Source organism: Onychomys torridus, chromosome 12 (assembly GCF_903995425.1).
Source record: "Onychomys torridus chromosome 12, mOncTor1.1, whole genome shotgun sequence".
Taxonomy (NCBI): Eukaryota; Metazoa; Chordata; class Mammalia; order Rodentia; family Cricetidae; genus Onychomys; species Onychomys torridus.
The window spans coordinates 10,696,727-10,768,815 of NC_050454.1; the positions used below are offsets into that span (position 1 = coordinate 10,696,727).

The 72,089-nt window shown below is 46.5% G+C and overlaps 1 pseudogene; it reads left to right on the forward strand.

Annotated features, from left to right (window-relative positions):
• Nucleotides 1-13,214: 13,214 nt before the first annotated feature.
• Nucleotides 13,215-45,825, forward strand: LOC118594250 (annotated as a pseudogene).
• The last annotated feature ends 26,264 nt before the right edge of the window (nucleotides 45,826-72,089 follow it).

The following is a 72,089-nucleotide window of genomic DNA, read 5'->3' on the forward strand; positions in this document are numbered from 1 at the left end:
CGTGTTGAGCTCCAGTTGTTTGGACTGGAGAGGAAGGCCTGAGGTAAAAGGAAATCCTGGATATGTCTGGGGCAGAGGGATGAGAATGTATCGGTCAACTCTTTAATATTATTTGGCCACCCAGCCAAATAAAGAGGCACACGTTAACAAAGAATGTTTGAATTGTTGTATGTTTAAAGACTGGGAGCAGGCACTTCAAAGGAACTACAGATTTGCAACTTGCTCAAGCTTAAGGGGCAGCTTGGGAAGTCAGTTGAGCTGGTAAATCTTAATAAATACTATGGGAAGAAAGAGTTGAGGTTGCAGCTCAATTGTTCTTTCCTCCCTGACCCTCTGGCTCTGTAAGACACAGGTGATCTTAGGGAAACAAGTTTGGGCTTACTTCACTGTGCCTGGGTAGCCATACTGGAGCCAGGAGACCCAGGCCGCAGCGTCTCCAGGCATGTCTCCAGCTTGTTCTGTAAGCTCAGGAGAGCTGGCCCTTCTCAAAAATCTCACCCTCCCTGGTCATCTTGGCAGAGTGCTGCACTCATGTGTCTGGATCCTGTAGATGCAGGTCCATGTGCCACTGATTCTAGGTCAACAAAATATTACCTGACTTGGCATTTATCTGCCTCAGAAGGTTGGTTTTTGAATATTGCCATCATCTTCTCTTTATTATTTAGTTTTTCTTCTCTTTTTCCTGCTCAGCCAAGCAAGGCAGAGCACTTGCCCGGCCATTCCCCAGACTCTTGACCGGAGTTTATAGAGTGTGTTCTGCCCACGGAATCCGCTCTGGAGCTGAACTTCTTGACTGGAACCTTGGCAGTCATCAGACTCTGGAATTTGTGCTATCTGGGAAATGAGAAGACACCCAGACTCTTACACAAGGACGTGCTCACTACTACCCAAAAGGTAGCATCCTTTGACAACAGTCCCTATTTGAGTGACCCTATTTATCAGATTCATTTTCTCCAAGGGAGAATAAATCCAACAATGTGTAAGCAAAACACACACACACACACACACACACACACAAAAAAAAAAAAAAAAAAAAAAAAAAAACAACAACAACAACAAAAAAAAAACAGTGACAAGCACTATGTGGAAATTCTGATAGGAAAGAAACTGCATCACCTTAGTAGTCTTGGTACAACCTCTTAACATTGTGCACCCATTTTCAGGAGCCCTTGTAGCAGCAGCAGCCTCCACAGAAAAGGCCTTGATGTGTGTGGACTGCCAGGGGGTATTTACTCCTTAGCGATGGAACATGGGGATGGAAGTCTTCCCACGAAGGAATTGTCTTGATATTACAGTGACTCAGATCAAGGAACCACCTACCTACAGCATCCCCACATTTCTGAGAAAGGAAGTGGTTGTTGGAATTCCTGGCCACTCCCCCGGCTACATGACCGCACATTCGCAGTTCAGTAGCCAAGCAAGGAGCCTTACATCCTACGTAATCCAGGTGCTGCGTGATCATGTAATTTGTGCACAGCATCATCACGCAATCTATGTGCATGCATGGGGTAGCTCCATAAGCCCATATGTGCATGTGCAGGGGAATGCATAAGAAGCAGATCACAGACTCCTTCCCCCTCTTCTTCCCCCTTCCCCCTTCTTCATGAACATATCTCCCACAGGCCTGGTCACACTCTCTTCTGTCCCTCCCTCCTCCTAATAAAACTTTGATAGTGGGTTTTGCCATGTAATGGGTTTTGCCATGTCTCGTGGCCTTTCTCCATGGTAACAGCGTTGCTTAATGAATAACATTGCAGCTGCAGCACCGCATTAAAACCAACAGTGGCCACAACCAACTCCCTTTGCCACTTGCCTGCCGGAAAGTTAACACCAACTGAGAAACTTCTGAGCACAAGGGAGGTTTGGGATCCTTGTAAGTTTACCTTGTTCTACAACCTGAAACAGCGTGGTAAAAGGCCCCTGCAGAAAGTTTTCAGATAGGCTATTCAGAATCTATGTTCCCTAGCAACGTCTTCTCTAAGCATAGGAGTGTCCGATTTCATTCCTGGACTGCTCCATCATCTGCCATCCGCATCTCAACCCCCTGGACAGTATTTGGTGGGTGTCTGTCATGTGCAAGGCCCTGTGTTAAGACTGTACAAGGCTGAGCAGGATCCCATTCTGACCCGGAGGTCTCATGATCAGTCAAGGAAATTGACTCGTAAGGAATGCCAGTGGTGAGGTACGTGCCCAGAGAAAACATATGGACAGTGATTTCATCCCTGAAAGAAAGCAGGAGAATAAGGTTTGGCTTCCTCCGCAAACCACAGACACCCAGCCCTGAGAAACACTTCATAGATTATCTGCTCTGACCCCTTCATCTGACATGTGGGAGACAGAGAGGGGAAGAGGCCACATAGTTTTAAGGCCTTGATCATGGTGTAATGGATTCTTTCTCTTTTCCTGGTTGGTGAAATGTCTATGTCTCTCAAATCATTCTTGGAAGTAGACAGAATGGAAATCATATACATCTAAGACATTCCCTTGCTTTCCAGCTGAAAATCTATAAGGTCAGCCTAATCAGTGTGTTAAGGAAGGTTGCTGGAGACTGCTATAATCCACCCGCTTCCATTTGCCTCGTCGATTTCAAGGTCATTCCTTAGTGCACTTCTTTTTATAAAATTACATTTGTTTGTGTGTGTTTGCGGGGTGGGGCACACGTGTATATCGGAGGGCATGTGGTAGTCAGGTGATAACTTGTAGGAGTCGGTTTTTTTCCTTCTGTCTTGCGAGTCCCGAAAAGCAAGCTTGAGTAGTTAAGCTAGGGGGTGAGTGCCCTTACCCAACTACCCCATCTCATCAACACTTGCATTGCCTTTTCAATCACCCTTCCAGTCTACAATTACACTAAATTTGTCCATTATAGTAAATTTGTCACGATTCTTGTGTTTTTGTTTGTTTTTTTCCTATAGTTGAACATCATTTGGAACTTAGAAAATTATTCTTTCACCCAGTGTTTCCATTTTGCAAATCAAATCACTGGGTCCACAGCTTTAGCAGGATACAGTAAGAAGAAGAAGTTCCAAATGGAGCTGAGCCCACGTGAGCACAACATAGAACAGGACCCACGCAGCCAGGGAAAGGAGCTGGCATGTCTGGGACTGGACCAGAAGTCCGTGAAGCCAGGCAGACTGTGAAGCCTGTTAGTCTATTCCAGTCTGTGGGGCTCCATGCTGCGTGGATCCAAAGATGGTTTCCCTGGTGCCCCTCAGAGCGAGCTTGGCACCAGAATGGTGAAGACTCCTCACGTGTGTCCTCAGCTTCAACTCCAGCAGGTTTGGACTCAGCCTGCTAGCAACTCCGGAGGAAGGAAGTATCTGGAGCCTCCGATGGAGGAATGAATGGGTAGAAGGTAGACTGGACTCAGTCAGGCAGAGGGTCATCTGGACTGGGTCAGTAGACCTGATTCTCTTCCCGTGAACACAGGTGAAACTCTTGGGTGGTGTTTCACTTCAAAGCCATTTAAGTGGAATCTCACCAGGCAGTTTCTGTTGACTTTGTACACAATGGGATTTTAATGTTTACCCAGGCTAAAAGATAGGCAGGAAAGACCATTTGGGCAGATGCTGGAAAGTCGAGGCCTGGTGTTACCAGGAGTGCAGAGGAACAGGGAAAGAGAATGTGACCGCCCCGGCGCTGGAAGAGTAAGGGAACAGGGTGGCAGAGAAGCCAGAGACTGATTCCCTGCAAACAGTAGAGATTAAGCAGAGGTTACCCTGGAACTCTCCAGTCAAAATTAAAGGGCACTGGGGAGACAGCAGAGACTGTTTCCAAGCCACTGAAGGATGGCCCTCTGGAAAGGAGGATCCCTGCAGGGAGCAGTTCAAGGGGAATCTTGGGGCAGCAGCTGGAGCTTCAGCACCTCATAACCACACATCTGGAAAGCAGGTTCTAGCACAGTGGCCTCGAACTCCCGGCAGACAGTCCTAGTCCTTATCTAGGTACCTGCCCTGCCTGACCTCCCAGCCTCCTTCCCACTCACCTGGCCCCACGGGTTTCCAACTTCACCGCCTCTGTGTAGATCCCCTCATGGATCGGTTATATCCTCCGCATCCACCAAGTATCCCCTCACATGCTACCTCCCCCAGGAAGCCTTTCCTTTGATGGGTCCCATCAGGTGGCGCCTGCTTTCCCATAGTGTGTCTCTTCTTCACCCTTTTATTTCCGCCTGGATTCCCAAAACTGCATGGGCTTGTCTGAGTTCCCGCTCCAATCAGGCATTCGAGGACCTCCTTCACCTGTGTGCTCTCAGAACCAACAGATGTTGAAATGCATCACAGTCAATGTAGACTTGACACACACACACACACACACACACACACACAAAAAAAAAAAAAAAAAAAAAAAAAAAAAAAAACAACAACAACAAAAAAAAAAACCCACACTGGCATGGCTCTAGAGTAGTGGTTCTCAACCTGTGGGTCATGACCCCTTGAGAGGTCAAATGACCTTTTTACAGGGGCCACACACCAAATATCCCGTGTATCAGATAGTTACATTACTGTTCACAACAGCGGCACTATTACAGTTACGAAGTAGCAATGTAAATCATTTTATGGTTGAGGCGACCACAGAGTAAGGAACTGTATTAACGGGCTGCAGCATTAGGAAGGTTAAGACCCACTGCTCTAGGGAGCATGAGCTGGGCTCTGGAGCCAGGCAGATCAGAGCAAGACTTGTCACTTGCCTCCATCACTAGTCAGGGGATTTACAGCAACCTGACTCATCTCTGCTCTTTGGTTTCATGGTCTGTAAAATGAGCAAAAAAGGACCTTCCTCAGAGCGACCTAGTGATAAACGGCCATTGTATGTTCTCTCGATGGTTTGTCCCAACATACCAGCTGTAACTCCAGGTCCGGGTTAGTAGGAGCATGAGCTTCTTGGGATTTCCACAACTCTCTCATCCCCAGGAGCCGTGTGTATCTACCTGGAAGTCTTTGGTGACTCCGTATGGTCTCAGTGCTAAGCTCTGTCTGGCTACGGGGATGCTAGGAGGCTGGCTTGAGAGGAACAGTCCTGATGCCTCAGCCTCTTAAGTGTGCCTAGGTCTACAAGGAGGGTCTGGGGAGTCTAGAGAAGAAAGCCCTGCCTCTGTGGATGGTGAGGAAAGGGTGAAGAAGTGGGAATTGTCCGAAGCTTCACAGAGGGGACTGACTACCCCTAGCAGGCAGCCAGGAGTTCAGCACGCAAGGTGCCTGGTAATCTGCATTCAGCAGATGCAGGTGTTAGCGAGTCCAGAAGACCAGCAGCCCAGTCCATACTCTTCCAGTACTGATGTCAAATCTGTGTTTGAAACATCTCCACAAAAGTGGGTTATGCATCCCAGAAGAGTTCATCTTACTCCTCAAATAAATGCTTTCTTTATTTTTCCCCAATGATTTTGTTGGCTGTTTTTCTGAAACAGGAATGGCAAGTTCTGTTAGAAAGCATGTTGTCTTTAGAAAGTTGGTGTGGACCCGGGAGATGAAGCCCAAACCAGCCAAGGAATAGAAGTCCCCAGTGAGTGAGCAGGCCCAAGGAGCGGCTCCTGCTGTTCTCTGAACTTACCTCCCAGATGGGACGACTTCACATCAGAGCCACACAGAGATCACCAAGGTGAACAGGCACAAGCTCACTACACACTGCTCCATAGTTCTATCCATGACTCTCTGAGGACAATGCCGGGCAAATGCAGCCAGAAATCTCTTTCATAAGAGTCCAAGGGGAAGAGGAAATGATGGTCATAATTTTGCTGGGAGACTGTTGGCCAAGTGTGGCCACTTGAGACCAAAAATTGGCATGTTTTATAAACTGCAGTACAGATAGACAGAGAGGAGTGGATAGAAGACTTGGACCCAGAAAACAGACACCACACACACACACACACACACACACACACACACACACACACACACACACCCCATTCATCTCATATGAAATTGGGCTTTGCTTCCACCTCTTGAGGTAGGAATTGAAATCTTTCTGACATTACAGAGAGAAAAACTCAGCTATTATGCATACATAGTTATCTTCCCAAGTAGTGGGAGGTTTCGGAAATGAGATCAGAAACACTTGAAAATTTCAGGGTTTGTTTTGTTCCTTACCCCTACTGTCCCCAATCCTCTTTAACTGAGGTTCAGAAAAGAAAAGAGAAATGAGTCACTTTACACTCACAGTGACACTACCTGGTTCCCTTTACTTTCAACAAGAAGTTATACAGAATATATTGGCTTGAGAAAGCAACCACTCAATGAACTGTGGCCTGTGCGACAGACATCCCAGGCTCCCTCCTGGTCCATCTCTCTTAACAGGCTGTCCCTCAGGGACCCCGGACACACTCAGAATCTGGTTGCACGGGAGAAACAACAACAAACCAACCAAACAGCCATCCTGAGCTCAGCTGGTCGTGGGGCCACTAGGGAAGAATCCACTGAGATCTTGAATTGTGGGTGTACCACAGCTGTTTCAATAGCCGCTCTGCTGTTTTAGTTTGGGGACAGCTGTGGTGTCAGGGAAGGTCTATCTCTTTGCTGTTTTACTGGCGATTCCAGTGTGTTGGTGTATGGGAGGGGAGTTGTTGAGGCTGACTGGAACAGCCCTGAAGGCTCCTGTATATAAGGAGACCTGCCTCCCAAAGCAGAGACTTCATGAGCTCTAAACTTGCCTTGTGGAGGTCGGCGCTATGCGGCTGTTAAGTATCCCCCAAAGGTCCACGAGGTGAAGGTTGATGCCAGCATGTGCTATGTGGAGTTGGTGGGGCCTTCAAGTGGAGTCTCATGGAAGGTCTCTGTGTCAGTGAAACTGTGCTCTGGAGAAGGACTGTGGGGCTTCGGCCCCTTCCTCCTCCTCTCTTTCACTTCTCAGTCACGAAGTGAGCAGTTTTCCTCCACCACAGGATCCCACCACGGTATACCACTTTGTCATAGACCTAAAACCATCACCACCCACCGACCACGAACAAAACCCCCCAGAGCTGTGGGGGCAATCTCTTCTCTCCATAAGTTGGCTAGCTCATGGATTTCGTTCTAGTGATAACACACAAGTAGCAAACACAGTAGATATTCAGGAAAAAGCACAAGACGGAAGAGAAGTCCTACATTTGAGTTGAACCGTGGAAATTAACTCAATGAGGGTGGGCAGAGGCCTACTCCCATTTTAGGGCCTTAGTTTACTCAGAGGTGGAAAAAATGTGGTGAAGAGACTCCAAGGAAGCCACCAGGGCCCAGTGGGATCCCTTCCCTTCAAGTATGTGCAGGATTTGTGACCATTTCTAAGCAACAGACCATGACATGCAATGGGACGTCACTTCTAAGTACATGTGACACCCATCTTCACAGAGGCCCTGCTAACTGCTAACTCCCTGGCTTTGATGGGAGGAAGCCTCGAGGGGCTTCCAGCTGAGGACACATTAGCAGCCACCACTAGGCAGGAGAACTTGGAAGTAGATCCCTCCCCTAGTCAAACTTAGATGAGACCCTACCTTGGCCCATAGCTAGATTAAGGCCTGCCAGGAGGCGCTGAGACGGGAACCCCTCTAGACTGCACCTGGATCCTTGACCCACCAAAGCTAGAGGATAAGGCACATGTTGTTTTGAGGCACTAAACATGTGTGGGGGGGCTATCCCACCCCCACTTTCCCCCAGGGTACTCTTAATATGGAGCAGGAGGGAATATTAGAGAAAAATAAAGAGGAGAGAGAAACATAGAAAATACTGGATAGCCTCCAGAGGGCCTGGATCCTAATTCATCGGCCCAACTATCTCTGCCCTAGGATATTTAAAGGAATGCCAAGGGGTGGAGCAAAAGACTCCCCCCCCCCCCCAGCACATCTCAGACACCTGCACTCAGGCCCGTGGTCCAATCATCCTCTCTATGCGGACCTGCTGGGTAAAGCCACTAGGAAACCCAAATGGGCTCCAACACCATTTGTTATGCAGCAAAACATCTCTAAAACAATGGAGCAGTTAGCACCTTAGATACATATTGTGAGCATGAGGACACACTGTGCGCTAGCAGCATTACATTACAGTGCACAAATCCAACACAGACACACACATGTTAGCTGATGTTGCATACTGGGTTGAGGATCTGTATCTTTCTGTAACTCCAGGCTACTTGTTCTACATTTAGATTCTCACTTAATTAGACCTCTTTTCCTGGCTTCTTACTACTGCAAATACCACACACACACACACACACACACACACACACACACACACACACACACACCGGCAGGTATCACCTGCATTATACCAAATTCAGTCAGGGACCAACCTGAAGTAAAGAGCCTCCAGCAGGAAAAAGCTTTCCTCTGAGAGACCCTGAGGACCTGAAGCAAGAGGCTTTGGTATGATTATCTGATATTGTTGGTTCTGAGAGGAAGGGTCAAGAGATGAAATACCTGATAAGTTGATCTGATAAGGCTCCTCCATTTTTGCACATGTGTGTGCTTGCACACATGTGTCTGTGTGTGCCTGTGTGTGTCTGTGCATGTGAATCTGTGTTGTGCATATGTGTGATATAAAAATGATGGGGAAAAAGGATAGATTATTGAATCTACTTTAATCTAAAAACAACTATTAATCTTACATAGTTTACATTGGTATGGATTTTAGTTTATTGATACAAATTTAAAGTTCATTTTGTTATGTGTATATTTCTACTCTTGTTTAAGATATTATATCTATGAAACTCATTGTAAGCATAATTAAGAGATACAGATTAATAGTCATCTATAATAGTAAAACTTATAGTCATGTTAGTTAGGTTTTCTAGGTATACAAAGTTATATTTCAGGTAGGTAATCTTCATACACTTCAAAGACCTACAGAATATGGCATTTAAAATGTTTGTGTCTGTGTCTGTGTGTGTGTCTCTGTGTGTGTGTGTGTGTGTGTGTGTGTGTGTGTGTGTGTGTGTGGTTTTGGGGGTTTTTTTTTCCCCCCGAGACAGGGTTTCTCTGTGTAGTTGTGGTACCTACCCTGGATCTTGCTCTGTAGACCAGGCTGGCCTTGAACTCACAGAGATCTGCCTGGCTCTGCCTCCCGAGTGCTGGGATTAAAGGCATGGGCCACCACTGCCCAGCTAAAATGTTTTAATAACTTAGAATTTTCATGACAGTGAGACACATCTGCTCCTAGCAGCACCAATATACTCCAGAAAAGATAATGGGCATCGAAGAAACTCCATATGGAGTTTTTTTGGTTGTTTGTTTGTTTGTTTGTTTGTTTGTTTAATGGCAAACCTAGTCCTGTGGGCAAGAAACTGCCATTGCCTCAATTGTTGACAGTTACTGTCCAAACTGGACCAACAGGACACAAGAAAGAAATTGACTGCCAAACTTCACCACGACAAGGTAGGACAGTCCTTAAAACAATGTGTGTGGGTCTGTTTCTGTGGTGGTATTGTGTTCCCCAAAATATTGTGCACGCTGATAAACTTATCTGGGGTGAGAGAACAGAACAGCCACAATATTAAACATAGAGAATGGGCAGTGGTAACACACGCCTTTAATCCTAGCATTCCAGAGGCAGAAATCTACTTGGATCTCTGTGTGTTCAAGGATACAGCCAAGCATGGTGACTCACACCTTTAATCCCAGAAAGTGAGCTTTTAATCCCAGGGAATGATGGTAGAAAGCAGAAAGTTACATAAGGCGTGAAGACCAGAAACTAGAAGCATTTGGCTAGTTAAGCTTTTAGGCTTTGGAGCAGCACAGTTCAGCTGAGAGGCATCCAGTCTGAGGAAACGGGATCAGCTGAGAAATTGGCAAGGTGAGGTGGTTATGGCTTGTTCTGCTTCTCTGATCTTCCAGCATTCACCCCAATACCTTGGATCCAGGTTTGTTTTTATTAATAAGACCTTTTAAGATTCCTGCTACATGTTTCTCTCTCTCTCTCTCTCTCTGTCTCCCCCCCCCTCTCTCTCTCTGTGTGTGTGTGTGTGTGTGTGTGTGTGTGTATAGGTCATGTGTTCATGTGTGTGTGCATGTTTGTGTGTCTCTGTGCGCATGTGTGTGTCTACACATGTGTCTGTATGTTTCTGTATCTTTGTGTGTCTGTGTGTGCATGTGTGTGTGTCTCTCTCTGTGTGCGTGCATGTGTGTTTCTTTATGTGGGTGTATGTGTGTGTGTGTGTGTGTGTGTGTGTGTGTGCATGCTTGAATGTGTGTATCTGTGTATGTGCATGGATGCCTGTGTGTACATGTATGTGTTATAAGCAGGAGTTTGATAGAAGGTAAATATACTGAGTTCCTGTTTACTTACAGATTTTCACCAATGCAAAGTAAAAAGCTTCAGTAAGATGCTCACACAGGGCCATACAGAATCTTGGTTCCAGGGGCTGTAACACCCTCTTCTGACCTCTGGGGCACCAGGTAGAGAGTATGAAGATACATGTGCAAGCGAAACACTCATACACATAATTTTTCCTATTTTAAATCAGATCTGTACATTTATTACTACAAATTAAAGTAACAAGATTGCCTTTATTACACATTTCTACCGACTAGGAAATCCAAAGCTCTACTATAATTATTACCTTCTAACTAAACTACCCCAAATTCTATTTACATTCTTCCAAGTTCTTGTATTTCATCTCAGACTTGAGGCTTCTGAAGCTCATAGAGGTACTTGAGACTCATCTGGGCTTCTCTGGGTCATATTAGAACATGAAGGTATAACGAAGCCACATGCATTCAAACTGCACATGGCGTACAGATCACTGGGGACAAACCAAGACGAGACCCCAGCGGCAGAAACATGAAAGAAGGTATGTGTATCAGAGAACTCACACGCGGAGTATTCGAACCGACCGCTGTGCAGTTTAATCTCACAGAACAGCTTCCACACCTACTGCACAGCATTGTCAGCGGGAAGGACCGTGTACGACTCAGGCCTAAATCGACTGTCACATTTCCCCCTATTCTAGCATCCTCAGAAAGACCTCACCCATGATTTAGGCTGAAAGCACAGATGCATCTGAATGGCAACATTCTTCATGTTGATTTCAATAAGACTTCTCAGGTTTTTTTGTTTTGCTTTTTTCCCCCCTCATTCATCATAAATCTTCTCATCCCTGCTCTCGGATGATCATTCTGTAGTGACAGTAATACCCGGACCTTTCTCCTGGGAATTCACTTTGAATCTCCTACAAGTTTCTTACTTCTGTTCTGGTCGGGGAGAATGAAACTTCTTGGCCCTGGGGTTGAGGGTCAGCTTTCTCAGGTCCTTTGCTACCATTTTTGACTGTGGACGTCTGACTCATTGAAGGAATCTTGTTCAACGGGAGATGTGAGGAGATCTTGGCCTCACTCTTGGGTCCAACATCTCTGATGGCTTCACGGTGATGTGTAGGAGAGCCTCAAAAGCTAACTCCAAACAAAACTGCTCAGTTCTAGGGAAGGCCAAAGTCAGAATTCCAGCTAGCAGAGGAGGGACCCATACACACCATTTTTTAAAATCTAAAACATGTTAGTAATTTAAAAAGAAATGGTCATTCTCAGGACTTGAGACCCCTATCTCAACAGAGGGGGAATAAAGATATTAACACATCATTTTCTCCCAAGAATGCTTTTTTTCTGGAACTCTAACATGTTCTACATGTAAAATCAACACTGTGGACAGCCCCACTTTGTATAGGCAAGGAAGGAGGCCAAAGGGTGACTGTGCTGGGGGGGGGGGGGCTTTAGCTCCACCCCTTGGCATTCCATAAAAGGCCCTTTGGAAGAGACAGGAGGGGCCGGTGGATAAGGACCCAGGCCCTCCCGAGGCTCTCCTGTGTTTCTGTTTCTCTCCTCTCCATCCTTCTATCTGTATTTTTTATCCCTCTCTCCTTAAGAGTACCCTGGGGTAAAATCTGGGAGTCAATCTCCCAGCTGGCTGGTGTCTGCAGGTGGAGCTAGGCTTCAGAGAGCAGAGCTGAGGACCCCCAGCTCTGGCATGTAGAGTTGAGGGACAGGGAGCTTGGGAATGTTGAAGTCCTCGCCTCTCCCTGCCAGGGCCTCGCAGGCTGGGGTCCCTGTCGGGCACTTCCTGTGTGAGAGCATTGGGTGGTGCTAGGCAGACACCGGCTTGGGAATAAGAAAGAGCAGAAACCTGGGGAGGTAAGAACATTCTGAAACCTGGGCAGGGTTGGCAGGAGAAGGGGTGCTTGCTGGGGCTTTGAAAGATTTAATAAAACCCTAGCTGCTGCACTTAGAGGCCTGGTCACATCATTTTCTAGAGTTCCGTCCCAATGGGTTAGGAGTTTGACTTCGCAAGAGAAAGCGTGGTCCTCAGATCAAAAGCCAAGCAGAATCCTAAAACCACGATACTTAAAGGCATTGGGAGGCCTCTGCTCTGGGTCTGGGGAGTGGGGGGGGGGGGGGAGTTCTAGATTTTGTTTCTGTTGCTGTAATACAAGGGACCAAAATTAACTTGGGGAGGAAAAGGTTTGTTTGGCATATGCTTCTGGATCACAACCAATCATGGAGGGCAATCAGAGGAGGAACTCAAGCGGGAGCAGAGGCAGGAACACGGAGGAAAGCTGCTTAGGACTCTATCTCATCTCCCTCTCCTCCAGCTACCTTAAACGGCCCAGGCCCACAGTTGGGCTCCTCACCTCCGCCCCGCCCCATCAATTAACAATCAAGAACGAGTCCCACTAGCCAGTCTGACTGAGGTAGCTCTTCAGCAGAGATTTCCTCTTCCCCAGTGTCAAGTTGATAACCTTTGGGAAGCCCCGTGGCCCCAGCAAACTCCAGCAAAAGTGCTGAATTAGCTAAAGCGTTGATTCTTATTTTGGCAGAAAGGAAACAGCGCCTGATGTAGCCCAGACTGGCCTCAAAGCCTAGGTGGTGGAGGATGACCTTGAACTCATCATCTTCTGTCGCCGCCTTCAGAGTGACAGTATTACCAGCGTGCTCCACGACCCCTGCCTTCACTTTTCTTGATGAATTAGTTTTAAAAGTCTCCCGTGGCTTCGGAGAGTGGGGGCGCCCCACAGAAGGCCCCTTACGTCTGGGTTCCTGGCCCTGGCCTTGGCGGTGGCCCGCAGTTCCCGGGCCTTTGTGGCTCCCCGCGGCGACGCCGGCTTCTGCAAGGATCACCCCCACCGGGCGCCGTACCTGGCCCTTTGTCACCAGCTGCCAAAGAATTGAGAAAAATCAAATTTATTTCCCCATTACAGCTGGGGCGCCCCTTTGTGCCGAGCGCTCTCTTTAACTTGGAATTCCAGCAGACATTGTGAAGGCCTTTATGGCGCGAAATAAAAGCCGGCCGCCTCTTGCCCCTGGCTCGCCGCCCCTCCACGCTGACTTCCCACCCCCGTGGGAACTGCCCGGTGAGTCCTCAAAGCGGACTTCCCGCCCGCCGCTCAGCCCGAGGAATTAAGTGACACGTTGGGTTCAGGAGGGCGAATGGATGAAGAGAGGACTCCTTCGTTTCTTACCCGCCCCTCACTGTCCCCCAAGCCCAGGTGGCACTTCAGCCCCACAAGCTCCTCCCCAGCCAGAGGCAGTGGCAAGCTGATCTGAAAACGCCCAGGGCACAGACGCCATCACCGCCGACTGTCACGAAAGGAATGCGAAACATGACCTCGTAAATTTCCTTTATCTCTCCCCTCCCGTCTCCCCACAACTTTTGATTATGCAGAGAGACATTTTTTTTTTGGTAAAGAAAACTATTTTTTAAAGGCAATCTGGAGAGGTCACATGCTCACAGCTTAAGGGTGACGGGTAGGCCAGGTGGATATGCACACATCCACCTCAGTGCAGGAAGACTTTTACAGAGAGAATGGAAACTTGTACTCTCATTATTAAATAACATGTAACATTATAGTTTGAACTATAAGGTCGAGAAAGAAAGCAATCTGTAATAAGACAGTGAGTTCCGATCATTGTAAAGTACAGTTGTTACTAAATTTCTGCAGCGTATTGGGAGATGGAGCAGGGCTGAAGAGCACCCATTGCTCTTGCAGGAATTCCCACTCCAGGGCGTCAGGCCTCCGGTATATATATATTACCCCCCCCACACACACACACACACAGCCTCCACCCCCGGCACAAGCACACATAATTTAAAATAAAATCTTTTGAAAAGTTTGCAAACTCCTTTCAAAAATAATAATATATAGCACTTAATGCAGGCATCTTTTTCTTGAACTTTTTTTTTTTAAGTATCCAGATTTGAAGATATCACCCAATCATCCTGTAAACAGAAGACACCAACATAAATAAATCAATGCTGCATTATCCAACAAATAGTTTGGCCTACCCCACTTCTCCATAATTCCACAAAACAGTGATGGTTGCTGCTTGGGGGAGAGCCAGTGGTGGCTGAAGGGCCTAATCAGGTAAGAGGACCCCTCGAGATGAACTCTCCCAGCAGGAGCAGAACAGAGCTTTGCTGGGTTGCAGGTGCTTTTCATCAGCCTCTCAGCTCCCTGCGGCTAGAAATTTGTTTGCAAATTTTTTCCTCGTTCAGACACAGAGCTAAGATCCAACAGACACCGTGTTGATATGATAACTTGATTAAGCCTGGGGACAGAGGACACGGGCACCGAGTGTGCTCAAAGGAATGTGCGCTCCCTTTAACCTCTCCTCAGGGGCCTACAAATTATATCTATTAATGTATCAGCCCATGGCACTGCACAAAGGCGGGGTCTGCTTAAATATGTGTCAATCATGGGCAGGGGCCTGTGTGGGATTCCACCACATTCCCAGCTCGCCTCTCCCTTATTAACAAAAGTTTAACCTGGCGGTGGTTCCGGCAAGGCGGGTTCCTAGCTCGCCTCCTCTCGCTAAAACCACGTTTGGAGGCAAATGAATTTTTGCAGTGACAGCGTCCAGAGAGTCCTTTAAGTGGTCCTGGATGCAGCTGGAGCTTATCCCAGCAAGGAAACGGAGAAGATTCGGAAACAGTGTGCCTGAAGGACAAGGGGGGTTCTTAAAAAAATAATAATAATAATAAAAAAATTAAAAAAAAAAAAAGCAAGCGCCAAGAAGTCAAGAGCTCAAGTGCCATCGCAGGAAAGATAAAAGTTTTCCCTGGGTCCCAGAGGACCTTGGGAAAGGCAGGTGTGTACCAAGACCCGGAGGAGTGCCTGGGCCATGTGTTCAGACAGTTTGGCAAATAAACCTCTCTTTGCTCCAGCCAAGACAGAAGACGTCACACACACTCCCCCCAAAAAAACGTGCCAAGGAGATTTCATTCTAGTTCATCTGCCCGGATCCAGCAATCACTGTTCTGCTTTCTACAACCCTCAGATAAACTCATCTGTCTGGGAGCTGCATTTAAATACACCATACAATAAATATGTCTGTCTTCTTGTGGGGCTGACTCACTCTGCTTTTAAATTCGTCCATGTACTTCCCTCTTTTTTCTTGCTGAGTAGTATTCCCTAGGAAGGCTCTCACAGAATCTGTTCCTCCCACCTGCTGCTTCACATTTGATACTATTCTGTATACAGCCACTGTGAAGTGCTACAGAATGATTCATTTGGGGTCATAAATGTCATTTAATATACTACAGCAAAGAAAAAAAAACACAAGTTTTTGCAAAGAGCTTTGAGGAGTTGATAGTTTGTAGCTCTGGCCTCCACCTTGCCTGGAAGTACACATCACCTCTGTGTTCCTCAGGGACTGACCTTGGGTGGCCTGAGATTTTCATGAGCAAAGCATCTATGTCGGCAGCATGGTGTGCACATCATCCCAGACAGTTCAAGATATCTGAATGTCCAGTTACTGAGACACACCCCCACCTCAACCTGTGGGTCTTGACCCCTTAGCGTCAAAGGACTCTTTCACAGGGTCGAATACCAGCTATCCTGCATATCAGATATTTACATTATGATTCTTTTTTTTTAACATTACAATTCATAACAGTAGCAAAATTACAGTTATAAAGTAGCAATGAAAGAAACTTTATGGTTGTGGGTCACCACAACGTGAGGAACTCTATATTAAAGCTTCACAGGAAGGTTGAGAACCACTGCTCTAGACCGAACAGTGATGCAGATCCTCACAGAGTCACCCACCAAATCTTATCACCCTACTCCTGTCCGCCCCCGCTTGACATACCCACCTGAATTGCTGTGGTCCAGACCAGCCTGTCCCAACCACCACTAGTAGGTTCTGTGCAAACCCCCAACAGCTTTGTGACTGTCTTAGTTAGGGTTTCTATCGATGTGAAGAGACACTATGACCACAGCAACTCTTACAAAGGAAAACAAGTAGGGTGGCTTACAGTTCACAGTGACACAGTCCATAGCATCATCTCTGATCACACTCAGTGGTTCTCTTTGTATCCACATCAGCTGTCTGCCCCAGCCTTTGCTATGGACCTCTTTGAACCCTGAAGCCCCTAACTTCTTCTTAGCCATTCTCAAACCTACATGCCTATATGTGTAAAGTGTGATCCATGATCTGAGAGTTAAGATCAGTAATTAAGATTGGGATAAAAAGAAGTTGCAGTTGCCAGCAGCCACTACCAAGCAAACTCAGGACTCCTTGATGAATTACAAGGAAGGAACTTGAAGTAGCTTGTGAGTCCATCTTTATTCAATAAACTAGGACACTGTAGGAAGACATCAGCATGTCCATCTATGTTTCCAACATAGTGTGGTCAGTACAGGGGCCTGAGAGCAGAAACGATTTTGTCTAAAACTATCCTTCAGTCTTCCGCAAACACTTAAGAGTCACCTGCTTGGCTGGCACAATGGGGAAAGAGCTCCCAGCCTGGGAGATTGCGTTCATTTAGAGGAGGAGGATGGAGCAGAGGATAGGTTGGATGTGGTCTTGGTACATGCATTTGAAAATCCTACTGTGTCACAAGAACACTTCTATGCCAGCTGTCCCCGCACACATTCATACAGCACTGGAGGTGGCCCTGAGAAAGACGTTGGCATTAAGCCTGTGAAGGTGTCCCAGAAACCATCAAAACACAGAAACCTGAATCTGGGAGGCCCTTGAAGAGGCCTGAACGAAGACAGGCTACTTTTCCAATTCTCCACTCTGTGAATTCAACACTGTGTGTCGCTGCCATGTATTATAAAGGGTTCCTTGATATTGTTGTTTGTTTTTTCAGACTATCAAGATGGCTCAGTGAGTAAAGGTGGTTGTTGCCACTAAGTCGGACAACCATGAGATGGATACACATACACAGATAGAAAGATAGATGAATAGATAGATAGATGATAATGATGATGATGATGATGATAGATAGATAGATAGATAAATGATAGATGATTGATAGATAGATAGATGATAGAGAGATAGAGAGATGATCGATAGATAGATAGATAGAGAGATAGATGATAGATAGATAGATGATAGATAGAAAGACAGACAGACAGATAGACAGACAGATAGATAGATGATAGATAGATGCAAAAACAAACAAAGCACTAGAGACCTCAGCATGGGTGAGTGTCAAGGGATGGGATTACAACAGTCCTGACACAGTGGATCACTCGGATTTGCTGTGAGCTGCTACACATTTGAGGAGACATATTTTAACTCAGAAGCACCTCACCTCTGTGACGAGTGTGCTATGCTAGCGCCCTGTGTGACGATGGCATACTGTTTCTTTTTCTGTTAGCCTTTTGCCTTATTTCCTTGCCATTTTCCCATACACGGGCTTGATTGTTGTATAATCATAGAGGGCTATAAAGAACTTCAGATTTTTTTCCTTTTTCCTCTAGAGTAAAACCTTCTTCCTTTTGGCAAACCACCCCAGCCTTCACCAACACTGATACCTGTTGTATTACAGCAGAGGGGGAGGGCTGTGAATGCCTTGGATTCCTGTTCCATCTTCCAAACATTATTAATAGAGAGAAACATGATGAATTCAGTGTATGCAGACCTGGCAGGGGTGCTTTTCACATTAATTCACAGCGCAGAGGCGATGCTCAAAGCTCTGGCCCTGTAGTGGTTCAGTAGTGATCAAAAATTATGCACTACTCTAAACATGCACAAGGGTTAATTTTTCAAAACACTTTTATATCCATTCTTTTAAGGGAGTTAAACACTGAGTCATGTGTCACTTGAGGAAACAGGCCTATGAACCACTGACTTGCCCGTGGCCATGTTGCCAAGTCTATTCTGACCTCCCCCACATTATCCTTGGCCCACACAGCACTTCAGGGGTGTGTGATGCCCAGTACAGACCCTAAGCAGAATACACGCATTGTCACAGCTTAAATAACACACATATCTTGAGTTAATTGTAAGATGTGAGTGTGTGTGTGTGTGAAGCCTATGCTCAGGTCCTCAGGTCCATTCTTAACCACTGAGCCATTTCTCCAGCCCTGAGATCTGTGATTATAGAAGATTTTAAAACCATGTCATATTTATCTTGATAGGTCTTCTGCCAGAAGTAGAGTTGACTATTTAATATGTAAGACCATTGTAAGAGAAAAAAGTCAGGCACCTTTTAAAAACACGGTCAGGGGAGTGGAGAACACAGCAGCAGCGGTTAGTTTTGAGTGTCAACCTGATACAATGTCGAATCCCCTGAGACAAGGGCCTCTAAGAATGCCTGAGAGGCACCAGGCCGTGGTGGCGCACGCCTTTAACCCAGCACTCTGGAGTCAGAGGCAGGCAGATTTCTGAGAGTTCGAGGTCTTCCAAGCAAGCTCTAGGACACTCAGGGCTGTTATACAGAGATATATTGTCTTGAAAAACAAAACAAAACAGCAAAATAGTGTGAAAGGGATTATCTTAATTATGTTAAGGGATTGTGTGAGCACCACACACTCAAGGCACCATCATCCTCCGGTCTTGGGGACCAGAGCTGAATGGACAGCACTGGCATGCATGTATTCATAGCTCTCTTCTGATTCGTGGCTCTGCTAACAGACCACCAGCTTCAAGCTCCTGAGGCTGTGGCTTCCCTGAAATAATGAGCCGTAGCCTGCACCGTTTACAGAAATAAGGCCTTTCTCCCTTAAACTGCTTTGGTCAGGGCATTTTATTGCAACAGAAAGAAAACTAAGAAGAGAGAAAGTCACACAAAAGCATTTTCTTGTTTTGCTGTGGTCTCTCAGTGTGTCATGTAGGTTCTTATGAATTTTACCATTAAGAGCACTGGCTGTTCTTCCAGAGGACCCGGGCTCAATTCCCAGCATCACATGGCAGCTCATAACTGCATGTAACTCCAGTTTCAAGGGGATCAGATACCTTCACACAGATATACATGCAGGCAAAACACAAATGCACATGAAATAAAAATAAATAAAAATTATTAAAAAAAAAAAAAAAGAAAAAGAAAAAGAATGAGGCTCACTGAATGGACAGCAGCTAGCCTCACCCAGGCAACTTCCTCCTCTGCTGTGTTTTTGGTGCAAATACTTGGCCTGTGAACAGGAAAGGATCCCATGGGGTCCTTTGGTCACTAGTGTCTCTTAGAATGCTATTTTCATCTATCTGGAATCTTCGGTCTAGTTGAAGGGAAAGCATGGCCCATTGAGACCACCAGTGCCCCATTTTCACAGATGAGACCACAAAACACTCTTGTGGATCTCAGGCCCCTGGAATCCTGTACCATAAAGACTGTTCTACAAGGATGAGGTAGCAACAGCAGTTGTCCCAATTTGTCCTGCTCTACCGTCTTATTAGACTTCATTCACATAACAGAGACAAAAATCAACAAGAACGTCAGATTGTGCTGTCAGAGTACTGATACAAACATGGGCCCTCATGGTCACATGACATGAGTTTTGACTCTCACCGGTCTAGATGTAGACGTGGTGTCTCGAGTAAACTCCAGGGTGGATCCCTTCCTTCGCACGCCCTGGATCCCACAAGGCTCAATGAAGCATCATTCCCACACAGAAAGTGGAGCCTCCATATCTCTTCTCTATTGGAGACTGAGTAGCTGAGTGACACTGGGTGGGAAGGGGAAGGATGGATGGAAATCCGCTGTGCATAGCCAGAGTACAGAGGCAAGTCTTATCAAGGAGATGCTAAGATGAACGGAAGTGGAAGGGGAAATCCAGAATGCAACCCCAGCCTCGTGCTGTTCTTTCTCTGCAAAATAATCTGTTAAAGAAACTTATCCTGGACGGGATCTCTTTTGACACATGCATGCACTCTAGAGCCCAGACCATCTGCGACGCTGTGGGAAGGAACAAGCCCCAGATCATCTTCCTTCTCGGATATAGGGCTCTCAGCTGGTCTGCGAGCCTCTGGAGGCCTCATTTTTCTTACCTATAAAATGGGAATCATGATTCGTCATTGAGAAGGGGGGTCCTTATGAGAATAAAAGCGAGTAATGTCTATCAGAGTGGTCAGCTGTAAGCCATTGTGCAATGCACCCAGGATCAAATTGGTGTCCCCGGTACAGACAGTCTCTCTCACCCACAGACACCATCAGGAAATTTTAGTCTGGGCAGAGTGATTTACAAAGCCTGCTCAGAAGTGGAGTCAATTAAGGTCAGCTTTCTATGTTGCTAAACAACAGGGATTCCGGGTTCAGCGACGTTGAAAGGCAGGCCCAACATACCCCTTGAAACCGGGCCTTTGAGAGGGTTCAAAGGACCGGGAAACAAAAGCCCCTCTTTGTGATGTTTTCAATCTTCCTTCATTGTCCTCTCTCACCCTCCCAGGGCCTTCCTGTAAAGAAAGGGGTTGCTAATGTGCCGAGTGGGAGTTTAAGATTGTCTAGGGCCAACAATGTTGGCACATTCTGCCGGGCCTCATTACAGAACCATCTGAAATGCTTGAGAAGTATTTCCCACTCATTAGCATAAATAGCAGAAAAACTCTTTCACAAACAAAGCAGGTTCCATCTGCCCCCAGTATGTTCTCACCTTGACTTCAAATGGCCAGTCCCTCCCCCAGCACAATACCCGGGGCGCCGGCCTCCGAGGCCCCAAGCACCCCACTTCAGAACTGTATTCAGCGCAATATCAACACGGTAACCTACATGTTTATTCATTGGCCAACCCTGCCTTTTAATGGAGTCCCTTCTCCATTGTGGCCACTTGATTCTTTCACAGACCTGAAAGGGACAGGGAGGGAGAGGCTTGCTCTCCGAGCTTTGGGGTCCTTAGCAACCCACACCTTGGGAGTGGGTCGACCAGGCTAATTAGGTTTGTTCTGCCTTTTTGGCCTGAGCATATTTTGTCAGGTATTGGGCTATGGGATTAAAGAGTCATTAATCACTCAGGGCCGACGCTGACAAGGTGGCTTGTTACAACCAAGTCCATTTCCCTGGTGTTGGCTGGAACCAAGGTCAGATCTGTTTTGCATTACATTGCAGAAGACTGTTCTGTGAGCTGGTCTTCCCACTCCGCCTCAGAGGACAGCAGCCGGAACCCCAGACCCCAAGAACGCTGGTGCCAGGAGCAAGCTAGCACAGGCTGGCTCAGGGCAGCAGGTGGGGGCGGGGGCTGTTCTGGAAGACAAGACATATCCCAAGACAAGATTGTGCAAAGTAAAAAGGTGGTAGGATAAGGGGCCTGAGACATTTCACTGAAGACATTTCACTACTCCGGCTAAGAAAGGAGAAGAAACGTGCCTAAGAACACACAGCAAGGTCACCGTGGGACTCCTGGTGACCTCAACACTACTGCATTGAATCCAAAGCTGAACTTCTTTTCCTTGAGTACTGGAAATTGAACACAGGGCCTTTGCATGCCGGTCAGGTGCTCCACTACTGAGCCACACCCCAAACCTCCCATGTCAGTATTCTATGATTATTTTGAACAATTATAATTCATGTTGCTGCGTTTGGTGATGCAGAGTGTTCCATCCATCTACGACAAGAAAGAAATCCTTCCCCTTGGCAAGGACTACAGAAGAGGGCATTGTGCTGGGGATTTTGCATACACGATTTAATTTAAATGCTATTGTAAAAGGATGGCATTCAAAGGTGCTCAGCACGACTGAGTTCTCCTTGGACGCTAGGTTTTCCTAAGTAGGTATTACCATTCGGGTCTTTTTTTTTTTTCCCCCAGAGACAAACCAAGTCCCAGAAAGGATATGTGGTCATTCAGGGTCTCTGTTCCCTCCTGCGTTTCCGTCTGTCTGCGCTTCTGTCTGTCTGCGCTGGTGCTTTCTCCAACTTTCACAGTGGCTTATGCAAATCTCTCTTTTGCTTTTTAGGCTTCTGGCCAGGTTGTTTCTGCTGGTGTGTTCCTGCCTCCTCTTCTTAGTTTTCATTGCTGTAGCAAGCATTTGTGGAGTACCTGTGACACCAAGTGCCGGCAGTGGTGAGATAAAAAAGGCCCACTTCCTGCCTCCTCTCTTCCGAAGTTGCTGGGAGGGAGCTTCTTGCCAATGAGGGACGAAACCGAGAAAGAGGAGAAGCCCAGTTGGAGAAAATAGCAGATCGATCCCAGCCCGGATGCTGCAGGGGTCCTGGAGGCCCCTTCACACTGGAGTGCAGCTTCGCACTGAGCTCAGAAGTAGCCGGGGTGGGAACCAGTTCAGGCTTCTGCCCAGAGGTGAAGTTCAGAGAAGAATTGATCATCTAAACCATCACGGAAGGAATTTAGACTCTGGCAGAGTTTGAACTTTTAATTATTGCTTAATGCCAAGGAAATGAGACAAATGGGGTGAAAGTCAGTTACTAACTTCCAGGAAAGAAAAAGTAATCATAGTTTTGTGGCAAGGGTCCATTATAAACATAATTTATATTTTCATAGGGTAAACAGTGCTCAGTAAACTACATTAGCATGTAGTAAGGTTGGGAGAATGCAGGGTGAAAGGGCATGGTTATGTAGGGTGGAACCAAGGCACAGGATGAAAACTAAATGTGTCTGTCATGGTGGACATTTAAGAATTATTATTATTATTATCATTTTAGAAACAGTTTCTCTTTGTAGCCCTGGCTGTCCTGGAACTCACTTTGTAGACCAGGCTGGCCTCGAACTCACAGAGAACCGCCTGCCTCTGCCTCCTGAGGGCTGGGATTAAAGGCGTGTGTCACCACCACCTAGCTAAGAATTAATTCTTAAAGAAGTACAGTCTGGTAGACATCTCCAAGCTGTGAGCATGTGTAATTTTGATAAGTCCAAAGACTCAAATCAAAACATCAATGACTAGCTGACTTTTTCAAACAAGGCCTCCTTGTGTCTGCTTTCAAAGGGTTTCAGGAAGCTGCTGGTTGGAAGTATTTAAGGTCTACATGGGCCCTTCTGCAGCCACTGTGGAGCCGTGGCATAAAAGGTCAGGACGCTCTCAGGTGACAGCTGATGTTTTGTGTACATGCAACTAGGAAATGGAGTGAGCCAGGGACAATTAGTGCCATGGGCCGCAAGCCCGTGGACATGGAAGCAGAAAGAGACAGGACAGTGTAGAGAGATACCAGCTGAGTCTTCCTCCTGTGAGGAAGCCTGGTCCTCTGGGCGAGACCTAATTGGAACCACAGCTTCTGTCCTTACAGTTCCCATTGCTCTAGAAAGTGTCTCCCCTTCAGAGACTTGCTTTCCATGTCTACCAAAGAGAAAACAACATCACCGTCCAGGGCGGTTGTCATGGCTGATTGGAGCACCTTTATAAACTACTCCTACTAATTGCTTGGCAGGCACTAAGGAAAAGCCACTCCTCAAGACGTTACTTGTGTCTTCAAAGTATAGAAAAAAAACATGCAGAGAGATGGTCCATTCAAATCTACAAAATGACTCGGTGTCAAAAATAAATGAGGAAAGAGGCATATTAGAGATTTATTTATTATTTATTTATTTGTTTGTTTGTTTATTTATTTATTTATTTAAAGACAGGGGTTTTGCCATCTGGCCCAGATTGGTCTTGAACTCCTAGAATCAAGCAATCTTCTTGTCTCAGCTTCCTGAGTAGGTGAGACTACAGGAGTGATTCACCACTGAGCCTGGCTAGGTTTTAACTTAAGTGGCTGACAGTGTGTTTAAAATATAAAGCATGGGCTGGGCAGTGGTGGTGCACGCCTTTAATCCCAGCACTCAGAGCGCAGAGGCAGGTGGATCTCTGTGAGTTTGAGGCCAGCCTGGGCTACAGAGTGAGTTCCAGGAAAGGCTCCAAAGCTACACAGTAAACATGCCACATGCTTACACCCTTCCCCCACAAACACACAAAATAAATAAATGTTAAAAAAAAATTCAACCTAAAGCTAGGTGGTCCTTCCTTGGAGTTCCCCCAACTCCCAAAAGTTCTTCTTCCCTTTCCTTATTAAACCTGTTTGCTCTGCACAAAAACATAAATTAGTGGCATAAGGTAAACAGAACCGAAACCCACACCTAGGCTTGCACACATACAGGGTTGACAGTCATTCCTTTTTGGTATTGTGTCATTCTCTAAATGTGACAGAATGAGAACTACAGAGACTGCTGCCTTCCCTTCTAAAAACAGTTAATTTCGGGTTGGGGATTTAGCTCAGTGGTAGAGCACTTGCCTGGCAAGCACAAGACCCTGAGTTCGATCCTCAGCTATTAAAAAAAGAAGAAGAAAAAAACAGTCAATGTCCCCAGATCCCTGTCCCATGTTCCTGTCTCCCCAGGCTCAGAGGTATGTCTCTTTCCTTCCTTCCTTCCTTCCTTCCTTCCTTCCTTCCTTCCTTCCTTCCTTCCTTCCCTCCCTCCCTCCCTCCCTCCCTCCCTCCCTTCTTTCCTCCCTTCCTTCTTCCCTCCCTCCCTTCTTTCCTTCCTTCCTTCTTCCCTCCCTCCCTCTCTTCCTCTCTCCTTCCCTCCCTCTCTTCCTCCTTCCCTTCCTCCCTCCCTTCCTTCCTTTCTCTGTTGCTCACCCCTGCCCACCATGACCATTCTCCCCAGAAGCCCCGCTGTCCTCCAGCTCTACTCCGATTTTGGTGTGCGTACATGGCCCACATGAGTGTCTATCTCCAAGACTTGAGGCCGTTTTAAAAAGATTAAATGTTTCCATAACAAACAAAACTTGGACTTGGGCTTAGGAAAAATATAATCACAGGCAGGCCTCCCAGACTTTTAGGGGGTGGCAGTGGGTTCCCCAGAGGGAAAGTTTTTAAAAATCAATATAAATGATATTTACTTGTAACGTTTTGGAAAGGAAACCTGGGCGTGGGCGAGCAGAAGGAGCAGGAATCTGTCCTGACTCGGGTAAGCTGGCGTCTGCAAAGAGGAGATCACTTTTTATGGGTTATTCTAGAAGGCCGATGAAGAGAAATCGTGATGTGACTTGCATTGCCCGTTTCTCAAGGAGTGTGAGATTCACCATCAGGCTTGCCAGGCAAGACAGAAGAAAGGCAGGGCTCTCAGCCCTGCGGATGCTGCCACTAAACCTTTGCATGGCATTGCTGAGCTAGGTGAGAGGAATTGATCATTTTAGCATGTGTGCGGTTGTGTGAGTGAAATCGCCAGCCTTACCACTAATGTCTTAACAGGAGTTAAAATCACGTTTAAGGTAGCCGTGTGAGTAAAGTGCCTGTGGGCCAACCTGAGGACCTGAGCACAGTTCCACAGAACCCACATAAACCTCTGGGTGTCCATAAAGGCGGGTGGATCCCTGGAATATGGTACCCAACTTAGCCAACTCAGTGAGATACAGATTCGGTGAGATACAGATTCGGTGAGAGACCCTATCTCAGAAAACTCAGTGCAGGGCCATAGAGGAGGACACCTGATGTCTGTCGCTGGCTTCTACAGGCACATGTACACAAACTCTCTCTTACATACATACACACAATCATGTGTTAGTAAAGCCACCCTCATTATTTATTGTGTTCTTGGCATGTGCCAGATATCGGCTAAGTACTTTACATGCGATAGGTATTTAGATATTTAATTCTGATAGTAATTCCGCAGAGGAGTCTACTGTGAGAGTCCCCAAAAGTCTTCAACAATTTGTCCAAGCAAAACTAGAGCCCAATGAATGCCGTTTTGGTCTAAGTCTAGAGCCTCACTTCTGTGGCAAGATCACTTTCTTAAACTATTGATTTGTGTGCTTTTTCCAGAATCTTCAAAACTGCCCAAACAGGTAGACAGACAGTCCTGTCTCAAGTGTTTCTATAGGGCCATAAGCAAAACACTAGCTGTAAATCAAGCCTTGTTGTGCTCTTTTGAAACCAAAGGACAGGAAGAGGCTGGGTGTCTTGGAGGGAGCTTTTGAAGTCACCCAGGAAAGAAGCATAAGAAGTTTCCCAGCCTGGAAGAGCTTCTGAGTCCTGCAGGGACTTTTGTTGTGATTTGAATGAAAAAAAAAAAAAAAAAAAAAGGCCCCCATAGGCTCATATATTTAAACACTTGGTCCCCAGCAGGTGACACTGTTTGGGGAGGCCATTAAACCTTTGAGATAGGGAGTCCCCATAGGCTCAAGTATTTAAACACTAGGTCCTCAGCAGGTGGCGCTGTTTGGGGAGGCCATGAAACCTTTAGGAGCTGGAATCTTGCTAGAGGAAACACACATCATCACGGGAGCCAGGCTCTGAGGTTTCCTCCTCTCTCTCTCTGCTTCCCATCCATGTGAGGATGAAGACATGACCAGCTAGCTTCCCGCCCCTGCTGCTGTGCCTTTCCAGCCTCACAGACTGTGTGTGTGTGTGTGTGTGTGTGTGTGTGTGTGTGTGTGTGTGTGTCTCCCTGCAACTATCAGCCAAAATAAACTCTTTCTTCCAAACTTTTTTTGTCACGGCAGCAGAAATGTAACTAGAGTAATTTTCTTCTACTTGACATCTTTAGTCATCTTAACATTCCAGTCTCCAAATTTTTCCATGGATGAATCCAGACCAAACCGAGGGCTACCCATCCATATAGCCACCACTGAGCTGCTTTGCTCGGTGCAGTATTGCCCTAAGTGTCTTCTGTAGGCGTAATTTTCTGTCCTACCAGCCAGCTCCCAAATAACCACACAGAGACTTATTATTAATTATAAATGTTTGGCCCATAGCTTAGGCTTGTTACTGACTAGCTCTTACTACTTAAATTAACCCATATTTCTTATCTGTGTTCTACTGCATGGCTCAATATCTTTCTTTAACACCACATGCTCATCTTCCTTCTCCCCACGTCTCCTGGAGACTCCACCCTCCTTCATTCCAGAGTGCTCTCCCTGTCCACAAGTCCCAACTAACCTCTTCCTGCCTAGCTATTTATTAAACCAATGAGAGCAACACATCTTCACAGTGTACAAATGATTATTTCATAGCAGTCTTCTACCCTTATTTCTAGGGCTCCTTGTGCCCCACCACTTCTTAGTCCTCCCAATGTCCAAACAGTGACTGCTTTTCTTTTCTTTTGAAGAGCATGTATTTTAACAAGAGATTTAAGGGCTTGAAAATTCAGTCTTGATCACTGGTTTCCAAGCACTATGGAGCTGGCTCTAGTGCAGAGGACAGCAGGGACAGCAGAAGCCTTCATATGAGGGGAACAGATTCCACCGCAGAAAACAAAATAAAGTCCAACCAGTAAATAAAATAACCTCAGACGATGACAGCTGCTATGACTAAAATGAGACCGAGTGAGAAAAGGCGAGCCTGCTGCATTTCTGAGGAAGAATCCACTCTGCTAATGCCTGGCAAACAAAGCCTGTAAGAAGCCTGTGGGACAGGCACAAGCTGATGGCAGAGGGTCTTGAGGGCCACAACAGAAGCATACATTGCATTTACGAGCATCGAGAAGACACTAGAGATGTTAAGCAGGCAGTGGTATGATTGTTTCGCTCTTCAGAAAGACCACCCTGACAGCTAAGTGGAAAATGACCTGTGAGGAGTAAGAACAGCAACAAGGAGACAGACCCAAGTCAATTATAGTTATGTAGCCAAGAGGAAGGCCTTCAAAGACTGGGCAAGGAAGTGCTGAGAGGTTCTGGACCTGGTGTGGGTTTTCAGAGGTTAAGTTGAAAGGGCTTGCTGATGGATTAGATAAAGGCAAATTCTCAGACCTAGTAACAGTCCTTGATTTGGGCTTGAGGGGAGGTGAGTGGGTGGTATATTTGTTACTATGGAAATTATTGGAAAGAAGTACATTTGAACAAAGCAGTGATAGCCCAGACACGGTTTGAGGGCATTAAGACTAATACTATCTACTAAATAAACAGCCAGATATGCAACCCAAGAAATGCACAGTAATGGAGGGATTTGTGCTGTCTAGTAGAAGGCTTGGGCTGCAGCTGGGGGCTGAGATGGGGAGGGAGAGGCCTTCTACTTCTTATGTGGTCTCACCTAACCACTGGACAAGTGGTACTCTAATGATTTCAGCATGTGAATTTCTTTAATGTGATCTTCCAAGGAAAGGACACAGACTTAATTGCTTAGCTTGAGGAGGCAGGGCTAACTTCACAATAGATGTCTGCTGAGTTACTTCAGTTTGGATGGAAAGTGACTCCTTGGTGCCAGTACAGACAAAGGGCACCCAATCAGAGAAGTCAGCTGCAAGTCCCTGGAAAACCTTCAGTCCCTGAAGATGAGACTATGCATTGCCTCCCCTTCACTGGGTGTAATTGGTCAAGGTGCACCCCTGGGAGGTTAGTACCCTCTCTCTGTGATCAGAAGGATTGGAAAAGCACAGGCCTGGAAATATGCAGATCTCTAAAGACAGCAGAGACATCTGTGCCAGTCATGGAGGCTCCTGCCACTAAGCTCCCTGTGAGTCCTGAATAAATGACCTTATTGTTTAGAGCTGTTTGGACTTCAAGCTTCTCTTCTTACTATACACGTTTCTCCAGAGCTCAGATGTTAATCCTGCAGACACAAAAACTCCTTTCTTTTCCCACCCTCCCTATCTGCCCATCCTATACATCAGCACCTCTTTTTTCTTTTTTAACACAAGGGTCTCGCTATGTAGCTCTGGATAGCTTGGAACTCACTATGCAGACCAGTCTAGCCTCAAACTCACAGAGATCCTCCTGCCTCAGCTTCCTGAGTGCTGGGATTAAAGGCATGTGCCAGTATACCATGTGCATCTTGGTGATGAGAATGCTCACAGGTCCAATGGTGAGGCAAATGACACACAGGGAAATCAGGAAATTATAACTCATGACTTGTGTGTCTATAAAGGGGAAGAACGGTGGGATGTGTTATGATGGACAAAACGACAGCATACAGAGCTCATCATCTCATCTAGACAGGTAATATTTAAGTAAGACCCAAGGACCCAGATAAATGAGAGTACTTACCCACTGTGTAAGAGACCCTGGGTGGTAAATAAACTATGACCTGAGACATGAGAAGAATCCAGAAAGGAAGGAGCAAGATGCAACCAGAGTGACAGCAAGACTGATGTTTGCTTCCATGCCCTGGTCAGTGAGAAGCTCTGAAGCATTATATGCCTTTCTTCCCTATAGTGACGTGTGAGCACTACAGACCCTAATGAGCACAGAGCACTGCCTCTTCACTAAGCATTCCAAGATTGCTTCTCCTGGGTGTCTTCACGAGCACCCACCACCCAGGCACTATCACTCATATGCAATCAGCCCCTGACCTCAGGCAAACCTTACTGAGAACAAAGTCCTTCCCCTCTGAGAGTCTTTAGGAATGCCCCCACCCTCATGTAGCAGGGCATGAGAATTAATTCAGGGAAACAGTGTTCAAGGTTTCCTTCAAAGTTATCCTGCTGCCTTCCGTGGCTGACCTAGAAGATAGAGAAATGGATTTGATAAAAAGGAGTGTCAACTCGAGGGACAGATCATATTTTCTTTGTTTAACTGTCTTAGTTTGTGTTTCTAGTACAGTGAACCATGACCACAGCAACTCTTAAAAAGGAGACATTTAATTGGGGTGGCTCATTTACAATTTCAGAGATTCAGTCCATTATCATCATGACAGGGAGCATGGCAGTGTGCAGGCAGATGTGGCGCTGGAGTATTAGCTGAGAGTCCTACATCTTGTAGGCAACAGGAAGTGATCTGTGACACTGAGTAAAGCTTGAGCAAAAAAGACCTCAAAGCCAGCCCCCCCAGTGACACACTTCCTTCAACAAGGCCACACCTACCCCAACAAGGCCACATCTTCCCAGAGTGCCCCTCCCTATGAGCTAATGGGGGCCAATTACATTCAAACTACCACATTCCACTCCCCTGGCCTCCATAAGCTTGTAACAATATCTAACACAAAATTCATTTAGTCAAACTTCAAAAGTCCCCATAGTCTATCACAGTCTCAACAATGTTTAAAAGTTCAAAGTCTCTTCTGAGATTCATGAAATCTCTTAACTGTAATCCTCTGTAAAATCAACATCAAAAAACAGATCACATACTTCCAACATATAATGGCATGGGTATACATTATCTTTCTAAAACATAGGGAAGGGAGCATAATGAGGAAGTACTGGACCAAAGCAAGACTGTAACCAGCAGGGCAAACTAAATCCTATAGCTCTATGTCTGATGTCGAAGGGCTCAGATGTCCCTGCTCCTCTGGCTTTGATGCTGACAACACACTTCTGAACTCTCTTGGGTTGGTTCCATTCCTTGTACACAGCTCTCTTTGGCAGATACCCCACAGCTCTGGCACCTCTGATGTCATGGGGCCTCCATAGCAATGCTGGCCTCACTTTGTAGCTTCGGAAAATAGCCTCTCGGGGCCTCCAAGAAGGTAGTTCCCTGTCACGCACTTGGCCTCAGAAGTGCTCTTAAACCAAAGAAGAAGATTCCATGACCCCTTTACTCTTGTATCCTTCATGGATCTAAAGCCAGCACTGTGTGGATGACACTGCCAAGTCCAACTACCAACTTGGGTGACCGCCTTAAAGCACATTTGCTGTATTTTCATTTGTCTCTCCTTTCTTGGAACAGAAAATTCCTTAGGCCTGTTCCTTTCATAATTGGAAGCTTAACTGGGTGGGATCTTGTCCTGAGGGCATCCTTGCATTTGTTCCAAAGCAGATCTAATCCCCCAAATGGCTCCAACCTCATTAACTACAGCCTCTCTTCTAGCAATGTCTTGGCTGGAACATTAGGCTTCCTCATATCATTGTCCTCTCCAGACTGTACACATGCATTTCTGCCCTCTTGTCCTGTCACTGCAGACCAGCATAAGAACGACTCATAATAACCGTTCGACAGAGTCAGTATGAAGCTCTCTTGAAATCTCCTCCACCAAAGAAATTAGTCCACTACTTTTATATTTATCCTCTGACAAGTTTTTAAGATGAGGGTAAAAATCTGCCACATTCTTGGCCAAAATACCATAAGAATGGTCTCTAGCCCCTTTGCTAATTCCAAAACCTCTTGAGTTGGGCCACCTCAGTCCACACAGCTCTCAGCACTACTGTCTTCCAAGGTCCTACTAGGATGGCCCCATTAAGCTCTGCTTAGAGCAGTGGTTCTCCACCGGTCTCAACCCTTGGGGGTTGAGTGACCCTTTCATAGAGGTCGCCCAAGACCATTGGAGAACACAGATATTTACATTACAATTCATGACCGTAGCAAAGTTGCAGTTATAAAATAGCAATGAAAATAATTTTATGGCTAGGGGTCATCACAACATGAGGCACTGTATTAAGGGGTCACAACATTAGGAAAGCTGAGACCCACTGGCTAACAGTGCTCAACTGCTTTCCTAGTCCAAAGTTCCAAAGCTTTCCAAATCCTTCCAAAACACTACATGATCAGGTCTATTACAGAAAAAGTGCACACACACACGCACACACACACACACACACCAGTACCAACTTCTATATTAGTTACTTCTCTATTGCTGTGATATGACACCATGACAAAAGCAACTAACTGAAAGAAGAGTTTATTACAGTTCCGGAGGGCAAATGATGGAGGAGTGCGGAGAGCAAGCAGGAGCCAGCAGGCAGTTGAAGCAGCAACTGAAACCTCACATCTCAAACTGCCACAGGAAGCAGAGAGAAGACACCGGAAATAGCACATGGCTTTTGAAACATCAAAGCCCATCCCCAGTGACATACTTCCTCCAGCAAGGCCATACCTCCTTTGGTGGTTTGAATAGGAATGGCCCCCATAGACTCGTATGTTTGAATGCTTGGTCCATAGGAGGTGTGGCCTTCTTGGAGTAGGTGTGGCCTTCTTGGAGGAAGTGTGTCACTGTGGGGGTGGGCTTTAAGGTCTCATAGCTCAAGCTATGCCCAGTATGAGATTCAGTTCACTTCCTGCTGCCTGTGGCTCAAGATGTAGGACTCTCAGCTCCTTCTCCAGCACCCTGCCTGCCTGCATGCTGCCATGTTTCCCACCATAATAAATAATGAACTAAACTTCTGAAACTGTAGGCCAGCACCAATTAAATAGGAGTTGTGGCAGTGATGGTGTCTCTTCACAAAAATAGAAACCCTAATGAAGATACCTCCTAAAGCTACCCAAACAGTTTCACAAACTGGGACCAGGCATTCAGAGGCTCAATAATATGAGTAATAACTCTTCTTCATTTAAACTACCACAGATGTCACCCTGCCATGGTGGGGTTGTACACAGTCAGGCAGATGGATAAATCCATCATGAACAACCCCCAGTCTACTAAATAGTCAATACTAGAAAATGTCAGCTCTCTTCTTCACAAGGCTTGGCTCTTCCACTGGGTAATTACATCTTTGGAAGCATTCAGATGAGGTACAACAAGTGGATGTCAAGTCAGACTTCAGCTCTGATCTATTAATGATGCTCTTCCTGTTAGAAAGATTGAAGTTGGCATGGATAGGGACTGTCAGGAATGGCAGAGGGACACACCCCTTCCTGGAGCTCACCTTTCCTTCTACCTGTCCCATCATGCTAGTCAGAGTCCAGGAGAGTTGGAGCCATCAATTCCTCTACCATGGATAGTGATCTTACCTCAGGATAACCCAAGAGCCCCATTATTGTTCCCATGACAACAGAGATGAGAAGACTGAGGTCAAGAGTCTCAGAAACACATTTCAGAATCAGTCACTCTCCAGTTCACATCTTCTTTCCCTTCTTCACCCTGCTGGGTGTAGCAGAATCCAGGGTTTTATACATGCTAGGTACATCAAAGTACTAACCAAGACTGACCCTGCTTAGCGTCCAAGATCAGATGAGATGAGGCACATCAAGGTAGTATAGCAGGGGACTAGGCACACTCTATACCACCAAGCCACACCCCAGCCCCAACCTCTAATTAACTACACATTACCGAAGCCCAACACAAGCAAATTTACCTTGGAAGCCTTTATAACCAGCAACTCTCCTCCTAACTTCTCGGAACCAATTTCTGGTCCAAAGGAATGGAAATCTTTCTGATCTTTTAAAGTCTTCTCCTCGGCTTTGGGGCATGGAGCACTGGATGTCAGAGACACTGTGACTGGCCCCCTGTTGGCAGCAGGGGGGGGGGTCAGTTCCCTGCAGGATCTGTCTTTGCTATGCCAGCCTTTCTATTCTGATGCCAGCTGCTCACTAGACTTCTCTGATGGGACCTGAACTGATTCTGTGGCTCTAACCAGCATTCCCCGCCTTCACCGCTGTGCCCTCACAGGGATAACAGTCCACTTGGGAGCCCTGCCTCAAAACTCGAAACCTTTCCTCCAAACTTCAGAGCCTGAAGCAAGAATTCATTTGCTTCTGATTTTGTCGTCACTGGAGAGTGGTGGGCATGATATGGTCCACCCAGACTCATTATCCAACAATGCCCAAGGGCAAATAGAGGCCTTCTGGAAAGGACGCTAGAAGCAATGGAAACTAGACCTCCCTTGGTAAAGAAGGAGTAACCTCAAGCAGGGCTCCAATGATGTCACTACATTTTCCAAAGCCAAAACAGGTTGTCAGAGCTTATAACGGGTTTCAGATTTAATGACCTCACTTTGCGCAGTGGAGACTAGGGGGTCGAAAGGAAAAGTGGGTCCAGTCAAAGCCGTTCAGCTCAGCAGAGGCAGGGTCAAGACACCAGTCCAGGATTCCCAGGGTGTCTTTCTCACTGTATCAGAGAGGTTGCTCAGGAACCCCAAGCACATTGAGTGTGGATGGTCTGGGTGACTCGGTGCCATCCTACTCCGCTGCTGTGGTGATATGGACTTGTGCCTATAGGCAGCTGTCACCAGCAAATGCTATCCAAATCCACTTCAGATAGGAGTGGTAACACCCAGCCTGGGTAGTCTCAGAGAGATCTGGGTATCCCATAAAAATGGGGCTCTCTGGGGTCAGCTGTGGATTCTTCTCCATGGGCCCCTCAGCTGGGACAACAACTTTTTCTGGTTCTCGGTAACTCTTCTGGTGCTTCCTTTTCCCATTGTCCCGGTGTCTGTCAACTTGATACAAACTAGAGTCACCTGAAAAGAGAGAACCTCAACGGAGGAGTTGCCTTGTGGTGGTTTAAGTGAGGATGGCCCCTAGGGGCTCCCACCTTCGAATACTTGCTTAGGAGGTGTGGCCTCGTTGGAGGAGGTGTGTCACGGGGGTGGGCTTTAAGGTTCCAAGGACTCCTGCCATTCCCAGTGTGTTCTCTGCAGGGTGAGATGTGCGCTCCCATCTGTACCCCTCGCCTTCACTCTGCCGTCACGGATTCTAATCTTCTCCAGCCGTAAGCCCAATTAAAAGCTTTCTTTTATAAGTCTTTTATCACCCAGCAATAGGAAAGCACCTACTACATGCCTCCATCAGACTGGTCTGTGGGCATGTCTGTGGACACTTCCTTGATTGATCAATGACATGGGAGGGCCCAGGCCACCAAGGGCAGTGGCAACCCTGGGAACATGGTCCTGGGTTGTATAAGAAAGTGAGCTGAGCGAGCCATGGAGAGCAAGCCAGTGAGCAGCTCTCCTCCACAGTCTCAGCTGTGGTTCCTGCCTCTTCCAGGTTTCTGCTTGAGTTACTGCCCCTAGATCTCTCAATGATAGACTGTGATGTGGAAATGTAAGCCAAATAAACCCTTGCTTCCCCAGGCTGGCTTCAGTCAGTGCTTCTCATACCAACAGAAAGTAACTAATACACCCTTCCACTATGCTTAAACCCCATCCCTTGAATTCCCCACCCTTCCCATTGCCACCCACACCTCCCCAACCATGTCCCTGTCACCTTCACACTATCACTTTCCTCACATCTGGACCTCCTGTGTCACCAGCACCCCCTGTCCTTCCTCTTCTCATGGCTGCCACAGAGCCCGCTCCCACCAACACCACCCCCACACTCTTTCCACCTGCGTCTTCTCCACACCCACCAAGACCATCTCTCACCCTTAACTCCACTTCCTCCTCCACAGCCTCTTCCAGCAGCACCCCAGAGCTCTGCTGCCTCCTCGGCCACTGCAGGGCTCCATATGGCCCAGCAGCAGAAACGACACACCACCTTATTCGTAACCCTCAAACAGTCCCTTCACACCCAACAGGCTTCTAGGAATGTAGCACTTTCAAAATCAAACAGTTCCCCAATATTTGAATCGATAGATACTTATCCAGACTGGCCACATCTTTGAAAGACACCAGTGTTGCTAACGGCCCTGATCTCTGCTGGTTTTTGAAACTGCTTCTCTTACCTGTCTCCCTCCGCACACCCCCGCTCCCACCCCAGACTGCAGATATTCTGAAATGAAAAAAAACAATGGTGGCCTTGTTGCCCAAAGGCTGATGTTAATAGATGATTCCTTTTGATTTTGGCCTGGAAACACTGGTGGCAAACCAGTCTTAGGAAGGACTAACTGTAGCAAAAGTCTAAAAGAGCGACAAAGAAAAAAAAATCCAACCCATCTTTGATCAGAAGGGTCTGAAGATGGATGGTGGTCATTTCACAGGTCTCTGGGTGGAGGTCCATGTCATTTTGAGAAAAAGAAACTGGGTTAACAAAAAAAGAAAAAGAAAAAGAAAAAAAAGGAAGAAAGAAAAGAGCCTGAGACAGACGCACTTTCTGATGGAACGGGGCCACCGCACCAAGAGGATCAAAGCTGTGTGCCACGCAGAGGCGAATGAAGGATTACTCACTTTCTATTTTTTCACGCCTGCAGCACACATGGGGATCTAATTGGTCGGGATGGGAAGTACAGACAGGCAGCCCCAGCAAGAGCCCAGCCTAGGGGAGCCCTTGCCTAGGGGAGCCGGTGCTTTCTGCAGCTGCAAACCATTAGAGGCAGGCTCACAACCACGTGCGGCTCTAATTGCTCTTCTGTGTTTTCCCCAGCTCAAGACCACTAGTGTCTGCTTGCAGGCCTTTCTGATCTCAGAGGTGATGAGCTTGGCGGCTGTCAGGCGTGCTGGGGAGCAGGAAAGACGGGGTGATGAGTCCTTGAGTCTCAGGAGAGGAAGGGCTCATACTGCTCAGGGAGGGGCTGCTAGGCTGGACAAGGGACCCGTCCCGCTACCAGCTCTGGCCTAGCCTGACATTCACTGGTTTCAGTAGAATGCCCAGGTTCCTCTTTGGAGGCAGAGGGTGTTGTCTGAGTTCTAACCCGCAACAGAAGGAGCGATATAGGACCAAAGGCCGTAAGCCAAAGATAAAGTATGGAAGCCCACCCAGCACAGCCAACCACCCCAACCAGCCTCTCTGGCCCTTTGTCCCCTTGCCTTAAAATGGGGTGGATAGGAGCTAGGAAGATGCCTTGATGGGTATGAGGGCTTGCTCTACCAATCTGAAGACCAGAGTTCAAATCCCCAACACTGAATAAAAAGCCAAGCACAGCAACACATATCTGTAACCCCAGCATGGGGCAAATCTTGAGAGCTGACTTTCTAGGCCAGCCAGCCTAGCCAACAAGGTGAGCTTCCCACTCAGTGAGAGGCCTTGTGTCAAGGCAAAAGGCAGAGAACACTAGAGAAAGACATCTGGCATCCTCCTGTCATCTCCACATATGTACAGGTGTGTGCACCCCCATGCTCACATACATGTACCACACACACACACACACACACACACATACACACACACACACACACACACACACACACACACGTGTCACACACATACACACACATAAATAATAAATAAAACAAAGGCAACTGTGTGCCTCAGTGTCCCTGGGAAGGTAACAGGCCACATGGAAGGGCCGCTCTGCTTCTGATGGTCACGGCCATGGACCACAGCCCTTTTTGCCCCTTAGATCCCAGTTTTCCTTTCAGCTCTTCTTTACCCGCTCCCTGGGGAAACCTTTCCCAGCCACACAGGTCTGCGGAGTGGCAGAGTCCCAGCCTTACCCAACCCCCTTGTCTTTCATCTCAGGCTCCCACTTCTTCCCTCTCCCTTGTCAGCCTCCATCCCACGCCCCTACACACCCCACATGCATGCACGTGCACATCCATCTCAACCACCACTTAAAGGGACTATGATGTTCCAGGCCTGCCACTGGCTCCTCACTGGGCACTCTGAGGGGCTCCCTCCCCTGCAAGCCCCTCAGCTCTGTTCTCCCCCAAGCCCCACTCTGTCTGTTCCGCCTGAGCAGGATTGGTTTCATCCTTTTTTTGGGGGGGGGTCATTCTTCAAGACACAGCTGACACAGGTGCTCTTCTAAGTGACACCCCCCCATGGGGACAGCGGGCCCTGCTAAGTGTACATGTCTGTTTCAGTAGGGTCCCTCCTCCACCACGCTGGGATGGAAGCATTTGCTTGCCCACCCCTCTCCATGCGAAGGGGAGTTTGGAGGATACAAAAATGCATTTTATCTCTGTCCACGCAGCACATGTCTAGCACAGTGCCTGGAACGTGTAGGCCTCCACCAGAGGCATCTTGAATCAATTTATGACTCCCACTTTCTCTGCCTACACTATCCAATTAAACTGAAAACACCACAGTACTGGGGATGGACCTGGGCTATTGTCTGCGTGTCCACCACATAGAAGAACCTCAGTAGAACTTCTGGTTCCGATTTGGGACATTGCTGGAGACAGGGTCCTTTCTATGTCTGGTCTGTCCTGTGCTGCCCTTCCAGAGCACTGTGCAGAGCAGGTTCTCAGTAAATGTACTTTGAATGGGTAAGTGGTGTAGAAAGCCAGGGAAACCCAATGTTGGCCAGGACATGCAGTGCACCGCATGCTGATGTCCCAGCCTGATTCAAATGGTGCAATGCTAACTTAACTGTGATGGCTGTTCTGGGTTGTCAATTTGATTGACAATTAACTAAAACCCAAATGGCTAGGCACACCTGTGAGGGATTTTTCTTAATGAAATCATTTGAATCGGGAAGATCCACTTCTAATCTGGATCTTTGGGGGGGGGGGGCTGGAGATCCACCTTTAATCTGGGCCACACCTTCTGCTGGCAGCCTGTGTAAAGCACATGGGAGAAGGAAGCCCTCTCCTCACCTGTTTGCTCTCGCTCTCATTGGCAAGTCCATTTCTTCCCTGGCATTTAGAGCCTACCTCTTTGGGATTCTGGCATATATGGCATTTCTGCTCTGGTCAAGCAGCCCAGGAAAAAACGGACACAGAGTCTGAAGACCAACTGAGACATCCAGTCTCATGGACTAAACAACTACCAGATTCTTGGACTTTCCATTGGTAGACAGCCATTCTTGGACTAGCTGGACCTCAGCCTGTAAGCCATTCTAATAAATCCTCTATATAGACAGATAAATGATAGATGATAGATAGATAGATAGATAGATAGATAGATAGATAAATGATAGATGATAGATAGATAGATAGATAGATCGTCAGTCATTCTATAAGTTCTGTTCCTCTAGAGAGAATCCTGATGAATGAATATACTAATCCTCAAAGTGATGGCATTAAAATAGGGCTTTGGGGAAACAGCTGAGATGGTTGGGCTCCCATGAATGGAACCAGTGCCTTTTTATAGGATGCTAAAGAAAGCTCCCTCAGCCCTTCTGCTGCATGAAGCTGGAACCAGAAACCTATCGACAAGGAAGTGGATCTCACCAAACCCTGGATCTATAGCTGCCATGTGTGGATTCCCTGCCTCCAGAATGGTGAGAAAGTTCTCTTGTTTTCAAGTCATCCAATCTGCAGTATGGTTACAGCAGTCTAAAAGAACTAAGCCTGGCTTCTGCTTAGAGATAACACACTGAGATTTAATACAATCCAATGAGAACTCTGATCAGTTCTAAAATTTTATTTGTCCCAGCAAACATTTTCCCAACTTGATAAATAGCACCAATATGCATCTGTTTGCTCAGACCAGAATCCAAGAATAACATTTGATTCATCTTTTAGTCTTGTATGTTACAGTCAGTCCACTACCGAGCTCTATAAGCTTTGCTATGAGAATATGTCCAATCCATGGTCATCATCTTCACAGCCCCAGATCTTGACCTTCCAGCTGTTCCTCTTCCCCAGCAAACACAAATGGATACAACTTCCTGTTTCCCCAACACAGTCACCCCGATGCTGCTCTAACACCTTTCCATACAACTTAGGATGAAATCCAACTTCTATTCAGGATTTACTGCCCCACATAACACAGGCTTCTCAACTTCCTCCCTACAAATCTTCCCCTTCTTGCCTCCCTCCAAACACATTAGTCCCGTCAATCCTAAACACTCAAGTTGGCTCTCACTTCAGGATTTTCTATTTTGTTTCCACAGAAGGCTTGTCCCCTAATGCCCTGACTCTTAGATCTGGTACTACTGCCTTAGGGAGGTCTCTGCCAAGTCCACCTGTGATGGCCAATTTTGTGTCCTCTTGGCTGGCTTCAAGACACCCTGATATTGGTGAAACAGTATTCTGAATATGCCTGGAACTGGGGGGAAATTAGGATATGAGTTAGTAGACTGACTAAAACAGATTGCCTTCCCTAATGTGACTTATGCTGGGGGTGCCATTCAGTGGTGGACAAGGGTTAGCATAAGCACAGATCTGGGCTCCAACCTCAGCAGGAGAGAGGAGGGGAGAGAGAGAAAGAGAGAGGGGGAGAGAGGGAGAGGGAGAGAGAGAGAGAGAAGGAGGAGGAGAAGGAGGAGGGAGGGAGGGAGGGAGGGAAGGAGGGAGGAGAGAGGAGGGAGGAAGAGAGCTTTATTCACCAGTTGAAGGTCTCTACAGAGCAAAGATGCTAACTATCCCTGAAGGAAGAAACAGTTCCCTACCTGACCCCCTCAAGCTGGGCCATCAGTCCTTCCTGCCTTCTGTCTTCAGCTGTAGCACTGGAAATTCTGGAGGTCTCCAGTCTGCCCATTCCGGGGAGTGGAACTCAGCCACAGCTCTCCTAGTGCTCAGGCTTCAAATTCAAAACAGAATTATATTACTAGCCCCAAGTCCCCGGCTCTGTAGGACTTCCCAACCTCCATAATTTTATAAGACTCTCTCTCTCTCTCCCTCTCCCTCCCTCTCCCTCTCCCTCTCCCTCCCTCTTTCTCCCCCTCCCTTCCCCTGTCCCTCCCTCTCCTGGGAACCCCAGGTAACATTGTATCCTTCTACTTAGAATATGAAGTATTTCTTTATCTGTTGGTGTTAAGCAGCTACAGCCTCTAACTTGAAATAGTCCCTCTTGGAAGGAAGAGCAAAACTCCTAAGACTTAGTCAGTGTTCTGATGCTGTGAAGAGACGCCATGACCAGAGGAAAGCATTTAACTGGGGCTGGCTTACAGTTTCAGAGGCTTAGTTCGTTATCATCACAGCTGGAAGCATGGTGGCACACAGGCAAACATGGTGCTAGAGAAGGAGCTGAGAGTTCTACATCCAGATCAGCAGGCAGCAGGAAGAACCAGACTCTGGGCTTGGAAAAGGCTTTTTAAAACTTCAAAGCCCACCTCCAGTGACACACTTCCTCCAACAAGGCCATACCTCCAAATCCTATCAAATAGTGCCACTCTATGGTGACCAATGTCTTCGTTAGGGTTTCTATTGTTGTGAAGAGACACTATGACCATGGCAACTCTTATAATGGAAGAACACTTAATTGGGGTGGCTTTCATTTTCAGAGGTTTAGTCCATTATCATCCTGGTGTGACATGGTGACAGACAGGCAGATATGGTGCTAGAGAAGCAACCAAGTGTCCTATATCTTGACTTGCAAGCAACAGTAAGTGGTCTGTCTCATTGGGCATGGCTTGGTCATATATGAGACTGCAAAGCCTGCCTCTACAGTGACAAACTTCCTCCAACAAGACCACACCTACTCCAAGAAGCCACACCTCCTAATAGTTCCACCCCCTTTGGGGGCCATTTTCTTTCAAACCACCACACCAAGTATTCAAATATGAGCCTATGGAGGCCATTCTTATTCAAGCCAAACATCTGACTGCCTGTGCTCTGTAGGCTTGTAGCCATATCATAATGCTAAATGCATTTAGTCCAACTTCAAAAGTCCCCATTGTCTATCACAGGCTCAACACTGTTTAAAAGTTCAAAGTCTCTTCTGAGATTCATGTAATCTCTTAACTGTAACCTCTGAAAAATCACAGTTAGAAAGCAGACTACATACTTCCCACATACAATGGTACAGAATATATATTACCATCCCCAAAGGGAGGAAAGGAAATACTGGACCAAAGCACACCTGAAACCATCTGGGCAAACTCCAAATTCTGCATCTTCATGTCTGATGTCAAAACACTCTTCAGATATCTAACACCTTTCTGCTTTGTTGACTGCAACACACTTCTCCCTCTTGGGCTGGTCCCAGAACCTGTTAGCATCTATCCTTGGCAGGTATCCCATGGCTCTGCACCTCCAACATCTTGAGGTCTCCAGCAAAATCCAGGTTTCACCTTCACAGACAGCTTCATGCAATGGCCTCTATGGGCCTCCATGCATGGATACCCCTGACACATGCCTGGTCTCAGTGGCTTCCCTTAGCTGTGGACTTGGTACCAGGGAGTTGGGTATTGATGTGACAGACCTGACCATGCTGTTTGTTGGTGGAATGTAGACTTTGGGACTTTGGATTAGGAAAGCAATTGAGTGCTTTAAATAGTGCTTAATACAGTGGTGCTGAGAGCAATGTAAATTATGATGGTTTGGCTCAATATGTTTCAGAGGGGAGGAATGTTAGTAAGTGGCCTAGAGACAATACTTGTGATATTTTGGCAAAGTATGTGGTGCTCATGTCTTAAAAATCTGCCTGAAGTTAACATGAAAGGTTTTGAATTGCTGGTGCTGGCAGAGGAAATTTCAAGACAGCCTAATATTGACTGTGCCATGTGGTTGTTAGTAATCAATCTGATACAGATCTAGAATGAAAAGGAGAATACTGGACAAAGACAAATACAAAACATGCAGCTTGCATAGAAAAGGAACACCAGGAACTGTAGTTGAGCTAAGTCCAGTGCTCAAGGAGATAAAAAGCTTAAAGAAATGTCTAATGCTAAATGGATAAAGGGGGCGGTGACCTCAGGGCAAGACCCCACTCCTGGTACCAACTTCTGTCTCAGTCACTGTTCTATTGTTGTGAAGAGGCACCACAACCGAGGCAGCTCTTATAAAAGGAAACACGTATTGGGGGGCTTGCTTACAGTTTCAGAAGTTTATCACATTGTCATCACGGTGGGGGAACGTGGTGGCAGGAAGCACGGCAGCACCCTAGCACTGGAGCAGTAGCTGAGAGCTACATCTTGATCTCCAGGCCCTTGGGATCAACCATTCAAATACATGAGCCCACGGGAGCCCTTCTCATTCAAACCACCATACCCCTGGAGGTGCCCTTGAGTACACGGGCTGTCCTCTGTGTGGACTGCAGCGTTAGGTCAGACCTGGTGATAATGCCAGTGGGTTTAGCATTCAAAAGGGGTAAGTTCTGTGTGGTGTACCATGACTGATAAGGAAGTCAGAGTCATTGTGATCATAAAAGACCTTAGTTCTCCCTAAGCAGGACCTCGTCCTAATGCACATTCCCTTCTCTGAAGTCCACATCCTCTCTTGGAGTTCAAACCCAGCCCTCAGGCCCAAACAGGAAGCCACCTGGGAAAGACTAAAACCATGTGGCATCAGAGGGGAAACTCCTCAGTGAGGTGTGTGTGTGTGAATGGTAGCACATGCTGGGGCACCCCAAACAGAGCTGATGGCAGATGTGGTGAGAGAGGGGCTAAGCTGTCACGTATTCAGAAACAGGAGGAGGTCTTCAACCAGCCCAGACTTCCCTGTTGTAAATATTATTTTAAGGTGTGTTACTTTTGTTTACGCTGCATTTGTTTAACTCTGTGAAGCTGTGTTACTGTGCCTGTGTAAAACACCTGATGGTCTAATAAAGAGCTGAATGGCCAATAGCAAGGCAGGAGAGAGAAATAAGCAGGGCTGGCAGGCAGAGAGGATAAACAGAAGGAGAAGTCTGGGAGGAAGAAGGAATAAGAGAAGGAGTAAGAAAAGAAGGGGCTAGCCACACAGCCACACAGCCAGCCACGGAGTAAGAGTGAAAAGTAAGAAAAGGAAAAGCTCAGAGGCAAAAGGTAGACGGGATAATTTAAAGTTAAGAAAAGCTGGCTAGCAACAAGCCAAGCTAAGGCTGGGCATTTACAATTAACAATAAACCTCTGTGTGCGATTTATTTGGGAGCTGAGTGGCAGGCTCCCTAAAAGAGCAAAAACAACCAACAACATTTCCTAGCATACATGGCTCCGGGATTCAGGGCAAGATGCTCTTAAGCAGACATGGGTGCAGAGCTGTGGTGTGGGGTGCCCTGGGGTTGGGGCTAAGCTTCCAAGGATGAGAAACCAGCTATGGCTGCTGAAGGTACTTGACATGCTCAGAGTGCACACACAAGCCTGGAATAGCTCTGTGTTTACAGGCTCCAGGTCAACTGGGCACCTGACACTTGGGCACCTCCAAGTGTGACCTGGGAACCAGCAGCATTGGCATCACCAGGAAGCCTGTTAAAAGTGGAAAGTCCTGGGGCCTACGGCAGACAGGTCAGCTGGAATCTCTACCTCAATGGACATTTCATGAGCACTGAAATTTGATACATCAGAAAAAGTCCACTTTTGCAAAGCAGGATTTAATTTTACCTCTAAAAAGAAATCCTTTATCAGTGTGCTGATGAGTGGAAATGTAAAGTCTGGTAAGGGAGGAATAGAAGGATTTGTCCACACCACTGGGAGTTAAGCAGATGGGACTCGAGCCTGATTAAAGAGAGAAAATAAAGTTTAAAGGGCTATTTTGGTACAAAATGAGGTTGGGGAGACATCAGCTGTATTGCCCAACAGATGGCCTGGGCATGGTCAGCTGAGGTGAAGCTCTTGGCTGCTCATCTTCACCCCCCTCTCAGTAGATGACCCATCCCAGCACCCATACATGTCCTAGGCCATCAGCACAGTTGAAAACACCCAACACCAAAAAGCCTCAAAGGCCTGGGTGATAATCGGCACTCAGGCTCTTACCTGCCATCTGGATAATTCTCCTGTCAGGTATGGAGTTTTCTTGAAGGGTCATCCATTGTGGGTGAGCTTTTCAGTGATGCAGCTGGACCCCTTTACCTACACTTTTGGAAGTCACCTCAATAAACTTGCTGGTTCACCAAATTAAACTCAGATGGGATCATTTATTTGGTCTGTCGTTGGCACCCTATTTGGGGTGAGTAGACATTCACCTTCATCTCCCCAGGAAAAGTCATTCAGCAGTTGACCTGTTGAATTTGTCTCTTCTCAACCACACTTACTTAACTGGGTAAGTGTCTAGTTAATTACCACATCTCTAAATCAACACCAAGTGCATGATGGATCATCAGTCACTAGTAGCTCCTGACTTCTTGACTTCACTTCAGTCATGTTTACCACCACGCTGGTCTTCATGGTTACTAAGGGGATGGCATCAGGCTGTTTCAAACTTCCGGGAACTTCGAGAATGTACTTACAAGGTTTTCCTGGACTAGGGATGAACCGTGAGCATGTGGTGTTGTGTCTCCTTCCTCTTCCTCTTCCTCCCTGCCCTCCACAGCACTGTGCGTCAAGGTCATACATGGGGTGTTATTTCCACCGATGAAATAAATCTGCCTATAGTATCTCAGTTTTCACGCCATTTCTTCAGTTTGGGCAACATAAAAAGACTGCCCATAATATATAAGAAAATAAACAAACAAGCCGATTATTTTAATACTTAGAAACAATGTTAGCTGGAAAAGAGTGAATGGCATCACGGGAGGAAGGACAGTGAGAATTGGATGCCACCTGATCTACCAAGATCAACAAAAACCGTAGACAAGCTTCTCATGTGCAAAGAAAACATGTGCCTCCCATACTTGCCAGAAGACATGAAAGTCGGTGCACCCAACCTGGAGAACAATTTGATAGCGTGTGTGCAGAGACGTCAAAATGTTGGGAGTATTTCAATTGACACTTCTTTTCTAAGATATAGTCACAGGTGTCTCCATGGGACACAATGCTGAGATCTTGGGACACAGACATTGAGATCTAACTGTAACAACCCAAACTGCAAAATTTAGAAAAAAAACAGAGGTATGGACTTGGATACCTTGGTCTAAGCACTAAGTTTTCAGAGGCGATGTCAAAAGCAAAGAAAAGAATGACATAAGTTGGACTTAATCAAACTTTAAAACTTTTGTGTGGTAAGTAATTCTATCAAGACAATGAGGAACTGGGAATGTAGAGCAGATGGTAGAGTGCTTGCACTATCCTTCTTGAAGCCCCGGGGTTTGATCCAGGATGCATATAAGGTAGGCGTGATGGTACACACCTATAATCCCAGGACTCAGAAGATGGAGGCAGGAAAAACAGAAGTGAAAAGTCATCCTAAGCTACGTAGCAAGTTCAAGGCCAACCTGGCATATATGAGATCAGAAAAAAAAAGAAGGAAAGAAGGAAGGGACAGACACAGGAGCATCCCTGTGGCAGAGATCATAGAGATCAGTAGGGAGGAACCAGGGTAGATGTCTGTAGTGCCCCACTCAGGGGAGGCAGAGCCAGGCAATGCAGTCCACATCATGGTAGAGTACTGTGGATCTGGCAGCTTTGAGGTGACCTACCTGGAGCTGGTAAACACCATGAAAGAGGAGTAAATGGGCCTAGAGACTGAGTCCAGGGGGAACATGGTCCTTTGAGATTGAGAGCAATGGACCACTGGTGTTCTTGGCTGGAGAATGGGAACTTCTGCTATGAAAAAGATCTCATCAGGGTCACCGAAAAAGCCAGCAATAGAGAATCACTAGAACAGATCACCGACAGTTGGCCTCCCTACGTCCTCTTGTGACTACAGGTGATTCTTGGCTGCTTGCTTCTGGCATTCAAACCTTTGTTTCCTCGTGCTCTGCTGAGAACTCCCTTTGCCTCTTGCCCCTCACTTAGCTCCAGGTAGCTAAGAATCCATGACTTCCAGTTTGCCCCTTTGGGCACAGGGAGGGTCTAGACATTTCTATGGTCTTGGAAGCAGAAAGAAGAGTTGTTCTCCATGGACATTTCTATAGCCACCTATGTCTTCTTCCCAGGATTGCCACCCTTGACAGCTCAGTCCTCTCCCCAGCCTGGAAATGCCTGTAGGATGGCACAGCTGGTGTAATCTGTTTCCCCGGAGCCCCTGACAATTTTCCCTATTGGCAGTGAAGAGGTGCTAGGAAGGAGAGTAGGAGAGGAGAAAGAGGGAAAGAAGAGGATGGGAGTAGGAGAAGGAAGAAAGAAAGGGAAGGAAGGGAGAAAAAATGATATGTCCTTAAAATTTTGTGTGTGGCCAGGCAGCAGAGGCACACGCCTTTAATCCCAGCACTCAGGAGGCAGAGCCAGGCAGATTTCTGTGAGTTTGAGGTCAGCCTGGTCTACAAAGAGAGATCCAGGACAGGCACCAAAACAACACAGAGAAACCCTGTCCAAAAGACAAACAAACAAACAAACAAACAAACTTGTGCATGACTGTTCCCAGCAGCATTATTTATAGAATCCCAAAGGTGTCTCCGAAACGATGAAAGTGGATTTAAAAGGTGAGGCGATCCATTTTTCTGTCTCAAGTTCTTGCCTTGCCCTCCCTCCAGGAAGGGGGTAGGCAAAGGGTAAAGGGAAATCAAGGGGAACTTCATTTGCCCCTTGAGAGCAATAATTAAATAGGAAAGTAAAACTTCCAATGGGAAAGCAGAACTCTGAGACCCTGTGTGGCCACAGAATACCATGTCACCTCAAAGCACTCTGAGCAGGTTTTGGGGTGCGAGCTGAGAGACTGTTGGAAGTGTTAGAGCTCAAAAGTTCTTGGAGGACTTGGGGGTGTCAACTGAGAACAGTCCCTTGCAGAGTGTGCCTTCTGGAAGCAGGTCACCGACATGAGCAGCAGGAGTGGCAGTTCCTGGGTCTGGCTGGACACAGGGGCCTTTGGAACTGACATCAATGCACAGCTGGTGTTTCTCGAGCTGCAGGAACCAATTCCCATCTGCAGACCAAGTGTCAAGTCTTGAAGCCTGAGGCAGAAATGAATCCCCTTGCCTGCGGGGCTGCAGTCCCAAAAGCTGGAAGAGCGGGAGCCTGAGCCAGTCTCCTGCCTGAGGCCAAATGCTTGGCACTAAACGCCTCCAGCAAGTCTGGGAGCTGGAGTCAGGATAGGGACCAGGTTCTGAAGTCCCTCTCCTTCTCTTCCTTCAAAGAACCTACCAGTTTGTCACATAGAGCCAGGTGAGCTCTGATTGGCTGGATGTGTGTGCTTGCCAATCAGATGCAAAATAGGACTAATCAGGGATCTGAGAAGAGCTGTCAAATACAGAAGGGAGGGGGGAAGAATTCTGGACTGGGCAGAAGTTCTCCATCAGGTGGCAGGCCCTGCTTCCACCACTGTGGTGGTAGTGAGCTGGTACCCAGCTGTCACACTTCCCATCCACTTCTGGTTGCTAAGGTGCTGCTCTGATCACCTCCATGCCAAAGCCACTGCCGTGCTCTCTGCCAGAAGCCATTCAGCGGAACCATCCAGCTGTCACAGCTGGCTCCAATCACCATCTTTATTAAGACATCTTCGTTACAAATGGCAGCCTGTTTCCCACCCCCATTGCTTGTGGGGTTTTCCTGTCCATTTTTGTTTAGCTAGGATTGTTTTGCTTGGTTCCAGCTGCAGCTTCACTGACAGCTTGAATCTAGAAGGCGGGTTGTCAATCAGCAGGCGACTGCCAGGACTCCTTGCTCTTGAGGCTTGAGTTACTGGCTGTCTGAAATCTCCATGTCAGGGCGCCTCCTACCATCAACTTAAGTATGGTCCATCTATACAGTGGAACACTACCCACCCATAACAAGGAACTGAGTTTAATCAGCCCTCCATAGTCACAATTTGCTCATCTGAGGATTTGATCAACTATGGATTGGAAAAAAAAAAAAAAAAAAGGGCCAACTGTGTGTGTGTGTGTGTGTGTGTGTGTGTGTGTGTGTGTAATGTCTGTAATGAACTTGTACATGCTTTTTCTTTGTCATCATTCCCTAATACAATACAACATGACAACTCCTTACATTTATCTTGTATACGTGTTTTGAGAGATCTAGAGGTGATTCATTTGCTGGGTGATAAAAATGTTCTAGAACTAACTAGTGTGATTCGAGATATTTAATTACACTGTGTAAAGGTATGTTGTTGTGATTGGTAATAAAAAGCTAAGTGGCCAAGAGCTAAGCAGGAGGTATAGACTGGACTTCTGGACAGAGAGATCACTGGAAAGAATAAAAGGGGAGTCGCCAGCTGAACACAGAGGAAGCAGGACATGCATGAGAAGAGGAAAAAGCCAGAGCCATGTGACAGCAGGTAGATTAATAGAAATGCGTTAACTGAAGTTACAGGAGCTAGTTAGAAACAAGCCTAAGCTAAGGCCCAGCTTTCATAATTAATGTCTCTGTGTCATGACATGGGGGCTGGTGGTCCAAAAAGCCTGCTACACCAGTGCTGATGGTTGTCCAACTATTGCTATGCTAAAAACTTTAGCCTTGTATACTTGTGGGGGGCACATGTCTGTGTAAGGGGTGTGTATGTATTTGCACACACTGAGATGCTTCTCCTCAGGAGTCATTTACCTCATTTTTTGAGACAGGGTCTCTCACTGCCTTAGAGCTTGCCAAGTAGTCTACACTGGCTTGTGAGTGAGTTCCAGGGACCTCTGTCTTCACCTCCCTGGAGCTGGACTCACAAGCATGCTGCCATAATCAGTTTTTTTTACATGCATTCTAGAGATTAAACTCAGGTCTTCACACTTGCAAGGCTAGCATGTTACTACCTGAACTGTCTCCCAGCCCTACACTACATGCTTTAAACAAGTGAATTTTATAATATGTGAGTTACAGTCCAATAAGTTACTTAGGAAACACTCACTGTGATATTACTTATATTCTTAAATAATGAAATGTCCAAAATATCTTCCTGTAAAAGAATAATAAATAATAAATCCATTTGATAAAAAATATATAGGGATCCAGTCCTAGCTACAAAACACTGTTATATAGAATGAATATGAAATGATATTAAGAAAGATCTAGTTACAACTGCATAAATTATGTCCATCTCGGGTTTCAATGGCTGTGATAAAACATCACGACCAAAAGCAACTTGGGAAGGAAAGGGTGGTTTCCACATCACAGTCCATTATCCAAGGAAGTCCTGGCAGGAACTCAGGAGCAGGAGCTGAAGCAGCGGCGGCCATAGAGGAACACTGCTTACTGGCTTGCTCCTCATGGCTTGCTCCTCAGCCTGCTTTCTTATACATCTCAGGACTACTGGTCCAGGGGTGTCATCACCCCATTGTGGGATGGTCTCACCCATATCAATCATTACTCAAGAAAATGTCTCACAGGCTTGCCTACAGGCCAGTGCAGTGGGAGCATCTCTCAACTGAGTCTCCCTCTTCTCAAGTGACTCCAGTTTGCATCAAGGTGACAAAAAGCTAACCAGGACAATATCACTCTCGTTTTCTTTTCTCTAAATCTAAAGAAAGCACACCGAACTTTTAGCGAGTGTTGTCTGTAGGCACAGACAGTAGGTAATCTATATCTCTGAAGTGTGTTATTCGAATAGTATCCATCATTTTAGGTTTTTTGTTTTCATATACTTTTATTTTTTTGAGGTAGGGTCTTGTGTATCCCAGACTGCCCCCAAACTCAATATGTAGCTGAGGATGATCTTGAACTCCTGACCTTCCTGCTTCATCTGCTGGGTGTTGGGATTACAAGGATGAACACTGCCTGATTTGTGCAACCCAGAGCTCCCTGCATTCTAGGTAAGCACCCTTCCAAATGCTTCGTGCCATTTTTGCATTTAGTTTGATGAAGATCAGCTCACAGTTCCCTTTGTATGGGGCCCAATGCTGTGTCCCCGGGGACTCGCTGTCCTAAAGCATGACAGGACAGGATTGAAGGTGGGTCACACCCAGCTCTTCAGATGGGGCTTCAGACCTTCCTGGCCCCTGATGGAGCATTGCCTTTAGAAGCAGGGAGCCTCTTTCTGGTAGGTTTTGGCCAGCTCTATTTCCAAAATGGCCCCAGGAGGAGACTCTGTTCCCAGTCTATGTCTCTTCTTTGACTGCCCTCCCCAACTATCTATTTCCTTTCCACTTCCCAGAGGCTGCCCTTCAGTAACACACACCATGCTGTTACAGCCACTGGCTCTCCCTGATCTCATTTGCTCTGGAAAGAATTCTGCTTGGCTCACAGTTCCCTGTGGAAACTCCCAGCTGAATTGTCTTCAGCTCCTATTATTTTATTTTAACATGCCAGGAGCCCCAGCCTGTCAAGGTTTCTGCCTATGGTTCATCCAGCATTCATTCAAAGTGTGGCGATGAAGTTCTGGAAAGTGTCCAACGCCACAGATGAAATTGGTCTTTTCCCCTCACTTCTCTTTGGAGGCAGGGATGAGTTCACTCATCTGGAGACAAGGTACATCAAGGTGTGTGTGTTATCTGGGAGTTGCTTTCAGAGATGCCCTGCTCATCAGCCATTGACCAGAACCCAGACATCTGCAAGGCACTGGTGCTAAGAAAAACCAGCCAGGCATATTCTTCTCTCTCTCTCTCTCTCTCTCTCTCTCTCTCTCTCTCTCTCTCTCCCTCCCTTCCTCCCCCTCCCTCCCTGCCTCCCTCTCTTCCTCCTTCTCTCTCTCTCTCTTCCCCCCTCCACCCCCTTCTTGTTTTTGGTTTTTCAAGACAGGGTTTCTCTGTGTAGCCCTGGGCTGTTCTTGAACTGGCTCTGTAGACCAGGCTAACCTCCAACTCACAGAGACCTGCCTCTGCCTCCCAAATGCTAGGATTAAGAGAATGTGCCACGCTGCCTGGCCATGCTTTCTCTCTTAATGGCTCTCTATGTATAGTCAATTAACCATGTTTCTCATGGCTATACCATGGTTACACAGTGACACCACATTACAGGACAAGAGACACTTTTCTCTGATGAGGCTGCCTAGTTCTCTCAGCAACCCACAACATTATGCCCCTTTGACAGATGAGCAAGCAGAGGCATCAGGAGATCAAGTATTCCCCAGGGTTTACACAGCTAGTTGATAGAGGCAGGACCCTAGTCATCCCCAGCCTTTCATTTGCAATCCTAGAGAGTCAGCACGCAATGCCAAGGAAAAGCTTGGCCAGGATGAGGGAGGGCTGAGTGAGCCTTAGAACCGTATTTGTAACTCCTCTGGAAGCCAAGTTTGCGCTCTGGAGTCAGCATACTTTGCACCAGCTTGTTTCCTTGGCTGACCAACACCCTGGGCAGGATGCTGTGCTCTCCTTCCTCACTTTCAGCATCACTGTGGCAGAGAAGAAAGGTCATGGAACATGGAGGACCCTCCTCCCAACAGAGGTCCCATATCACCAGCGGGGAAGTCACCATTCTGTAGGAGCCTTAGCAGCCTGTGAGAGGAGAGTGTGGCGCCTTGGTGGACTCCAGTGTGGTGTATGTGACAGGTACCTTGGGGCCCAGCTCCTGAGCAGACCAGAATGTGATTGCCTCCTCCAAGGCTGTGCTATGGGGTTTCCCATCCCATGGTGTTCTAAGGGAAGAGCTTCTAAGAGCCTGCTGCAACAGCCAGGGGCAACTGCATGGCGCACCCACCCCGGACATTCCAGCCCCAACTCAAGAGTATGTGTAGTTAGAGTTTTCCTGCCTGGCCCACAGTCAGGACAAATCTCTCTTACCCGCCAGTCCCACAGTCGCTTAGACCCAACCAAGAAAACACACAGAGACTTATATTGTTTACAGACTGTATCGCAGTGGCAGGCTTCTTGTTATCTACTTCTTCTATCTTAAATTAACCCATTTTTATAAATCTATACTTTGCCACGTGACTCGTGGCTTACCATTACCTTAAATCCTTCTTGCCATGGCGGTGGCTGGCAGTGTCTGTCCCCCCAGCCTTCTACCTCCCCAAATTCTCTTCTCTCTTGGCCTGCCTATACTATCCTTCCTGCCTGGCTACTGGCCAATCAGCACTTTATTTATTTTAACCAATCAGATCAACACATATGACATACAGAACATCCCACAGCAAGTATGGCTGGCTGGCTGGCGGGCACCCCCCCCCCCGCCCGGCTTCTGCCAGAGAAGTGGGTGTGTTCACTGAGAGAAATCTCACCTGCACTTTGGCACAGACAGACCTCCTCCACACTGGTAGACATCTACCAAACATTGCTGTTTGCCAAGAAACTGAGGTACAGCTAGCTTCTCAACCTTCTATGACCCTCCAAACAATGCCCTCACACCCCGCTGCATCTTTATTTGACTAGACCCAGAAGACATCAAGGGGCTTTGGTTTCCATGGTCGGTACTCAGTAAGTGCCCTTGTTACTCTTTCCTCACAGTGCCTGGAGTGAGAGGCACCACAGAGCAGAAATCACTATGCTAACACTATTGCTGTGGTGTGGCAGGTAACACACACCTCCAGTACCCCCACGCCTTCCATTCAGATGTTGTGCCTCTGTTTAGAGTGTTTCATGGTTCAGTAGTCCAGCCACAGTTAAAAATGATGAAAAAAATCCAGCCCTGCCTGGCTGGATCTCATTTTATAACACCATAACTATAATAAAAGTGTTTTGAAGTGTCTCAGAGGACCAGTGAGGATCTAAAACTGCCTCGACTTCTAATGCCACTCTCCAGCCCCCTCCCCACAATTCCTCCTGTCCCACACATCTGGAGCAGAGGTTTAACTTCCAACAGAACCTTGAAAGTTGTTTCTTAAAGCTTACCAGTCTCTCTCTCTCTCTCTCTCTCTCTCTCTCTCTCTCTCTCTCTCTCCCTGCCCCCTGGCAAGGAATTATAGACAGGTGGCATCCTTGGGAGGCACCAAGGTCATTACTTCATTCTGCAGATGTGTGCTTCTGGGTACAGCTCCACATCTAATCATTCAGGACCCATGCGAGGGTGTGCTGTTTGTTCATTTTGTTTTGAGGTAGGAGTCGATGGTGGGAAAGAAACATTATTTGGTGAACTGGCTAATCCAAACTAAGTAGGATTTCCCAGAAGGCTGTTATAGGGAAGTATCACTGGGTGTTTCGCACATCAGAGGAAAAGCTATCGTCTTCCACAAGGGGCTCTTTCCCCCTACAGAATCTATCTTGGGAAGACTGCCTGGTGAGAAAGTTCTCAGTCTATGGGGGAAATTTTAAGAGAAGGGCCTGGATGTGAATAGTGCCTTGGCAGGCAAACTGCCTCCCCACCCCACTCCCTGACCCTCCAAAAGATAAAAGAGGAATTCTTGGTGTATGCTCTATGCTGAGATATGAGAGTCTGGGAGGAGTGAGAAAGTAGCATTTCAAAGTGTTGATTAAATAGTCCTGGGACTCAAGGACTCCCCAAGATAAGTCCGTCTCCTCTGGCAAGTGCCGTGATGACACTGTGAACAGCAGTGTTGTCTCACTGACCTGGTTCCTCACTTCTAAATAGTAATAACACAGCCTTGTTGAGAATAAAATAGTTTTTACACTGAACTCAAATTTAAAACAGTATCTGCAATGTTGTATTTCTCCAGAAGTGATAGTTTGATTTTTGTGGGTTTTGTTGTTGTTGTTGTTGTTGTTGTTGTTTTATTTTGTTTGGGTTTTGGTTTTGTTTTGAGATAGTATTTCATGTAACTTAGGTTGGTCTTGAACTCACTGTGTAACCAAAGATGACTTTAAACTCCTGATCGTCCTGTCTCTGTCCCCCCAAACACTAGAATTAAAGGGATGTGCAACTGTACCTAGCAGAAGTAATGAGTGAGAGAGAGAGAGAGAGAGAGAGAGAGAGAGACAGAGAGACAGAGAGACAGAGAGAAGAGAGAACACTGCCAGGGATCAAACCCCAGGTACCAGCATACATTACACAAGCATTACCACTGTGACATCCTCAGACCCAAATGATTGATAATAAGGGGAGTCTTTCTGACTGAATCATGGGAAGAAGTAAAGATCCTGAATTTTCCAGGTGTTGTCTTGAGTCACATGTGTTCCTGATGTCTACAGAGGCCAAAAGGGGGCATAGGATCCCCTGGAACTAGAGTTACAGATGGGTGGGAGGCATCATGCAGGTGCTGGGAACTGAACCCTGGATCCTCTGGATGAGCAGCCAGTACTCTGAACCACTGAGTCATCTCTCCAGCCTCCATTTCCCTTTTTGGCTTCGTCCACCAGTTAGGTCCCAGTTGCCCCTGATGCTGGGGGAGGCATTCTTCCACAATGACGTCACAAATACTAAGAACAAGAGAAGTAACAATGAGGGGTCTGAGGGAGGAAGAGGGTTCCACCTACGGCATATTCTTGTTATTAAAAATCAATAGAGCCAGGCTGAAGAGGATCCCCAGCTTTGAATACAGCAGATTGGAAGCTTCGGAGCCACAATTCCACCCTAAAAAGTGTAAAGCGGAACAGCCTGAAAACAAGACAGCTTTTCCAGACCCATGGGAGAGTGAATCACAGAGCAAGCAGGGCAAGTAGAAAGGAAGATGTACTGCAAGAATTAATGACTGATGATTCCTTTCAAGTCATTGTCACATGTGAGGCCACATGCACAGCCAGTGCAGCAGGACACTGTGCAGGATAAACACCAACCAACAAGCGAAATGGATGGTAAAAACAAAGCCAGATAGGCCACATCTGTGCGTGCTATTTTCAAACTATAGAAACAAAGGGAAAATATTCCTGAAATAAGCCAGAGAGGAACTCTCTTCTCTCTCTCTTCTTTTCCTGACGTCCCCATTGTAAGTACATACATAATACACACATGCATACATTGTGCCATTCACAGCTGTCCCACAGTTCTTGGTTATCATTGTGTTTGATTTGAACCTTTTTCTGTTAGTGTTTCCAGTTTAGATGGTTTCAATGGGACACCCCAAATTCAGAGATGTTATCTTGGAGTGTCTGTCTACTAAAAAAAAACCTCTATCAAAGCCATTCTCTTTAGTTAGTATTTCTACTTCTAAGCTTTCACTCGGTTCCTGGAAGGAGCAAGAAGGCCATCCTCCGACTCTCCAGAAACCATGCAGGCAGGCAGGGAATAAGTGAAAAGGGTAATGTGTTCAGAAAAAAAGTAAAGAGACAAAACAAAACACAGCCTTGCTGTCTGTGCCCTGAAAAATTGCTCTTCAACTGTGAAAGAGAAATAAAGACTTTCTCAGATAATCTAAAACTAGGAACATTTGTTGCCAATAAAGCACTTTTAAAAACTTCATAGGGGCTGGGTGTGGTGGCTCACATCTTTAATCCTAGGATTTAGGAGGCAGAGAGGAGCAGAACTCTGATTTTGAAGGCCAGGCTGGTATATATAGTGAGTTCTAGGCCAGTCAGGGTTACAGAGTAAGACACTGTCTAAAAAAAGAAAAAAAAGAAAAGAAAAACAAAAATCTTCATAAAGAAGGAAAATGATGTAAATCAGATCTGCAATCATAAAAATACTAGAGAAGGAATAAGTAATGATAAAAATAAAAACATTTATTTTTCCTGTACTTAACTGAGGTGACAGAATACAAGAAACACTTGTTCAACTACGCCTTAATAAAACAAGGAAGGACAGTGACATGGGGCTGGATGAGGACGTGACTTTCCTTGGTTATTCCAGGTCCCTGCAGGACGGGAGAGCAGTTCCTTAACGGGTGAAGACGGGTGAGTTGTAATGGACAGTGCTGACTCCTGGATGGTGTGGGTGAATAAAAGTTACAAGGGCACAGACCCTGCACAGTTAGTGGGGAAAGTAAAGCCAGGGAAGCAGTTCAGTGGGCAAAGGTCCTCACTGCGTCCTTCGCAAGCCTGCTGACCTGAGTTTGATCCCAGCACCCAGGTAAATATGCAAGGAAAGAAGAAACTCCCAGAACTGTCTCCTGACTTCACATGTGTACCGTGACATTCACCCTAAACTCTCTCTCTCACACACACACCACACACTAAACAAAATTAAAACTTTTTCAAAGTAAATGAAATTATATAAAAGACTCAGTTAAAACCACAAAGACAGGGAAACAGCAGAAAGCAAAAACTAGTTACAAAGAACAGGGGTAAATAATGAATAAAATACACTGACAACTACTGTAGGCACTAAGCCAGCTACATGAATAACCATTTTAAAACTAATGCTTAAATATGACCATTAAGTCTGGCAGTGTGGTGCACACCTTTAATCCCAGCACTCAGGAGGCAGAGGCAGGCGGATCTCTGTGAGTTCAAGGCCAGCCTGGGCTACATAGTGAGTTCCAGGACAGGCTCCAAAGATACACAAAGAAACCCTGTCTCAAAAACAAACAAACAAAAAAGTGACCATTCAAAGATAGTGATTACCAGTCATGGGTACACACCTATAATCCCATCACTTGACAGGCTGTGGCTCAAGCATCATGGGGTATAGGAGATGGTCATATGGGTAAAATGGTAGCCATAAAGCATAAGGACCTGAGTTCAGATCCTCGGCACCCATTTATAGCATTTAATACACCTAATAGAAAAGAAGATGTAGACTCAGGCACAGCGATATACTCTGTGACCCCATGGGCCAGCCAGCCAAATAGATAGGGTCCAGGTGCAGTGAGAGGCCTGTCTTAAACAAGGTGTAGAGTAAGTGGGGAACCCAATATCAGCTTCTGGCATGTATACATCTATACACACATGGGCAACATGTGAGTGACATGCATACACATTCACATCAGCATGCACATATAATGCATACATGAAATAAGACTAGGATAAAGTAAATAAATAAACAAGAAAAAAAAGAATGACAAAAGGATCATGGATTCAAGACAATCAGGAAATAAGTGAGAGTCTGTCTTATGTATATAAGTAAATGAAAGAAGAAAGAGATTGTCAGAATGAATCAGAAAATAAGATACAAATATAGTGTCCACAAAAAGCCCATTTTAATTACATGAAATCACATATAGAGGTAAAAAGCCAGCTCCAAGACCACACTCAGGGTACGCAAAAAAAAAAAAAAAAAAAAAAAAAAAAAAAAAATCCAAGATCTCAGTGAGAACTAAACTTGTCTATGTGAGGAATAAGAAAGGAATACATGCATTATGATGGTAACATTCTTTATTATTACTCCTCTTTGTCTTATATATATATTCCCAATAGAGAGCTCTAGACAATCTATGCATTACATTTTGAGGGTCACATTACATTTCTTGAATAAACAATAAGAAGCAGAGCCATCTTGATAACACACGTGAAGTCATACAGTTTTTCTCGTACTTAGAATGTTGCTCTGACCAAGCTGCTGGGAGTGAGTAACCACAGCAATGCTTGGCTGTCAGCCAAGCTCTCTGGTGAGCATGCCAGAGGAATAGCTCTGGAGTGCTGCATACTTTCTCAACGGACAGTGAGCTTAAAAGTGTCCCAGGACCTAAACATAAACAGTTCCTTGGCCAAACTTTGAGTTTTGTATCATAAAACTGATATTAGGAGTTCGTGCAGATAGTTAGCCTTTGTGTAGGGAATTATGTCTTAAATGTTATCAGCCAGAATTTAGCAAGAGAGAAACTGGCACTAAAGTTGCTTCATGTCTGACCTTAGTTCAACAGACACCTGGGAATCTGTCCTTATGCAATTCATTTGCAGAGGCAACTAGTCTGCTTTGAATTTGCTCTGAGTCCTTAAGTCAGCTAATTGTATAAAAAGTTGTCTTTGTAGCTGAGAATACTGTTATTTTCCTATGTCAGTCAGAGCTATGAAAAATATTCTAGCAGTATTTCTATTCATCAAAATTACACAGCTTAAGAAGAAATCATCTTTAGACAGTCCACAGAATAAATGCCCATAATATTGAGATGTAACCATTAGATTACATGTACACATTACATGAAAATGCACAGTAATGGGGTGATGCCACAGCTGTTTTTGCACATGTGAAATTACAGACAGAAGCAATCAGTTTTCAGAGCCTGTGGTCCTGTAAGCCTTGCTTGAAATGGGATTCCTCCCTCAGAGAACTGTTCATCTGGTGGGTTGACATCTGAATTATTAATTGCCATCTGATGTAATATGCCATGAACCAGAGCATTCAAGACAATCAGGAGATAAGTGAGAGACTGCCATATATAAATATATATAAGTAATTGGAAGAAGAGAGAAAGAGATGGTCAGAATGAATCAGAAAATAAGCTCCAACTACGTGTGTCTATAAAAAGCCCACTTTAGGGTTGGGGATTTAGCTCAGTGGTAGAGCACTTTGCCTAGCAAGCACAAGGCCCTGGGTTTGATCCTCAGCTCAAAAAAAAAAAAAAATGTTGAAAAAAAAACCTCACTTTAAATGCATAAAGATCACATATAGATGTAAAGTAAAAGGATGAGAATAGCAATATTAATTTTGGACAGGCTTCAGAGCAAGAAAATGAGGTTGGCTGAGCAGAGGGCACATGTAATGATGTAGGCCTCAATTTTCCAAAAGATACAGCGGTCCTGAACATGTGTGCACCTGATAGAGCATGATAGTATGTGAGGTGGGAAGATGATGTAACAGTGTGGGAAAATAGCGACTTCAAGACTGCTGGTAGAAACCGGAACAGGAATTGACAGAGTCAGCAAGCAGAATGCCATTAACCACCCCACTGAGTACAAGGACACCAACAGTGAACTTGAGATGATACACTTCTCCAGAGACACTGATCCAACAACAGCACAATGCACATTTCTCAAGCACGCAGGGAAGTGTCACTGACAGATCTCAGTCTGAACCATAAGTCAAACCTGAACAAATGTGAAAGAGTAGAAAAACATACGTACATACTGGCTGCAGCAGAATCAAACAGCAGAAGCGAGCTTCTGCCCTCTGGGGTTCTCCCATTGTGCTGTAAGCCTGTATTTAAGACCTCCTCCCTCCTTCAATAAACGGCATTCCGCATTCAAAAGGAGGAGGAGGAGGAGGAGGAGGAGGAGGAGGAGGAGGAGGAGGAGGAGGAGGGATCAAGATCATGATGACCAGTGCTAGTTGGAGCTCACTGACTCTGGACTGACAGCTCAGGAACCTGCATGGGACTGAACTAGGCCTGCTGAATGTGGGTGACAGTTGTGTGGCTTGATCTGTTAGTGGGGTCCCTGGCAGCAGGACCAGGACTTATCCCGGGTGCATGAACTGGCTTTTTGGAGCCCATTCCCTGTGGTGGGATACCTTGCTGAGCCTTGATACAATGGGGAGGGGCTAGGCTCTCCTTCAATTTGGTTATGCCAGACTTTGTTGACTACCATGGGAGGCCTTAACCACTCTGAGGAGTGGATGGGGGTAGAGTGGGAGGGAGGTGAGGAGGCAGGAGAAGGGGAGGGAGGGGGAACTGGGGTTGGTATGTAAAATGAAAGAAATTTTAATAAATAAATATATTTATTTAAAAAACCAAAAACCAAACAAACAAAAAAACCTTTGAGTCGGGGTGGCAGTGGCACACGGCTTTAATCCCAGCACTTGGGAGGCAGAACCAGGCGGATCTCTGAGAGTTTGAGACCAGCCTGGTCTACAGAGCGAGATCCAGGACAGGCACCAAAACTACACAGAGAAACTGTGTCTTGAAAAATAACAACAACAACAACAACAACAAAACAAAAACAACTTTGAGATGCGCAGTGTGGAGATTTATAATACTTAATGCACATTAGAAAAATCTAAACTCAGACATCTAAATGAAACTGCCATCTTGGAATATGTGCTAGCATGCTGTGGTAAACACCATGAGCAAAAGCAACTCAGTGAGGGAAGGGTTTATTTCACTTTACAGCTTATAATACATCACTGAGGGAAGCCAGGGCCAGAACTGAAGCAGGGGCCATGAAGGAGTGCTGCTAACTGGCTTGCTCAGCCTGCTTTCTTATAGAATCCAGGACCACCATCCCAGGGATGGCACCATCCATAATGGACTGGGCCTTCCTGTGTCAATCATCAATCAAGAAAATACCCATAGTCATGCTCACAGGCCAGTATGAGGGAGACATTTCTCTTTCCCAGGTAACTCTAGTTGGTGTCAAGTTGAAAAAAAAAAAAACACAGACAAACAAACAACAACAAAACCCAGCACAGAACACTAGAAAGGAGAAAAAAATTAATTAAATAAAAAATAGGCAAAGAAAAGAAATAAAAATTAGAACAGAAATCAGTGGACTGGAAGCAGGAAGTCAACATAGAAATCAACACAACTGAAGGCTGATTCTTTTAAAAAAGATAAGTGAGATGAATAAATGTCTAAACAGACTAAGAAAACAAGAGAAAGGGCATAACATTTTATTTATCTATTTATTTTTAATTTTTTTAAGAGAGAATTTCTCTGTGTAGCCATGGGTGTCCCGGAACCCACTCTGTAGACCAGGCTGGCCTTGAACTCATGGAGGTCACCTTGCCTCTGCCTCTGGAATGATGGGCTTAAAGGTGTGCGACACCACAACGTGGCGGGTGTAACATTTTAAATGAAAGAGAAGACCACTCTAGATCCCACGGATCGAAAGGACAAAAGGAGTACTATGAACAAAATTATGCCACAAAGTTCATAACCTACGGTCAGTTTACTCTCTCTCTCTCTCCCCCCTTTTTATGTTTTGAGGCATGATTTTATTGTGCAGACTAGGCTGGCTTTCAACTCACTGTCATCTTGCTTGATCCTCCCTCAAATGTTGGGACTAGACACATCTGCCACTGTGCCCATCAAAATAAGTCTGTTTCTTGGACGACACATTCTGCTAAAACTCACACAAGAAGAAACTGACCCTCTAAATAGACCTAAATTTACTCAAGAAATGAAATCAGTGCCTTCCAAAAGAGAAAACACTGGCTGAAATGTATTCATGGTGAGTCCTACCAAACACTGAAGGAAGAAAGCGTGTCCATTCTCAACTACCTCAGGAGATGGAAAAAAAGCAAAAATTCATGCCTTCTGACTCATTCTGTAAGGTCAGAATCATTCTAATATTAAGCCAGACAAAAATATTACAAGAAAGGAAAACTACTAATATTTCCCCTGTGTATATATGAAACAATCCTCAATAAAATATCAGCACATCAAACCCAACAATGTATAGAATGTTACCTATCACAACCACATGGACACCTATCCCAGGTAGGCGGGGCTGACCTGACTTTGAAAAAAAAATCAAATGATATCATTATTAATTATATTAATTAATATAATTAAATCAACAGGCTAAAGATGAAAACCACATTATCACAGGAATAGAGACAGAAAAGTTGTTTGGGGGCTCATGTGACAGTGCAGAGGGTAACGGTACTTGCCACCAAACTTGGTGACGTGAGTTCACTCTCTGGAACCCGAGTGGTGGAAGGAGAGAACTAATTCTCACAATTGTCCCCTGACCACCACAGAATGCTGTTGTATATGCATGCACACAATAAACAAATAAATGTGAAAACTGCATTTAAAAAATCATTTGACAAAACATAGCCACTGATGGAAAAGCCGTCAAGGAACTGAACAAAGAGGGAAATCCTCAACTTGATAAAAATACCTACAGAATCCTATAGCTCACACACAAGTTAGTGATGAGAAACTGAAGACTTTCCATTCATATCTAGAACAAGGCAAGGATATCCCCCTCTTCATTACCTTTTTCAATATTTCTCTGGAAATCTTAGTTAATGTAATAAGAAAGTAAGGGGGAAAAAGATATACTGATTAGGGAGAAAAGTTTAATAAAATTGTCTTTGTTCACTGATAACATAATTATCCATGTAGAAAATCCAAAAGAATTGCTTTTAAAATGAAATATTTAAAAGAAAAAAAAAATATTCATGGAACCAATAATGATTAGAGCAGGTTTATAAGACACAAATTTGTGTGTGTACATATAAATGTCAGTTGTTTTCCTACACATCAGCAATGAACGTAAGCCTTGTGTGGTTAGGAGCCATATGTTGGCCATTATTGTACTATAATAAGTGCATTAAATACCCTGAGTTACTCACGCTATCAGTCAAAGTAAAATCTCCACAGATCTGTACAAATCTTAATAAGCCTTCCCAAGCATTACATTACAGCTTCACAGTATCCCTTAATGATAGACAGCCACTGAGCAGTTGGTGAAACTCCTATATGTTCACTAGGTAGGGTCATCTCACCTCCACCCTAGGTCCTCTCCGATGCGCCCAGCTGACCACTGGTGATTAGTCAGAAGCTAAAGTTGGCTCTCAGTGTTGCATGACCAAAAACTGGGTGTCTCTTTGCCCTTTGTGCCTCATACCTCCTCCATGGCTGGGATGCTGTCTCAGTCGTTCTATTTGCTATGACAAGAAGCCATGACAAAAGTAACTCTTATCAGGGAAAGCATCTAATTGGACCTGGCTTTTGTTCAGAGGCTTAGTCCACTATCATCACAGTGGGAAGCACGGTGGAGGTGGCGCAGACAGACATGGTGCTGGAGAGGTAGCTGAGAGTTCTACATCCAGATCTGCAGGCAGCAAGAAGAGAGAGAAAGACACTGGGCCTGGCTTGAGCATTTGAAACACCAAAGCCCACCCCCAGTGACACACTTCCTCCAACAAAGCCACACCTCCTGATAGTGCCACTCCATGGTAACCATGCATTCAAATCTATGAGCCTGTGGGGGCCATTCTTATTCAAACCACCACTGATGATAACAAGACTCCTCAAGTTAATAGGTGTCTCATAGCCCAGGTCTTGGCAGGGGGAATAACATTAGGGCTAAGCAGCCCTTCTGTCTAGGGATTTGGCCCCCACTGGTTGAGAAGTTTGTGTCAGCTAAACTCTTAGTAGGCCTGAGTGTGGGACCATCTGTGAGGCTAAAGGAACAGAACAGACAGAACCACCCAATGCTTAACTCAGGGAGAAGGCTAAGTGAGCTTCTCACAGAGAGAACACACCTTGGGCTGCCATGAGTGAGATGCTTCCTGTTGGAATGCCCTTCCTGCTTACAGGCCCGAGGGAGCCTAGGTTCTTTGAGTGTAAGTGAGTAACAATAACGAATGCTACTCATGTTGCCAAACATGATGGACATTTTCCTCATCTCCACACACTGTAAGGTGTGTTTTTATTTAAACAGCTCCAAAGTTTAGAAAATAAGTCATGAAAGGCTCTCTCCACCATCACCATCACTAATCTTGCCCTCTAGAGGTAGTCATTGTTTACAGTCCTTGTGTATTCCTTCTGGCATTTGTCTATATTTAATCAACGCTATAGATGCACACCCACTGGTGTGTGCATATTTATACAAACACAGTTTGTTTGTTTTTGTGAAAATAGGATCATACCTTAGGAAGTGACTTGTGTTTCCTGTGTGTCCATCCATCTTTCCCCAACTCCATACATAGAAATATGTGAGCAACTCTAAGGAAATCTGGAATAAGCCACAGGATTACTGAATGTCTCCCATGAGTCTGTCTATCCTTCCTGGTTACTTGACTTGAGCCCTTGGGCTAATTTACAGTTCTGTCGGATTTGGAGAGTGGAAGACCACACAGGGACTCTTGACTATGGACCTGCAAATGAGCTCCATCAATCCCCTTACCCTGAACAAAAGCCAGTGTGTTGTGGCCTTTTGAATTCACATGAGTTTGGACACATTCAAGGTAGCCATAGACCCCATCTGAAAATCAGTATTCCTGAGCTAAACAGACGTGTGTCCTTCAGACTCTCCTTTGAATTAGATACAACACCCCCTGGTCCAGTCATTATAATAATACATGTTTGTTTTATCCTTTTTGTTGATTTTACTTTAAAAAAAAATCTTTTAGTCAGGTGTGGCAATAGAGATGGAAAAAAATCAGAGTTCAAGGCCAGCCTAAGCTACATGAGACCCTGTCTCATAAAAAGAGCTTGGGGTATATAACAATGGCAGAGTAGTCCCCAACACGTGCAAGGTCCTGGCTTTGATCCTTGTGTGAGTCAATGACAATCACCCCGTGATGTCAGTAGTGGTGAACTACAGCATTTCAAATTCAATGCAGGTATATCTACCTCTAAAGTTACCACGTGATGCCTGGATCATACCAAAGTAACAGATAATAGCTACCTACTAGCTACCAGCCTAGGTGTTGTAGGTCCATCAACTCATCTAACCCTCCCACCCCTTCTGTGAAATGTTAGCATTCCCTTGTGCAGAAAAGAAAGCCTTCTGGAAGGGTTGGGAATTTAGCTCAGTGGTAGAGCACTTGCCTAGCAAGCACAAGGTCCTGGGTTCGATCCTCAGCTCCACAAAAAAAAAAAAAAGAAAGAAAAAGAAAAAGAAAGCCTTCTGGAGAGATCAGGTAATGAGCGCAGGACACAGAGTAAGCAGGAGGCAGAGTCCAGCAGCCCTTCTCACAAGCTGCAGCTCTTTGCTGCTCATGACATACTACTTGTCCCTGAAAGAAGAGGGGAAGTTTTGAAGGCTAGGAGACCAAATTATGGTTCAGGCCAGACACATTCTGAGTTGGTGGCTCTATGGGGATCTTTCTCCAGATTCCGGCATTTGCTAGCTAGCCATCTTTGACATTTCTTGGCTCAGATTCCCTTCACTCCAATACTCTATATCCACCTGGAATCTCCCTGTGTCTCTCCACATGTCTACCTCTGTACCCTGCATCCCACCCTATCTGAATGTTCTCTTGTATAAAGACACCTGTTACATTGCCTTAGGGCTGCCTTTTAACTGAAGTCCTGGGGGCTTGGGTTTTGATAGATGTTCTTGGAGTGCTGCAAGGGTCCGTGAATCTCACCACCACAGACAGAAAGCTGGAGTCCAGCCTCTCCCCCAAGTGCTAAGCATCACCAGAAGCTCCAGAAGAAAGGCTCCTGTCTCCTCCCAACATATCAGGAAAACGCCCGGGGCTGGGGGAGGGGGTCACTATGCTATCACAGTACATTCACATCTGGAAGAGGGCTGAGCAAAGAAGCATTTCCCAAACCTATTAGAAGTTAGTGGTAGGCGAATTGGGATGGTGTTCTTACCACTGTCCAACGGTGTGGGGCTCCGTTGCCGGCCTGCAAGTAAGCAACACTACCAAGAGGGGAAGACCACGTGGCCAGAGCATGGGAAAGGGGCATGCTGGTCCTGTGTGCTGGTCCTCTGCTTGCTATTTACCGAGTATACAACCTGGCAATTGGTTTTCCTCATTGGTAGAAGGGAAGTGAGAATTCCTAATTAATCACTTCGGGTTAGCTCACTGCTGTAACAAACACCAACAGCATGTGGTTTGAACATAGAGGAGTGGTTCATTTGTGTCTCCAAACCAGTTAAAGGACATGCTGCTGTCAACAATCCTCTACAGGGGACTCAGAAAGCCTGAATGCTAGAGGCAGCTGTTGTATTTAATCTGTGTTCCCCAAGGTCAGATCGTCCTTGTCCCATCTGGGCAGAAGAGGACAAAGCTTGGAAAACACTCCCTGGGAAGTTTCTAGGGGTTGTAGCCCTCTCCTCTACTCAAAGACATGATGAGTCAGAACCGAGTCCCAGGAGTCCTTGCAGGGGTTGGGAACTGTGAAGGAACAGCTAATTCCAGGGCGGGTGGTGTTGTGGGGGAGGACCAGTCTCAGCCAGCTAGCCTTCTCTGCTGATAGAAACCTCCGGCTGTGCTGTTGGCGCTAAACACTGGTTTCGCCGTCCGTGCTGCACATAACTGAGTAAGTGGTAACAGTTTAAAAACGGGAAAGACAGGAGGGGTCTGGTGGGCGAAATAGGAGGCGGGTCCTGGGCACACAGAAGGGTGGCCACATCCGCCCCTTTCTTCCCGAGGCTTCCTGGTGGCCTTGTCCGCCGCCCGCATGGTAGGGGAAGGAGAGCCTCATCCTCAGGGTGTCTTTGCTCTCCCAACAGCTCCTTCCCTGCTTCCTTGGCAGCCAGATGGAGGAGCGTGTGGCTCTGGGTCTTGACAGCCTCACAGCTTCCCTGGTGGCCTCAAGGCTGCAAACCCCACCTTCCCACAATTGCCAAGCCAGCTGAGGGACAGGCAACATGCCAGGTCCGGCAGCGCCGGCCCCCTCCAGCTCACGCCAGCTGCAGACGCTCAGGGTCGGGGGATGGGAAGCACATGGTGCTCATTCACAGAGTCCTGCAAAGGCCTGACAGACACATGACTCGGTCCTCCTCTGGGCCTCCTTCAGCTACCTGGCCACACAGCCCGGGTGACTCTGGCCTCTTCCCTGCTCACTGGTCTGCAAGGCACCCAAGGGGGTCGGGAAGGGCAAGTCCGCTGCCTTTAGAGAACACATAGGTTCTTTCCATGTGCACACTAGGCCTCAAAACAACGATGTCTGCCATCCCATCGCTTCCCAGCCCCCAACACAAACAAGTTCCGATCAATGTCTCTGGCACCCACCCCATCTTTCTCTACTTGGATAAGCTTTTCCAAGCTGCTATCAGTGTGTACAGTGTCTATGTACATAAAAGCTACACACACACACACACACACACACACACACACACACACACACACACACACATACACACACACACACCCTTCTCCTCCTTCAGCTTTGTATATACTTTCCCACGAGCTGGGGCTTCCGGGCCGCTGAGCTGGTCACGTGACTGCAAAATATATGCTTTAGAACCTTTTATACCCAGAGCATCTGGGCGCTGCTCAGACAATTGAGATCCTCGCTGATGATGCACAGCTCCTTGGAAAGACATCCTCTTGTTCTGCATCGGCATAGGCACGTGGGCTTTCTTCCACACAGAGAGGGCAGCGGGGCGTAGCCATTACCGAGTTCTTCCCTGAAGTGGCATGACCTTCAGTGTTAGCCTCAAGTGTTTATTACTTTTGATTCCTGAGCCGTTCCCTGGGTAAATAAAAATGTGACATTATTACACCCTCCAACAGTCCACGGTTGGCCTTTCCCATTCTCCGCCCCTCGCCGGGCAGTCGTTATTCAGCATAATTCGACGGGGTTGGGGAAAGCTGGGAGAGAGGGGAGGGGTGGTGGGGGTGGAGGAGGCAGCGTCCAAATTAGAAACAGATTTAAGGCGCATTTGCAGGGAATTAGGCGAAGGGCCAGGCGCGCTCGCTGGCAGCATGTGGAACCCCTCTTTAGGGACTGTCAGACTCTAGGTTTCCACAGCGGATGTTTCCCCAGCCAGAGCGCAGCTGGGTTTCAGTTGTCAAAGCCACAGCCAAGACATCTGAGAAGGGGGCGAAGTGCCCCCCCCCATCTCATGTGTGAGCGCGAGTACACACACACACACACACACACACACACACACACACAGGCCACATGTGACATGCTCGGCCTCAGGACACCCCCAGCACAGTTCCCCACATGTACACTTTCTGCCTAGGATCACCACCACGTACAGGGTATAGATGACAGGTACACACTCAGAGAATCGGGACAGACACACTGGCACAGACTTGGGCTATGTCCAGCAACATTTTCTAGGAGAATCCAGAGCCCCCTTCTCTCTGTCTCTGTCTCTCTCTGTCTCTGTCTCTGTCTCTCTGTCTCTCTCTCTCTGTCTCTCTCTCTCTCTCTCTCTCTCTCTCTCTGTGTGTGTGTGTGTGTGTGTGTGTGTGTGTGTGTGAGAGAGAGAGAGAGAGAGATATGGTGTGTAAGTGTACATGCATATATAAGAATACATGCCTGTGTGTGCATTCAGAGACCAGGGAACACCGAGTGTCGTGATCCATCACTCTCCTTATTCTCTTGAATAGGGTCTCTTACTGAGTCCGGAGCTAGGCAGGCAGGCAGGCAGCCCCAGCCATCCTCTTCTTCCTACCCCCAGCCCCCAGCTCTGGGGTTACAGGCACTCATGGCCATGCTGGGCTTTTTCTGTAGGTGCTGGGATCTGAACTCAGGCACGTAGGCTCGCACAGCAAATGCTCTTCCCTTCTCCAGCCCCCAGAGCAGGCTTTAGTCCTACCTACCCCAGGAGGAGACTAAATGAGAGATGTATGGCCTTGGGTTAGCCTTTGGACTCCTGAAGATAAAGTATAAACCACAGAACTGTAATGGTGAAAATGAGGGCCAAAGGTGAGCATCAGGAAAGTGTGTGGCCTTTGGTGTGAGAGGTGAGACGTGGTGGTGGTTGGTGGCAAAGGACGATTGTCACACCCTTTCTGGAGAGGACAGAGAACACTCTGCTGGCTTGACTTTCATCTTGATAAAAAGAAGAGAAGGCACGCTCATGGGTAAGTGGGGGAAGGCACCCTTTCCCATCAGTCTTGCCTTGTGGCCGGGAAGGACCAGTGCCTTGCAGAGCCCTGGGCTCTCTGCTACCTGAGAGGTCTTACCTTGCCCAGCAAGGCAGTGCGGCTCAGGCTTCGCTTTCCTCGGGTTTCTTCCAGTGGTTCTGTGCTGAGTATTTCTGCACAGTCATCAACATGCTTTCCCCCTCCGCCACGCTTCTGCTGAGGAATATGTCCTTCTCTTTCCGCCCTCCCTCAACTTCAGCGCTTCCCTCCAGCTGGCCTAATTCCCAGAGCCCTTCCCCTCTTCCCCTCTCTTCAGCCTTCCCATCGACTCAGCAGAACCAGCTGTGCTTTCCCAGGAACCTATTGGCACACACACGCTCTTGTTCTGGGTGTTCTGGGGTTGGGGAGGGGTTTGGAGGCCGACTGATGTCACCCCTGCCCTAGGGGAGTTCACAGGGCAGTGAACCTTTCCAAACACAGAGCCCCATAGATAAAACCACTTAGAATCCAGAAAGGCAGGGACCTTGCACACACCTTAGGAGGTCAAGATCAGTAAACCAGATCTTACTACACGGATCAGGGCACTCCAGCCTAAGTGGCCTGGTGTGGCAAAGAACAGGACAGGCAAGGCCAGCACTCAGAGACAGCCAGCCATATGGAGCTAGTCTTGAGACCAACGGGCAGCAGAATACCTCTGAGTGGCCAATGCCAGAATCAAATGGAGTGAGGAGCAACACACAAGAACAGAAGGGTGTAGACACAGCATTGGGACTTTCTACATCTTCATTAAACAACAGACACTTAGGAAGCTTGTTGCTTGGATGCAGTGACTGACAAACCCAGATCCTGTCTCCTGGTACATTGCCCAGCAAGAACAATCACTGTAAACAACAACAACAAAAATAGCAATCAATATTGGAACAGGCAAGACCAATGACATGGGATATGGGCTCTCTAAGAATGTTCTCTATAATGCCGGGTGGTGGTGGCACCCACCTTTAATCCCAGCACTCAGGAGGCAGAGGCAGGCTGATCTCTATGAGTCTGAAAGCCAGCCTGGTCTACAGAGCAAGTTCCAGTACAGCCAGGGCTACACAGAGAAATCCTCTCTCCAAAAACTAAAAACTGAAACCAAACAAACAAAACCCCTTTATAGACCAGGAAACAGAGGAGCCATCTGTGAAGACAGAAGTCAGGCTTCTGGAGGAGTGGAGGGGCCCAGGAGGTACACAGAGCCACAAGGTGTTCAGAAATTGCCAATTAAGGAAATCTGAGGCAATCGGAGAGATGGAGATTAAGAGATAAGGAAGGACCAGGTCATCAAGGAAGGTCCCCTGATATACCATATTAAGCTATCTAATGAGTCCTGCGCTGGGTCTGAGGCTGCCATGGTGAGCAAGCAAATGGGCATGTGTGGGAAGGAGAGAATTCTCCAGAACAGAGAGATGGGTACATGCCTTTAATTGAAGGAGGGTGGTGGGGGAGGGAAAATAACTTAAGATAGGTCTTGATTCTTGGATCTTTAGCTGAGTGCTGGGATGTACGGGGTATCTTTTAGTGACAGGAAGGGCCAAGGTGGCCCAGCGGCAGGTAGAGTGCCGGTGTGGAGTCCAAATTGTCCTTAATGGAACAGCAGTCAGGTGGGAGCTGGTGGCCTTCCAGACTAGAACAGCACACCACAGTCTGCAGCAGATGACATGCTCCACTAGAAAAGCAAGCTTTGGGACATAGACCTAGCTGTAGATGGGGACTGGAGCACTTAAGGCACAAACTGCAGTCCAAGGGGATGAACACACACACACACACACACACACACACACACACACACACACACACACACATATGCACGCACGCACGCACACACACACACTGTCTCTTAGGGACACACAACAACTTGTAGTTACTCAGTCCATGAGACAGACTACTTCAGTAGTCCTAATCTGGCACCAGACCTAGAAGGTTCAGGACAGTGGCTGGTCCCTAGTCCACGACTTGGAATCGTTGATTGCAGAACCATCTGAAATACCATTTTTATCATCCAGGCTGCTACCAGAAGATGTCGCCCACAACCCAGGTGGGCCTTCCCACATTGATCAGGGCAGTCAGGATGTTTGGTTCTTCTGCTGAGGCTCCCTACCAGATGACTCTAATTTGTGGCGAGTTGGCACTAAAACCAACCATGATACCAGAGACTAGTCAGGCCTGGCTGCAGGTCTGCATGGAGTGCGCACAGTGAGTGGAGCCAGGGAGAGCCCCTGCACCCATGTGACAGAGTTTTCTGTGTGTTAGGTTTGTTCCCTGTCAGGCACCTCAGAACTTTGTCATAGAGCTGGTCCGCTGTTAGAGGTCAATAAACACCCTCCGGGGTGCAGACCCGTGAGGAGTTGTGCTCTGCCTGGCCCCACGAATTTTCTCCGGATTGAATTGGAGCTATTGACCTCTTTTGACTACATCAGAAGGAAGTCTCATTTACAGCAAACAGTCCCCTGTTGTCGGCAGTTCTCACCCCATGGGCTATTATTATCTACTGTCAACCATGGTCTGAAAACATAAAGTAGAAAAATCCCAGAAAAGAACATAACCGGTTTAATTTTGTGGACTTTTTGTTTTGTTTTGAGATAGGGTATTGGTGAAATTATTAAGGCCACTCCACGTAGTTAAAAGGGAGGTTTATTTTGTGGGGTAACTTACAAATGAATGAATAGTTAGTTTACAGGGTCTGGGAAAGGTGTGTTGCAGTCCAGCGGTGTTCTCTGGAGAACTCTGCTCAGTCTAGGTCTACCTCCAGCGTCCAGGGTCCTGGAACCAAGAGGGCCCCGGCATCTAGGTCCGGGTCTTGAGTGTCCTCTCTAGGCCCTGCCTTGTAGGCGTGACCGTTACTGAATCCTCAATGGGGGTTAGAATTTCCAGGTCAAAGCTGGAATGGCTACCCACTACAATAGGGTCTTAAGAAACCCAGGGTGGCCTCGAACTCCTGATCCCCCTGCTTCCATCTCCCAGGTGCTGTCCAGCACCACCACGGCCAGCTACAATTCATAAGTTCTAAGCTGTGTTCCATTCTGAGCAACGTGAGGAAGCCCTGTACTGCTGCACCTCAGTTAAGAAGAGAATCTATACAACCTACGCCACAGCCGCTGGGGCCACTTTCATGTCTTCTCAGCGATTACACTGACTTCCAGCACCCCAGCACTTCAGTTCACACGACCCCTACTTTCTTAGTAAGGACCCCAGGAAGAAGAATCTGGACAACCCAGACATAGCACAGAGGCCAGGAAGCGCTTCCCGTTAGTCTCACATGGTCACGGGAAGATGAGCAGCTGGTGTACAGTACCATACCGGACACAGAAAGAGGCCACAGTCACATGACTTGATCACAGTGGTGTAGGTAACTGGATGTGCACAGTGGGTTATACAGCACAGTGCAGTTCACCTCACTGGTGTTCTACTCTGTTGTGAGCTGTGGGTCACCTCTTTCTGTGCCGAACAGTTACAGGTGTGTGTCTGTGCGAGAGAAAGCTCAGCACACCTATTGCTTTGTGCTCCCTTGGGGGTTACCCATCTCCCCGGAGCTCTTAGAGCATACATATGCCCCACAGACAGGGAGTACCCGTTAGAGTAAATCCTCTTCCAAGAAAGCAGCTTCTAAAGCATCAAAATCTATGCCTGTGGGGTTCAGGTCTGAGGCTCAGGTTTAAACTCTGAGACCCCAGACTTTCACCTTAGGACAGATTCTCTAAAATACTGCCTGTTTTGATGAAGCCCAGGCTCACTGTTCAAAATAAACAGCCAGGCTTCGCAAACCAGACTGAAGTTCAGAGCCTGCCATAAATAAGAACAGACAGCCAACCAAAGAGGGGACAGTTTTAAGGCTGAAATTTTATTGCCCCTCCAAGAGGGACCTCATTTGAATAGGTGAGGAGCTTCAGAAGTATATGCCAAAGAAAGGCTTTTACTCAATAAATAAGGCAATGTGCAAAGCAAGTGCTTGGATCATAATTTTTCCCACTG